The 68,597-nt window shown below is 43.7% G+C and overlaps 8 protein-coding genes and 1 long non-coding RNA gene across 24 annotated transcripts in view; 3 read left to right on the top strand and 6 right to left on the bottom strand.

Annotated features, from left to right (window-relative positions):
- The window catches only part of nptna (neuroplastin a), a 12,074-nt gene extending 10,819 nt beyond the window's left edge, over positions 1–1,255 (bottom strand). For 2 of the 3 annotated variants that reach the window (XM_030365901.1, XM_030365902.1), the window contains exon 1: positions 904–1,207. In XM_030365901.1, the coding sequence (XP_030221761.1) occupies positions 904–994 (91 nt within the window). In that variant the 5' untranslated portion in view covers positions 995–1,207. Of the gene's footprint in view, positions 1–903 lie in introns of all 3 variants that reach the window. The other variant, XM_030365903.1, reaches the window with a different exon arrangement.
- A 1,589-nt stretch (positions 1,256–2,844) lies between these two features.
- LOC115550663 (ubiquitin-conjugating enzyme E2 Q2) lies at positions 2,845–9,869 on the top strand. Of its 4 annotated transcripts, none has more exons than XM_030365912.1 (13): positions 2,845–3,092; positions 4,607–4,711; positions 4,829–4,951; positions 5,040–5,096; positions 5,238–5,378; positions 5,523–5,607; positions 5,908–5,968; positions 6,065–6,155; positions 6,256–6,314; positions 6,549–6,597; positions 6,736–6,831; positions 6,983–7,049; positions 7,141–9,869. In XM_030365912.1, the coding sequence occupies exons 1-13, from the start codon at positions 2,934–2,936 to the stop codon at positions 7,170–7,172; spliced, it is 1,125 nt and encodes a 374-aa protein (XP_030221772.1). In that variant the 5' UTR covers positions 2,845–2,933; the 3' UTR covers positions 7,173–9,869. The 4 variants fall into 4 exon arrangements, with proteins under 4 accessions (XP_030221772.1, XP_030221770.1, XP_030221771.1 ...); XM_030365910.1 differs by having other exon boundaries at positions 5,238–5,393; XM_030365911.1 differs by having other exon boundaries at positions 5,235–5,378.
- A 2,394-nt stretch (positions 9,870–12,263) lies between these two features.
- On the bottom strand, positions 12,264–19,627 carry LOC115550666 (secretory carrier-associated membrane protein 5). Of its 2 annotated transcripts, none has more exons than XM_030365919.1 (7): positions 19,529–19,627; positions 16,479–16,547; positions 16,138–16,257; positions 15,122–15,278; positions 14,661–14,762; positions 13,823–13,940; positions 12,264–13,058 (listed from the first exon to the last, which is right to left on the bottom strand). In XM_030365919.1, the coding sequence occupies exons 2-7, from the start codon at positions 16,483–16,485 to the stop codon at positions 12,828–12,830; spliced, it is 735 nt and encodes a 244-aa protein (XP_030221779.1). In that variant the 5' UTR covers positions 16,486–16,547; positions 19,529–19,627; the 3' UTR covers positions 12,264–12,827. The 2 variants fall into 2 exon arrangements, with proteins under 2 accessions (XP_030221779.1, XP_030221778.1); XM_030365918.1 differs by lacking the exon at positions 19,529–19,627 and adding an exon at positions 17,473–17,698.
- Positions 19,628–31,322: 11,695 nt separating this feature from the next.
- On the bottom strand, positions 31,323–38,308 carry chchd3b (coiled-coil-helix-coiled-coil-helix domain containing 3b). 4 transcript variants are annotated; one of them, XR_003977931.1, is made up of 9 exons: positions 38,115–38,308; positions 35,097–37,359; positions 34,506–34,599; positions 34,030–34,210; positions 33,475–33,489; positions 33,156–33,243; positions 32,955–33,025; positions 32,288–32,426; positions 31,323–31,925 (listed from the first exon to the last, which is right to left on the bottom strand). XR_003977931.1 is itself a non-coding variant. In XM_030365898.1 (9 exons), exons 1-9 carry the CDS (start codon positions 38,193–38,195, stop codon positions 31,902–31,904), a joined length of 2,952 nt encoding a protein of 983 aa, XP_030221758.1. In that variant the 5' UTR covers positions 38,196–38,308; the 3' UTR covers positions 31,323–31,901. The 4 variants fall into 4 exon arrangements, 2 of the variants coding, with proteins under 2 accessions (XP_030221758.1, XP_030221759.1); XM_030365898.1 differs by having other exon boundaries at positions 33,160–33,243; XR_003977932.1 differs by lacking the exon at positions 33,475–33,489.
- Positions 38,309–38,620: 312 nt separating this feature from the next.
- On the bottom strand, positions 38,621–42,216 carry slc35b4 (solute carrier family 35 member B4). Of its 2 annotated transcripts, none has more exons than XM_030365916.1 (10): positions 41,928–42,216; positions 41,558–41,671; positions 41,342–41,444; positions 41,195–41,244; positions 40,990–41,071; positions 40,768–40,828; positions 40,489–40,598; positions 40,112–40,187; positions 39,894–39,969; positions 38,621–39,470 (listed from the first exon to the last, which is right to left on the bottom strand). In XM_030365916.1, exons 1-10 carry the CDS (start codon positions 42,002–42,004, stop codon positions 39,215–39,217), a joined length of 1,005 nt encoding a protein of 334 aa, XP_030221776.1. In that variant the 5' UTR covers positions 42,005–42,216; the 3' UTR covers positions 38,621–39,214. The 2 variants fall into 2 exon arrangements, with proteins under 2 accessions (XP_030221776.1, XP_030221777.1); XM_030365917.1 differs by having other exon boundaries at positions 42,016–42,209.
- Positions 42,217–42,685: 469 nt separating this feature from the next.
- Positions 42,686–44,972, top strand: golt1bb (golgi transport 1Bb). Its single transcript, XM_030365920.1, has 5 exons — positions 42,686–42,856; positions 43,182–43,273; positions 43,467–43,645; positions 43,751–43,832; positions 44,345–44,972. The coding sequence occupies exons 1-5, from the start codon at positions 42,832–42,834 to the stop codon at positions 44,381–44,383; spliced, it is 417 nt and encodes a 138-aa protein (XP_030221780.1). The 5' UTR covers positions 42,686–42,831; the 3' UTR covers positions 44,384–44,972.
- A 1,231-nt stretch (positions 44,973–46,203) lies between these two features.
- On the top strand, positions 46,204–47,063 carry LOC115550671 (uncharacterized). The gene is made up of 3 exons (XR_003977933.1): positions 46,204–46,397; positions 46,661–46,749; positions 46,855–47,063. It is a non-coding gene; the product is annotated as an uncharacterized LOC115550671 (long non-coding RNA).
- Positions 47,064–47,641: 578 nt separating this feature from the next.
- Positions 47,642–53,068, bottom strand: ldhbb (lactate dehydrogenase Bb). 3 transcript variants are annotated; one of them, XM_030365913.1, is made up of 8 exons: positions 52,993–53,068; positions 50,644–50,780; positions 50,155–50,269; positions 49,756–49,929; positions 49,152–49,325; positions 48,535–48,652; positions 48,166–48,289; positions 47,642–48,075 (listed from the first exon to the last, which is right to left on the bottom strand). In XM_030365913.1, exons 1-8 carry the CDS (start codon positions 53,051–53,053, stop codon positions 47,908–47,910), a joined length of 1,071 nt encoding a protein of 356 aa, XP_030221773.1. In that variant the 5' UTR covers positions 53,054–53,068; the 3' UTR covers positions 47,642–47,907. The 3 variants fall into 3 exon arrangements, with proteins under 3 accessions (XP_030221773.1, XP_030221775.1, XP_030221774.1); XM_030365915.1 differs by lacking the exon at positions 52,993–53,068 and adding an exon at positions 52,258–52,413; XM_030365914.1 differs by lacking the exon at positions 52,993–53,068 and adding an exon at positions 51,262–51,331.
- A 1,585-nt stretch (positions 53,069–54,653) lies between these two features.
- tmpob (thymopoietin b) lies at positions 54,654–60,790 on the bottom strand. Of its 4 annotated transcripts, none has more exons than XM_030365905.1 (6): positions 59,901–60,790; positions 59,603–59,717; positions 59,115–59,276; positions 58,003–58,106; positions 57,646–57,752; positions 54,654–56,601 (listed from the first exon to the last, which is right to left on the bottom strand). In XM_030365905.1, exons 1-6 carry the CDS (start codon positions 60,135–60,137, stop codon positions 56,172–56,174), a joined length of 1,155 nt encoding a protein of 384 aa, XP_030221765.1. In that variant the 5' UTR covers positions 60,138–60,790; the 3' UTR covers positions 54,654–56,171. The 4 variants fall into 4 exon arrangements, with proteins under 4 accessions (XP_030221765.1, XP_030221767.1, XP_030221764.1 ...); XM_030365907.1 differs by having other exon boundaries at positions 59,115–59,198; positions 59,901–60,788; XM_030365904.1 differs by having other exon boundaries at positions 59,603–59,720; positions 59,901–60,785.
- Between the last annotated feature and the right edge of the window lie 7,807 nt (positions 60,791–68,597).

The raw sequence follows: 68,597 nt of genomic DNA, 5'->3' as shown, positions 1-68,597 counted from the left end.
GTGTCGTTATCCACCGATACCATAAACTGTAGCCCTACTACATTAGAGAAGAGTTCACAGATTCAATCTTGCAAGAAGCAACATTAAAGCCAGGGTTTCACGGTGCAGCATTTCGTCTCTAAAAATAGAAACATGCCGCAAAACGGACCGGTGCTATTTAGAGCCACGGTCTATTTGATCTAATTGCTTTCATGTTAGGCCGCTCTGGTGGAATGTCCGACTTGACGTTTCATACTCCGTATCCCGCGACCTGATTATGAATGCCATCGAGCGTAGGATAGAGGCTGAAAACCATTGCTGGATGGCTGTGTAGATCAGCTCAAAATGAAAACAGAGATTTTAACGAGCGGATTATTCAAGGCTCCACACGACACCCCCGCCCTCTCGTTCCCTAACCTTATGTACAGGACTTGTCCTTGCCCAGCGAAGGGCCCGTCCCCAGTTCGGCATCCAGCGCCACACTTCAAAGGACATTTTAGGGACAATCTCAGGCCCGCGCGCGGACACGCTCACACTTATAGCGTCCCGTACACGATGGACGGCCGACTGTCCAACGCATTCCGGCTCTTGGGACCATTTCATAATATTAATATATCCATGTAAGATGCATTCGATTTTATAGCGCCCCTGTTAAATGTCTTCTTTGTATATGCCAAAATGTATAAGAAGTACAGTTATGTATTTTTTCGGTAAACGGAGGATTGGTGGTTACAGCTTGCATTCGTGATGCATAGCCCTCTCAATAATCAAATATATGAGCAGCCCTAGATCGATTTTTTTATTTTTTATTGAATATCATTCATAACTGAGATTATGGATGGAATCCACGTTTAAAAACACACACACTGGTGCCCCGGTGAGAACACTGCGCTCAAAGTGTGCAGGCTGAGTGCGGATCCCTACCGTTCTGTGAAGAAACGGACTGCAGCATCACTGCTCCGAATACCGCAGCCGCCAAAGACATGAACGTCGTTCTCCGTTTGCCAGGTAACATCTTCGATAATGTATGGTGAAGGCTGTCGACGGACGAGGAGGCTGTCGACGTGATCCCGGACTAGATATGGTGAGGGGTTGAATGCAGCAGGCAGCCGATGTGACCAATCGGGTCACGCAAGGCGTCGCTAGGTAAAGTAGTACTTAGCTAGCTACCTGTGCTACAGTCTTCTGTCATCCCGGTGCAACAGGGAGCTACCTTTTCAACTGAAGTCAAATCCCGCGAGATTTACGACGCCTCCACCATGAGCGTGTACAATAATGGTTATCTTTACATACATCCATGATGCAAAACACACATTTTTTATTATGACGAGCCGGTGTGACGTGTGTACATTTGCATTAATAAATAGGTTAAAACGGTAGTTAAGGAATAGCAGACCTATGGTGTAGGACTGTAGGTCACTCAGCACACCTGATTAAACTCTGACCTCAACAGCCACTCTGGATTTAAGAAGACTTTAAATCCTATTTCGCTTTGAACCAGCTTTGGGCTAATATGGTGGGGACAACAACCAAGGAATAGCCGACCAATACATACTACCTTGCTAAACCTCCGATCAAGTGGTTTTAAAAAATAGATTAAAAAAGAAAGAAGAAAGTTTAAGTTCTAAAGCTACATTAGTGCATGTAGGAATTTATGTTTTTTGGTCTATATTATTGTTGAAAGATGACAAAAAATAGTTACAAAAAAAGTAATAGCATTATTAATGCATTAATAAATAGTGACTATAATGAATTTCTCTATCGCAGACTATGACTCTACACGACATTATACTGCCCCCTTCTGTTCAAACCACTAAATTACCAGAGATCGACGCCACTAGTACCAACGGGAATGGACAGCCTGGCGGCCACTGTCTATCTGATAGGTAATTTGTTGACTTGGCCTCAAAAATATGCACACAAAAGATTGGTGGAATAACTACTAGACTCGCTGGAGGGGGGTCAGGGACACATACATGAATACATTGGCATTATTTGGCTACTGGCCGATTCTGGATGACATTGTTCAATGTGGGATCTTTCATATGTCGCAATAGAAAACGTTATTTTCTTCTAAATCCTGCAGGAAAATGATCTTTGTCCACATCAAAATCTGTAAATGAATATTCTTACATATACCCTGTGTTCACTGTTGTATAATTGTTTCTTCTTCAGATGTAGGTGTTTATAAATGTTTTCCCAACCTATTTTCTTCGACTTCCTGGTTTTCCATCACTGGATATTTGTGTTGAGGAAAACCGTGCAGTTATATTACTCTGACCAGCTGGTTTGTAAAATAGAATTTTTAAATATAATATATATCACCAGATCCAATGGTATTTATGTAGTGCATAGTGAGAGCCGTATGGTGACACCTAGCACTATTTTCGACCAATCAGTAACAGACCTGTGTTTTGTTTGGTTTGGTTTTGTCCCTGTAGTTTGGTTAAAGGGTTTGGTTACTGTCTGTGTTGATGAAATGAAAAGCAAGCCATTGTGCACACACAGAGACAGACCCACAGACAGACTAGTTCTGTAACACAAACAATATTTTCAAACAGGGATATGTATCATAGTTTTACAGGGACCTACTAGCAATGAACGTTGGCAAAATGAATAGGTTGTATCTGCTATAAGGATTAAACAAAATTGCCACTCAATCAAATCACCCATTGTTTAATCCAAAAAGTATAGTCAGCTGTTGTATCCACCCCGAAATCAATGGACGAACCTTATTACATAGTCTATGCTATCAAACTGGTCTCCTGGCTGAATTAATAATAATATTACTGTAAATAGCTGAAGGGGCTGAATGTTAGAGAAAGAAAGAAAAAAAAAAAAACATCCAGCCAGCCCTTTGTTGTTGCTCTCACGCTGACGTGCGCAGGCTGCGCGGTCGCACTGCGCCCCAGCTCCCCCTCTCTCCCCGCGGCCTGGTCGGAGATGAGTGGAAGATGTCGGTGTCGGGGCTGAAGGCCGAACTGAAGTTTTTGGAGTCAATCTTTGACCCAAACCACGAAAGATTTAGAATTATAGACTGGAAGCCTGATGAGCTTAGTTGCCAATTTAACGTGACGGGGGAAAAGCTGTTGATCATCCACTGCAACATCACGGTAAGAGCGGCAGGGCGAGTGGCGCACATAAGCTAGCGAGAATCCCGGACTATCGACCGCCGACACGAAAACACCGCACACACCGCTCTGTTTACACCTTCTACCCCTCGTTTCGTTGGGCTCCGGGCCTCTGCGCTTTCCTTTTTGGTTAATTTTCCAAGATCAAACGACCTCCCCCTGGGATAAAAATGACTGTACAACATTTAAAACATTGCGTTTCAGTGCCTTAGCTCTTCTCGTGTAGCAACATTAGCTCCCCGCTAGCTAGAAAATGTGACGCTACAAGTTTGGTTAGCTGGGGAAATAAACTGCGTCGCTGTTGCGGGGTTGATGTCGGCCCACGACAGCAGCTCTTTTAACCCGCACTCTGGTGGATTTGGTGTACATGGGTCTTCTGTATCAGAGGGGTTTTACGGAGAGAGGGACGGTGTGCTGCAGATGAACATGTTTGGAGGAAGAGTTGTACCATACACGCGTTTATCCTCCAGTAAATAGTCTCGTCCCGTGACGGGTCGTGTGTCTTATCGTTAAAGATGTAAACATCGTGTTGTGTGCGTTACAATTCACCATCGACTTTTCGTGCGCCAGCGCGTAATCCATATCCCACTGTGTTTCATGACCATTTGGTGGATGACTGTTGTGGTTATTGTCATGTAACGTGTTTGGATCCTCCGTTTTAATTATATTTGTAGAAAAATCCCTTTCTAGCTTGTAGGATCTGGTTGGATTTCTTCAATGCAAAATCACAGAATGCCACCGAAAGGGTCATGCAACTTGCATCCATGTTTTAGGAGCCTTTCGCGGCAGGACACATCAGTGACGCTTTTTATGTTCTACTTAAAGCCACTCTCTCCTCTTGTCTAATGTTTGTTCCGGTTCTTAGTCTTTATTGACATAGCCGAGGCTTTTAAAATGTATGTAAAAAATAAATAAAAAATAAAATGATGTCATGTTTGCGCTTACGTTAAGTTGGCCGACTACATATTTTGGGCAGCAGCCCGATTTTAACTGAATGCATCTTGAGATTCAGTCCATGTCCTCTCTGGCTCTATTGCATGTCACTGACACTACGCATCTTGTGGGGTGACGCACTAATCATTTTCGATCAGCATCATCTTTTGCATAGTGTTTGCAGAGGAGAATGGATAACTTGTTATTCTTTAGAGTGATTATTCCACATTGCAAAACAAATCCTAAGCCCACATTCAGCTTTGCAATCAGAGAGATGTGTAATTATCACGTTGATTGCTTATAATTTAGCAAATGCAGTAGCTACTTTTATTCATAATTGGTGCAATTACGGCAACATATCGACTTTAACAGCTCTAGCAAGCAGTCAACAAGTTTAATAAATTGTTTTTTCGGGTGGGTACTTCATATTATACCGAATTAACCCAATATGTATTTCATTCTAGGTTAGGGTATAGTTTCTATTATTCACTACATCTTTAATGACCTAACAGTTACCGTTGACCATTGTTAAATGTTCTTGTCCGGCTTACCCACCCTTTCAGGAATCCTACCCCTCTACTCCGCCGATATGGTTTGTGGACTCTGATGACCCTAGTCTGGCTGAAGTTCTGGAGCGGCTGGAAGATGTGAGGAAAGGCAGCACATTGGTAAGTCTGTAACCAAATGGGAAACTTGATTCCCGAACTATGCAAACATAAGAATCGTATCGCACTACGACGGTTCACATGGATTTTCTTACCCTTCATTCCCGTCTCCTTCCACAGCTTCTTCAGCAGCTGAAGCGTCTCATTTGTGATCTTTGTCGGCTTTATAACCTCCCCCAACATCCCGATGTAGAGATGCTCGACCAGCCTCTCCCCGCTGGGCCCATCAACCCCGAGCGAAAGGTAGGCATGGCGCCCCGATGTAAACAATGCAACGTACTTCTAAACGTCGGCCCTCTCAATCCCGCCGTGCTTTCTGCCCACACAACAGATCGGGCCAGCGGATGAGGTGACATCTGAGGAAGAGGAGGAGGAAGAGATGGGAGAGGTGCTTAATATTTACATTTCTCTGATCGCTCTTGGGATCCACAGCATTAGCGGCTGAGTCTGTCTTGATATACGGCTTTTCCAAGTCGATCGTAATGGTTCGTGTCCGTGTGTCTTTGCCCCCGACACTCCCGGACAGCAGGACATCGAAGACCTCGATCACTACGAGATGAAGGAGGAGGAGCCGGTCGACGGCAAGAAGTCTGAGGACGACGGCATCGAGAAGGAGAACCTGGCCATCCTGGAGAAGATCCGCAAGAACCAGAGGCAGGATCACTTAAACGTAAGTGCTCATTCGGTAGGTGCACTTTTATTTATTTGTTTTCCCGTACACATAAACACAAAAAATTGCGTAATTTCCTTTGCAGGTTTAATTGGCATCTGTGGTTCTGAATTGTGCGTTGTGTCATCTTGTGTCCCGGCACAGGGGGCAGTCTCTGGCTCGGTACAGGCCTCGGACCGCCTCATGAAGGAACTCAGGGAAATCTACAGATCACAAAGTTACAAGACAGGTGAGCGCGCAGACCTGCTCCATTATTGATCCTTTGTATCGATCCCAGATGAGAAATGTGGGTGTCATTGGGTGCAGTAGTATAAGACCACAATAAGTTTTAAAAAGAGACCAATGCATAGTAATAGGAATATTTAATGATCTGTATCTATACACAGTATGAGTAAAAAATATTATAATCTGTTAGTTGAGATTGACCTTGTTTGCTTAATGATTGACGTACATTATAATATTAATTGTCTGGCCAGTGTTATTGTTTTATTGTTTGATATTGAGTTAAAAATTGTTGTCTCCCTTGTAGGTATTTATTCAGTGGAGCTAGTCAACGACAGCCTTTATGAGTGGCATGTCAAAATAAGGACGTAAGTTTTTCGACGGATAATAAGCGTAGCCATATTTTATAAGCTGCCAAGCGAGCTCATGTCTAACATGTTCCCTCCTTCCTTGTTCAACCCCAGGGTAGACCCTGATAGTCCCCTGCATAGTGACTTGCAGGTCTTAAAGGAAAAGGAGGGGGTGGACTACATCCTCCTCAATTTCTCTTATAAAGTGAGTATTGCGGTTGAAATGAGAACAAACACATTCACTGATGACCCACATCTCGACGAAGAGGGATCTAACCACCCTGTGTTTTCCCCTCCTTCTTCAGGATAACTTTCCCTTTGACCCCCCTTTCGTGCGGGTAGTGTCCCCTGTGCTCTCCGGTGGGTGAGTACATTGAAGATCTGTGCAGTAGTTTATTATCAGTGGCTCTCGCTGCTGCTCTTCAAGGCGAATGCCCCAGCCACGGTACCTCTCGGTGGCAAGATAATTAATAGTAGTTGGAATTGTGGTCCTAATTTCCGGAAATAAGGACAATGTTCCTCATGGGATTTAAAATGAGGAGGATGAAAACTAAAGAAATCTTTTATTATTGTCTAATGCTCCTTGTTCTCTTTTCAGCTATGTTTTAGGAGGAGGGGCCCTTTGCATGGAACTTTTAACAAAACAGGTATGTTGATGTTTTATTTTACATTAAGTCGATCTTATTTGTCTTTATAAGATGATATCTATTGGTACGTTAGGTACATCGTTGTTTGTTCATGTCCATCACGTGGTGTAATTCCTGGTTTCTCTTCCCTTTGATAAGGGCTGGAGCAGTGCCTATTCCATAGAATCTGTCATCATGCAGATTAATGCCACCCTTGTCAAAGGAAAAGCCAGGGTGCAGTTTGGAGCCAATAAGGTACGTGCACTTTTGCGCTCATAAATTAATTTGCCATGTCATGCGGATGCTTTTCATATTCAGAAGCTCATGGATCATCTCACTATTGCCTGTGCTGTAAACAATATCAAGCACTCCAACCTGACTCCATTTATTTTTCATTTTTCAACAGAACCAGTACAATCTTGCCAGAGCACAGCAGTCATACAAATCTCTTGTGCAGATTCACGAAAAAAATGGTAAGTACTACTAGGATGACTTTGTACTCTGAGTCTGTGATGGTTCTAGTGGTATAGAGCTGTTGTGTTTTTGTGTCCTTCTTGATTGCAGGCTGGTACACACCTCCCAAAGAGGACGGATAAGGACCTCGCACCACTATGCACTGGGAACACGTGTCAGCAGGTCAAAATATCTTGCTTTTCTTCGGAATACCCCACCCCTGCTCCTTCTGACTCATTGGGGATATAACATTCTTCGCTTGGAACCAACTGGCAAATATTCCCCCATCTCATTGTCTCAATAAACAAGTATTACTCCCCCACCCTCTCCCCTTCCACCATCGGACTGTGTACTCTGCCCCCCCCCGTCCCCCCCTGGGGGGGATATAACATGAGGGACGCATCATGTTAGTCCCACTTCTGTCCTTGATAGTTCGTCCTTCCAAAAAAAAAACCCGAAACCTTTTCATTTCCCCATTCTACTGCGGCGTGGAGAAGTGTTGGTTTGGTTCCTCTGCTTTCGACCTGGTGGGCGTGACAAACTGGCCGTTCGACTCGTGGCCAGGGGGGGTGTGGGGGCGTAACTCTGGACTCATAGTGCTGACCCCAAAGAGAAGCAATCTTTTTTAGTTGCAACACCCCAGACCTCTGCAGCCATAGCATGGGCTTCTGACCGAATATAAACAGGTTGATTATGGAAGATCTTTAAAGAGACGCGTCACTGCGCCACTTGTTTGTCACTATCGAACCGCCCCTCCACCCTCTTTTTTTTTTTTTTGTGGAAATTTGTAGTAATGTAGGCTCTGCTTCAGAAGGAAGATTTGGGTGAATGGCCAATATGGTTTGCCCAGATAAATACAGCCATTTTATTACTAATGGTTTAAGCTATTTTTCGGACACAAATGTTATTGGGTCGAGTGAGGCCCTCATGGTACCTAAGAGTACGGCAACTTGTGTTCACTAGAGCCGAATGAATGGACATCCTGTTTCATAAGAGCATACAAATAGGCTGGCTGTAGATGAGGGTTTAGGACAGCAAATGCTGTCTTTCTGGTGTGCTCCCTCAGACAAGTGGAGGGCTCATCTCTCTAGAACTTACCCACCGTGCAGTGGGGTTTTCATTCAAATAAATTCTAGTTCTTCAGATGTTGGCCATCTTTGAGTGATAAAGAAGCCTAAAACAAAGATAGAAGAATCCGTCTCATATTTGTCCACCAGGGAGACCAACAGCGTAGGTTGGCGATTCCAACGTTGACCTCTCCAAAGATTCCAAGAGTAATCCGGGATGTGTTCGCCTAATCCCGCCAACACAACACAATGTTGAACTCTTAACAATTCTGTAAAAAAAAAACGGTTGTAGTGGTTTGCCCGATTTACGGTTTTAGCTCTTCTTGCTGTTGCATTCTTACATTCGATTCTGTCCCAACCGCTCCGTAACCGCTCACTCTGGATCCTGATGTCGTGGGTCATTTCAGCAGCAACGGCTTTATTCAAACGATTTTTTTTATTTTTATTGAGGACCATGGCGTGACTTGACCAAGAGATCCTGAAGATCCTGTGGTCAGGAAGCTTGGCGTTTGGCTTGGCTTGGAGGCCGCTGGCGGGGAATGGGCCAGCTCTCTCTTTCCCCCCCCTCCCCCCCCCTCGTTTGTTTTAATTTGGACATTCGGTTGAGGATACCTTTTTATTAAATATACACAACGTAAAATCACAAGGGAAACATGAGCTGGGTGTCCCCAAGGCGCTGTTTGGCTTTTATCGGTGAGCGATGGGATGGATCATTGTGGCGTAACCAAGGCGAATCGGCCCTGTACTATCGAGTCTGACGTTAACCTCCTTCTCCCCATGCAATATAACCCAAAATGAGTATGCTGGTTCTTCTAAAACGAGGGCAGATACTGTATCAATTTATGAACACTTGCAGTTATTTAACACTGTCTGCAACAATTTGTTTTAAATGATAACTCAGGTAAATAAAACCATGTTATGGAGGGGTAATATGTGCATAGAAAATAAAAAGGTCTGATCACAGTTCATTTGATGCATAAGATGATGCTCTGTACCTCGTCTGAGTTAGACCTTTATTTCCTCAAAGAATTGACTGTCAGACCTTTATAATCTTAATGTTATGGGTTCCATTTCACCCGAGGTTTCCTGTGGTGTGTTTCATGCATTGTAAAAAATAAGATAAGATGGTGGGCATTTGCAGAGCATTTCTTCTTCTCTATAGAGTGACCAAACATTAGCGGGATTGTATAAGCATATATGTAACCCATGCTATGGCTCATTGAAATCCACTGTAGTATTTTCTTTTTCCTTTTTGTTTCTGTTTATGGTTGTGTATGGTTGCATTTCATAGTCTGGGAGGTCTTAAATATAAATGATCCTTTTGCTTTGGTAACCAGTTTGCACACATGGTAAGGATGTGCCTATGGAAGTCAATACAATTTGTAGAGGCAGTGTAATGATTTGAAAAATCTCCCCAGCTCCATGTGCTAACATCTATTTGTTACAAGTCCGATCACAATAACAGTTTGCCAAAATGCCAAAACGGGTTCATGGGAATAATTAAATGTTGTTCACTCTTCATCCTCATGCCACGATGAATAGAATTGCACGCTTCTCTTTAACTGGACAGTGTATTTGAAATGGTTAATCATTCTCTTGTGAATTCATTTTTCGGGCACCAACGTAGGGACGATGGACTGAGTTTGGCACTGTTGGCATGCTTTGGTTTTTGTTTTATTTTCATTTGTTTCATTTTCCATTAAAATAATTTTGACCATGTACAGTAATTTGTAAACTTGCATCAAGTTTATAAATAAAGAATTTTAAGATTAATGCTGTTGTATCTATTTTTTGTATTCTGAAAAGCTGCCATAATTAATGACACAAATGCAGTGTAACGGTTGCTTCATGACAGAAAGAGGCCAAATGCCAGTTAATTTGATCATTAAATTGAGGGATTTTGGGTAAAATGTATGCATATTGTTCTATGGATTAATTGAAATGTTGCTATGGGATTACTTTATTGAGCATTAAACATGTGAATATTCTTTTACTTGGAAAAACAACAGATTTTTAGTAAGGCAATTAACCCAATAAAACCTAACCCAAGTAACCCAATTCATATACACATTTTTCATGTATTATTCATACTGAAAAAATGTGTTCTTCTCTTGTCTGAGATATTGCAGTTAATAAAGAGTCTAGACGACAGGATGCAACAAGAACTGTTTAATATCTATTAGGGTAGGACCAAATTATACAAAAGTCATACACAAAAATGTAATTCCCTTTTTACGTCATTCGGCTTGGAGACACAGTCGCCTCATACCAACCCAACCACGGGGATCGTGTTCCTTTACAGTGTGTTCTATCCATGGCAATAACTCATCTCTTACATTGCAATACATATCAAACCACACAGTCGATGGGAGAAAACAATGAAGGTTCGGTGACATCACGGGTCAATACAGAATGAGCGATGCGTACCGACGTTAACACACGTTTAGATGTGGTGTAATGGTTCAATACGTCTTTCTTACGTCTGGAATTATCTTACTTCATACGGATAACCAGGTTCTCCTTGTGCATGTCAGATGTTTATTACCGGCTTGTTTATAACCGTCAGATGAACTTTGTGCGAGTAAAAGTTATGAGTTATTCACCTGTGTACTGTTGTTGGTGCAAATACTATGTGACGTTTGCATGATGTTCACAGTTTCACACCTAAAAGCACAGCATGTTAAACAAACGTAATATTAGTGCCATATTTCTGGTCACGTATACATTTTCATTCACTTATCCCCCCCAACAGGAAAGGACATTTATTATTTTATCCTTACATGTATTATTCTAAATATAGATTTCGGTTTGTATTCCTTTACTGCATATGCAGTCATGCCGAGTTAGGTTGGCACTGAGATCAGCAGTTTTAAGTTCACTCAGTGTAAGCATGAATTCTTTAAAAAAACTAAAAGGTGCTTTAAATCTGTAGCAGGTAGCTATGGGAAGACACACAGGACATGTGCCACAAACACACCCACACATCATACGTAACACATAACAAAGTCTATACCAAACAACAAAGTGGAGAAACGGAAAAATAAAAATTCTGTTTATATACCACAGCACAATCAGACAAGACAATTTACAGGTTTTGAATTAACTAGCAATCCGACATGTCGCTTCACAGCTGTGTCGAGCCTAACACTGGATTACTGTAATAATCATGAACTCCTCAAAAAACATCTCCAAGCCAACTTGGTAGCAAAGAGAATTGAGGCTAACTATTAACTCACTGCAAAGAATAGCCGTAGAGTCTTGAAATTAAAGAATCGAGTTTCACCTGTTCTAGTTTTTAGGACCAAAATTGTATATTTTAGTGGATTTATACCCTTTAATATTATCATATATACCATACTACATCTATTCATGGAATAACAACAGCCATACATAGACGCCCAAAAAATCCAGAGGTTGAGAAATAAGTAGCCATGTAATAATTTACAGTTGGGGTATTAGGGGGGAGTTAAGAGAGAATTAGTCAACAAGTATAACATCCATCACTTAATACACTGCTTGGACCACGCACAACATCAATTATTTGTACCCCACTGCCATTCAGAAGGCAGAAGTGTCTTGGTTACTCCTCAACTTCAAACTGTACAACATTAATTTGGAATGTTATCCAAGGAACTACACACGTCAACATGTTGTGGGCCTCACTTTTGGATGGATTCTCAACTGTCATTGGTCTACATCCTGACATGCTTGCTCCGAACACAAAGTCAGTGTACGACGTCGGTCAAGACAAACATGTCACTATGTAATCACAAGGTTCAAACTATAAAACAATAGCCCACAGGGCTGGAATATAAGGACGATGACAGACTGTGACTTCACATGTAGATCTAAAACCAACTCACACACTTTCCTGAGAAAGTAATTGATGCTTTAAAACAGAGGAATACTAGGGCTAGGACGATTCTTATTGGTACAGAATTAACACATTTAAATGGCTTTAAAATAGTGAGCCTATTTCAGCCTAGCTGTCGAACATCTACATGATCTAACTTGGTCATCATATAATAAGAGACATTTAGAGAAATGTCAATCTTATATATATATATATATATATATATATATATATATATATATATATAAATATGTGTATTGACTCAAAATTTAGAATTGTTTACACATCTTAATGTATTCATAAGAGACTAATTGCAAATTTGAGACGTTTTTTAATAAATTCTCTAGTTTCTATTTGTAACAATTGAAAATTTAGACTCCAGATTTTCACAAAATGGAAAGAAGGAGGACGCGTGTTTAAAGGGGGGACACAGAGAATAAATGCTAATCTTGGCAGTAGGTAATGCTACTAAACATTCTTCTTTTTACAGCGTTGTGATTAAAAAAACAGATTACCACTGTGAAGCATTCAAGGAGTGTGTTGGACTAAATGACCTGTAGTTGTAGAACAGTAAACCTAAGTATTGTGTAGGGGGCGAAAGGACGACCCCCCCTCCCCCCTGTCCCCCTTTAAAACCAGCAGTCGATTTCAAAACAAAACCCAGTAAAGTATGACTGACACGTTTGGCATCCCCCTCTATGCATATCCACTGCTCTACCTGTGTCGTTCACACGGAGGCCTCTACATCGTCAGGATGAAGGGGGGGTCTAACTGTGAATGGTGTTCTTAATCGATACCGCTGTGGCTTCCCATACCACACCCCCACCCCCCGCCCCTAACATCCCGCCACGACCCCACCCCCCTCCGCCTCCCCGCTCCTACATGGGCTCGTCGTAGTTGTAGGTGGGGGCGGCAGAGTACTGGTTCTGCTGCGGGTTCTGCTGCTGCATGTTCTGCTGCTGCATGTTCTGCTGCATGGCGCCCTGGGCCGCTCCCATGGCTGCCTGCTGGGCGGCCTCCTGGACGTGGGGGTTCTTCCAGGCGCCCGTGGTCCACTCCTCCTGGGCCTTGCCCATACTGCCGCCACTGCCGCGGTATAGGTTGTGGACCTGTGCAAAGGCATTGAGAGTTTAATTTAATTGAAAAAATATATATATTTTTGAAGTAAAAGAAAAAAAGAAGCAATAATAAACCATAAAATAAAATGATGAAACAAGTGGACAGTTAGAATTAGGTAATATTTGCAAACAATGAAAACCACAAATGAAAGGAAACTGTCTAACACTTGCTTTACCCGTTCAAAAAGGGGTGTGAAGAAGAAAAACTTGTTTAATCTCACCCCTTCCCCCTATATTATTGATCAATAATGGTTTATCAGCTTCCTACTTACTGATGTGTAATTCCTTATCAAAAATATACATTAGTTATCAATAGTTAAATTCCTTAGAACATCATTCATCAGAGTGCAGGAGTTAGACGCTGTAGACGTATCTGCTCATCAAAGACCAAACAAAGAGGGGAGGGATGCACTTTGTTTTTAAAGCGTCGGTAAATGATCTAGTGGTGAATTATTAAACGATGTATGCACGTGTACAAGTACATGCATTGGAACCACTGTGGTCCCACTGCTTGAATGAGTTGAATAGAGCTTTCTAGCAGAGGCACACTAAACCCTGCTCCGGGTATGAATAAAGGAAGCTTGTTTTGTTTGTTTTGAATAGAAGAACGGCCTTCACAATAGAGTAGGCGGAGCCTTTGCAACACAATCGACGAAACTTGATCCGAGTTTTGTATGACTGCGCCGATGTATGACGGTACATTTCAGCCATGGCCAACATCGATCTTGTTAAGAGGTATTTAGCGATGCCCATACCCTGGTGAGTGCGATGAAAGACAACACGGCCACTGCAGTGAACATTATGGTGGGAATCAGCATGACCACAGCTGAGCCCACGTTGGTGCTGAAGAAGGTGATGGTAGCCAGCCAACCGCTGGGGAACAGAAAAGGAAGAGGAGGGAGGCGTGAGAATCAAGACTGCACATTATCAAACCTAATGATGGTGCGACATTCAACACTACTTGTGTAAGCCTATTTTGAATGGGTATTATTTATTATTTATACACATTTCAGTGTATGTCACACACACACAAACCAACTAACACATAATGATTTGCAACGCCTAGTACTTTTTAATATAATATTTAATATATGTATTGATCTTGAAGGGCAATAACAACATCCCCTTTTGGAAGTAGTCTTATGTTTCCTTCTATGTTTTCACACAGCGCAGGTTCCACTCATCCCTCCACCACTAGACTCACCACTGGTACCACCAGGGCCGTAGCACCAAATCCTGGGCCCCTACTATACTATAGGTACTAATGGACCCCCCTGCGCTAAGTTGTTGACGGGGGGGGGGGGGAGGGTATGGAGCGATTGTTGACGGGGGGGGGGGGGGGGGGGGGGGGGGGGGGAGACGTGGCCGACAAGTAATTTTTTTTTTTTTTTTTTTTCATGGGCCCCCCCTCTGCCTTGGGCCCCCCCACAACTGTCCCCTTTGTCCCCGCAGTCCGTCGGCCCTGGGTACCACAGCTGAAATGTTATGTTCTTACATAATTACTTGATCCTTTAATCATGAGTGTTCTCTCACTGAGCCTAGTGGCTCAACACCAGGGAAATGCAGAGACCAGTGTCTGGTCTGAGTGCTTACCAAACCCCCCAGCCTGGGATGCCTACTGTCTGGATGATGCTGATCACAACCTGGGCCATGAACACGAAGAAGAAGGCCATGAAGTTGAAGGAGCTATCCGTCCTGCGATGTGAGGAGGGCAGACATACAACAATATCACAAAGGGTTGCAAGAGACATATTTTAAGAAACGTAAAGGGATATCGTTTTTAGAATGGCAAATGTTATTTTACATATTAAGCTTGCATGAGTCAGCAACATTAAGGAATTCAATATTTGTTTGTTTGTTTATGTAAGGCTTACGTAGACCTAGAAATGACATCATATCTGCAACTTTATTACTCATTTCTGTATGTTATTTCTCAATAACAGACCGCTGCTATGAATAACATATACCTTTGTTACAGATGCTAGTTTAAACCGTAAAATCGAACGGACTGTTACTACAGACTACTACACAGAGTAAGTCCTATGAAGACTTACTTGAAGGCCTTGTAGATAGGCCTGAACCAGCACACATAGGAGCAGGGAGTGAACAGAATGAGCCACAGGATGGCCATGCCAAAGTTGGCTGCTCCGCCTCCACCACACATCCATGCCAAGCAGCCAATGAGATTCACGGCCAGTGTGGCACTGTTCACTATGGGGGACGAAAACCGAAAGACAAATTGATTAAGTGTGCTTGATCATATTCATATATGTTATCTGTAGCTAAAACTACAGAAGGGTTGCAAGTCTGCCACTATCTGATATACTACTAGATTTACTACTAGAATATAACTACATGACTAAGTTAGGTGTATATATGCTAGTGCTACATGCTACCTTTTGTACACGCAACAAGAAGTACTCTACAGTAGGCAAACAAACGCTGAGGTTAATTCTACAGTCAAACATTAAACTTACGTTCAAGAATAGAATCGTGGAACCTATGTGATGATGAAACAGATATTGAATGCATTATGTAAGTGTTCTACACATATGTAATCCATGATAGGTTGATCTGCTACTAATCCAGGGAAATCATAAGGAAGAGAGTCTTACAGGTGACACAATGTTGGCCTCAAAATTCATGTTCATGGTGAAACATGTTCAAATATTTCAAATGTTTAAGGATTCTTGTGCCAGCTACTTCAATAAATAAATAACGGAAAGCCACACAGCCTTTATTGAAATACATAAGAAAAATGGAATCAATGTGCGGATCAATCAAGTGTATCTTATCTCATCTTATGTTGCTGTCTTTGCTGAAACATGGTAAGCTGGCTATACCAGAATGTTTCTACTGTTAATGCTGTCAAACGCTTCATAATATTTTGGGCAAAACAAAAAATATGCTTTGCGTAACAGAAAACAGCGAGGGAGCATTTGCCGACACTGGGCAGGACGATAGCAGTTCTCAAGCTGAGATAAACATAGATCATCCATACTGGCTCATTAAATACAAAACGGCAACAACAGGCACGGTGGACTATGGAGTTGTCCCTGGATAAACTCACAGATCCAGAGGTAGTAGAGCCTCTTGCACATGGTCCGGTGCTGGTCCGGGATCTCGTTGAAGTCCTGGTAGAAGCATGGCTTCAGGGGGATGAAGCGGGGCAGGGGTGGGAAGTTGTTTTCTGGGGCAGACAAACACAACATGTATGGTAATTAGGATGAGCCAAAGTCAATTCAACACCACACACATACAACATTTACACGTATGACTTTCATTGGTTAACATTCTTAACATGAGTTGCAAGTGTGTAGGTATTTAGAACAGTACTGTTCCAAATCCATACATTCGGCTTAATGGAAAGCATCAATATTGTTCCTACTATTGTTTCACGGTTGTGCTTACCTGCCATTGTGCCTGTCGTGTACTCGTGGAAATGGCCACTTCTGTCTTTAGGTAGTTTGTTGGATTAAACTGCAGAGAATTACACAATTGGTTACAGTCATGCCTTACCACATGATCCAGTAGTAAACAACACACATATAGCATTACACAGGCCTTTAGCACACATATATGAATATGTGTTCATTTGGTCGACATTTCTTCCTTTTTTTCCAGCATTAACTACACCCAATAAATTGGTGATGGCTTTTATGCAGTACGTTATAGGAAATTTAGTAGAAAACACTAAAAATAGAATCGATATGACATATACATTATATTTCACCATGCACAAGAGCTGCCTCATGCAATGCATTCCTATGGCCTTCTCGCCACCACGAACAGATAGATCTAAGAGCTGTTTAAATAACCAGAGGGTTATCATTATGCCCTCTTCGATTGGTATAAGCCCACCTCTGTTGTGGTAAACCTACAGGCCTGAGCTAAAAAAAGAGCTTTGTTTTCAATCGAATAATCTCCCAAATCTAGTCAAGTGATGGAGTATGTAGCCTATAGCCTACTACAACCACGGGCCATCAAGGACATTGTAATGTTCACTGATCGGAGGAGGGATCTGCCGCCACACGACGATCTTTTAGAAGACAGTTGATGAAGGGATCGTTTCATAGACGAACCAGCCGGTTTTAAATGCATTTTTCCAAAAGGGCTGCTGTCGTGATGCTGCAATGGGATACAGGGCATCGTGCAGGCTGGTGTCAATGGAGCAGCGTCCTTCAAGAGGAGCAGCCTGCGACCGGGAATGTGTAGACCTATATACCATCTATATTTTGAACGCTTAACAAATCGAGCCCTTGCATTCTCGTGACTCGGTGAATCGATCGTTCGGGATGAATGTATACCGAATAATAATAATATAGAATTGCCACAACCATTCGTTCGCGCCCTAGAAATCAAGTAGGCCGTATAATTGTAAAAAAATCCCCAAAAAGTATCTTACCTAAATGATCCCGCGGTTTGGTGCTACAATGTTTCTGCGGTTCGGACTTGAATTCGATGCGATATTTTGCAGGAAATGCATTCGTGGAATTGTTCTCGGTTCTCGCATCCACTCAATCTGTTCCTTGGCGGAATGGATGAGTAGGACGGTCACGTGACGTGTACGCGCCCTCCTACGAGGAGATCAGGATGTTGGAGCTGCAGACTCCACCCTCTGCTGCCTCGCCGATGCTCTCCACGGTGCTGAAGCTTCATGTCAGCCCAATAGACCCACACTGTGGTACTGGTTCTGTGGTACAACTGCTTGACTTAGTAAAGGTTAGGGGTTTTAGGGTTAGGGCTTGGTTTGAAGGTTAGGTTTCGGGTTTTGATTGAGGGTCAGGGGTCTAGGGTTTGGTATAAGGGGGTTGTTTTAGGGGTTGGGAAGGATAAGGGTTTGGTATTAGTCAGGTTAAAGGGATTGGTTTTTGGGTTAGGTTTAAGGGAGTTGTTTAATGGTCAGGGTAGGGTTGGGGTTTAGTTTGTAGGGTGAGATTTTAGGGTTTGGTTTGGGGTTAGATTTGAGGGGTATGTGTAAGGGGTTAGGGCATGGTTCGGTTGAAGGGTTAGGTTTCACAGTCAGGTTTTAGAGTTAGGTTATATACAGTTAAGTAGGCTATAAGCTCAAGGTTTGGTTGTAGGAGCAGGGTTTCCTTTAGGGTCAGGTTAGTGTTTGGTTGGGGTTAGGGATCTTATCAGGGTTTGGTTTTTAGTTCTATGTTTTGATACTAGGGTATCCTTTTGGTGGGGCTTGAGGGTAAATAAAAACTACCACCTCCAAAATAATTACAAGCATAGTCATTGTAGGTCATAGTGCTACAATCTTTGAGATGCATTTACAGGAGCCACTATACAAATGTATACCTTCAAAGTGCGTTTCTTTCTCCTATATTATTTGGTATTTGGTGTATTTTTTTTAAGATGGACAGACCACGGTCTGGGTTATTGTTGCTTCGTTCTTCTCCACAAGGGGGCGTGCTAGACAGCCTACATGGAAGCCTGGCGAATTCTCTAACTTTCAATCAACCATCATATCACATACTTTACTATTTATTGACGTTGTAACCGTCTGTTGGCATCGACTTTGCTCAGTTGTAAACGTTGTGTATTGGTAAACCAGCTTTAGATAACGGCAAGTGTTGCCTTCAATACAGTGGCAATGTATGTACTGTATGTGCTTCTCATAAATGAAAGCAAAAAGAATAGTAGGTGATAGGCATCAAGGAAATAAAGGCATGCAAACCTAAAACTGATCCTACTAAGTTCTGTTTAGTTCTGAATGTTTTTCATTGGATTAAAAAATCCTGCTGTGAAGAACTTTTAGATTCCCAACGCAGTGCAGATGAACTGTCGCTGTCGGGAACACGCTTAAGCGTGAGCGTCATCAGCGAGCCGTCTGGCCTACACTGAACGCGCCTAATACCCACATCAACAAAATATACATTTTTGGGTTATTTCTCATGAAAACAATGAACAAAATCATACTTCGGCCTACATACTGATAATATAATACAACAATCACTGTGTCAGTTACACAATACAAACAGCCTGATGGATATGTGTTCCATATTTTATACTTATTAGGTGAACTCTGCATTTAGCGCTCAACTATTGTTCTTAAGTTTTATTCTTTGTTTGTTTGTTTGTTTGTTTGTTTGTTTGTTTGTTTGTTTCTTTCTTTGTTTCTTTCTTTCTTTCTTATTTATTATTCTCTCTACAAAATCTCCTTTCTCAATCTTTCACCTAGAGACTCCATTCCAATTTTAAAATGTTCATATTAGCTTGGAATCGCGCAATGTTTTTCAGATTTCTAAAATATTTTATACTTTCTAAGATATTCTACTTTTAAAATACTAATTTTTACAATGGATGTCAATGGGAGGACGGCGGAGCCGTCCGCCCCTTCTCTCACACTTCAGACGTACATTGGTCAACATTTTATCGTTAACCTTCGTTCAAAGGTTTAAAAAATCAACACACTTTTATCTTCAATAATCTAAAAACAGATTTTCGATTACCTTTATACTTTTTTCAAATCACAATTCCATGTTGGCTTGTTTTCAGTTGGTCTCAAGCTGAGGTTAGAGCGCGAGGACGTGCAGGTAGTGTTGCCAGATTGGGCAGTTTTTCTCGCTCAATTTGACTACTTTTTACGACGTTCAGACAGCGTTGCCAGATTGGGCGATTTTCCCGCCCAATTGGACAACTATTAATAAATTAGGCTGGAAAATGAGCATAAGGCGAGTACATACAATTTCTTTCTCCGATTCTTCAGTTCAATTCCTTTTACATTTCTGCATTTTTAGCAATGCTTTGCGCTTTTCATTCAGCTGTCAGCTGTGTTATTTGTTTCCAACCATTTACATTTTTTAAAATGGTGTGCATGTTTACATTGTTCACTACATTTAGACTTTTGACAAATCCCTTCACTTGATTTAAGCCATTTAACGTTTCTTTATGTCTTAATCTATGTGGCTTTATAAAAAAATATTTTCAACCTCACTACAGCACTCAACGCATTTTCTGCAGGATATGAATTTTCTAGTTACAATATATTCTATCAATTTCTTCTTAGCTAAAAAACATGAACTTAGTTTATATACATAAGGTAAGTTATGTGATTTGATAATTTCCATTCATTGACCAAGCAGGCGGTGCTAAATCAAATATTGAAACCCATAATAATTTTAATTTCTTAAAAAACGAAAACAATAGTGTGAATTGTGATGCTGCTAAATCTAATCCATCCACATTTATTGATCGACCGTTCTTCTTGACATTGAAGATTCGTCATCTGGGGGGCAGGGGGGGGGGCCTGGTATGAGATGAAGGGTGTCCTTGGAGCTCATCTCCCTGGCCTTCAGGGGAGGGGCCCCTCCTCCCAGCCAGGGCCACATGTTACACTTTAATCAGGACTTCTGTCACTCACCTGATGGATGGTGGCTGACATCATGCTACGAGCATAGTGGCCCTTTCTACTGTCATGGGAGCCTTTCAGTTACACACACACACACACACACACACACACACACACACACACACACACACACACACACACACACACACACACACACACACACACACACACACACACACACACACACACACACAAAGACACATCATACTTAACAAAGCTTTATTTGATATGTTTATTTGACGATTGAATTACTTGAGGTGATATGGTAATTACAAACAGTACTTGATGCGATGTTGATTCATTAGATTTCCTATTATTTAATTAATTAATGGTTTGAGAAGATGCAAATTAAATAGAAAGGATACATGTGTCTCAACAATGTGAAAGAGGAACCCAAACTCAGTGTTTTTAGGACATCATTTGCTACTCAAATAGTGAGGTTAGAGCCTGCTTGGGAACTGGCTGAAGGGGTGGTGCTCTCCTTAAAGGAGTATCAGCCACCACGTCCCAGCAGCTATCTGTCAATCTAATGTTCTGGCAAACACACACAATCCTACCATCAGGGCTGGTTTTGTACCTACCAATCAGGAAATTCTCTATTTCCTTTGGCTCCTGTCTCTTCAAATTCTTGTCGGTTTGTGGAATTTCCTCCAAATCCTGCCTATTGCTGCTAGCTTACTGCTCCTTGAGCTGCTATCCATTGCAACAAACACAGACTAAGCACAGAACCAACAGCATATCATATCATACAAACACGCTTCTCTTTGGGATACATCCATTTCTTAACTTGTAAATGTGTAGCCTTTACTTATTAACATTCATGTGCGCTACCTGCTGATAGTCCGGCAGCCAAGAACACTGATTTCATATGGTGCTAGACTGTAATTAGCAACACCTAAACCACCAGAGGAAATCAGGTTCTGGGTGCAGAGGGCTTTGTTGGGTACTGCACCTGCTATGGAAATGCATAGCGAAAATTCTATACCTGTGCTGCTCATGTCCCAATACTTGTGGAGGTCAATGGGTTGCTAGTTCCTGTTTGCTGGTGCAAATGTCAAAGGGAGGTCATAGTGCAGGGGGGTTAATGTGCAACCAAGGTGGAGAGCACATGTCCAACGCTGATATCATTATATGGCTCACCTCCTCGATGGCTCCTTCTGGAAATAGACAGGGGCCCGTTTTTTTTTTCCCCCTTGCTGCATATGTAGCATCACTGCTCAGCTTGCCTCAAAGAGAGTAATAACCCAATCATAATACGATAGTCCTTATTGTCGTCATCATCAACATAATAACACTTTGTGATGAAGGAATAACAAAAAAGAATCAGAGCAGAGAAATACATTGCAAGATGGAGAATAGGTTTTGTTTCCTTTATTAATAAAATAACCACTATGTGGTTTCGGATGGTATTCTTTTGGAGAAAGGTTTTATCAAAAGACATCTTCAATACACTGCCACCTGCTTTAATGAGCAAAATCAGTAAGCTGGCAAGGTTTTCTCAGCTCACTGACGGCACGCACAATGAGTAATGTGATCTAACTTAGCACAATTATACTACTGCCCATTCAAGGAAAACATTTATTCTGATGCAGTCATCTTGGCATCTGCACCACACAAAACAATAAGTCGAAAAAGGACCCACGAGAGGAGACATTAATATAAAAAACAACTCTGGTCATATTATTAAAACTACAAAAAAAAGAGAGCAATGGCTGGCATTCTAACTGAATCGGATTGCCTTTCTTATAGCTAACAAACACGAGAGTTCCTGGAGACATCAAGCCAATGGTTACAAGCACAGTGAACCCATCTTCCCTGCTCTCCCTGTGTCTGTGTCCTTCGGCTGGGGGGAGGGGGCATACCTCATCAGCCCTGAGAGGTACGGGAGTCTGTCAACACGAAGCCCCTACGGGCTCTAGCTTTAGCAGTAGCACCAGAGGAGACTCTGTGGAGGGGGGGGGGGGGGGGGGGCGCGTTAACGGCGATTTATGGGCGTCCCCAGCGTCGGAGGATTATGAATCCTGCGCGCACCTTTGGCCATAGCTCATCCTGAAGGTAATGTTGCTCGTGTGTGCATGTCTCGATCCACGTGTAAAGTTAGTGCTCCATAGCTGTGCCACCGGCGAGTTCATACATGGGCCAACTGGAGCGATTACCCTTAATGGGGGCCCTGATAGCGCCATGAATATGCATGGACATGTACACGTGTGTGTGTTAGTTAGTGTATGTGACTGTATGTTCCCACAACAGAGACAGAGGACGGACGAGGACCTTGAGAAGGAGAAAGGGGAAGTGGGGGTGGGGGGTGGGCGTGGAGAGGTTGGATGTGTATAGAATCTGCTAATCTGCTAATGCGAGTTCTATTTTTTTTGTCTCGCATCAACCGTCATTTTAAATATCACCCAGCCACTTAACATATGCACAGAGACACAGTGACACACATTCTGGGGAACTTTTGTGTGAAGAATGGCATTTAGCATTGGCATTTATCACCTGGGTGCATGTCTCGTATTGGCGCCGAGTTCTCTCGATGCTAATTCTTGCACGTATGAATGTGAGATACAGTGTTTATGACCCCAATTAACAGAATCATACAACTCTGTACAATTAAAGTCATGGGTCACATTGAGGAAAAGTGGATTATGATAGTATATATCATAAGGAATAGGGTTTTAGAGGTAGAATAGATCATAATTACGCAAAAAGAGAAGTCTTGGGTGTGCTGGTTTTGTGTTATGAATGCTGTGGATGGAGGGGTATTTGTTGACTAGAGCGGTGTAGCCTTCATCTCCTTCAAGAAGCTCCTCCACCTCCTCCACCTGAGATGAGCTGTCAACGCCAAGAGCTGCTTTAAATTTTCGCCCAAGAAATCATCACAAACCATCTTCAAAATGACTAATTATATACTATAATGGATCCCAGTGCGCATGTAAGTTGTTACCGAATACATAACCCACGAAAGGGGGAACAGAGAGGGAGCGTAGACCTCCATCACACGCTTGAATCGAGAGTGTGGGAGAGGGGGAGAATGGGGGAGAGGAGGGGAGAGTCAAAGGGAAAGTGAAAATGGTTAATTTCCATGCAGAGCAAAGGGAGGAGGGGGGGCGGGGGGGGGGGACACAGCTCGCCGGCCATAAATCTCACATACCTCCAAGGCTGGGACGAAACGTAATATCTTGTCACAGAACATATGTTACAGAAATACACGAGCGGTCAGGCCGAAAATATGACACCCTGTGTCAACGACGTCATACTCTGCGTGTGGTAACCCCGGTTAGTATTTGACTGGCTTTCCTCTGACACCATTTGTACCCAATGTTTACATGTGTGTACCTTTGCACTCTGTATATATCTGTAGGTTTTACTTTTGTATCTAAATTGTGGCGTTGTGTATCTTGAAGCATCAAAAAAGTGCAACAAACTAATTTCTGTGAGGGTGTGGAGAACCATAACCACTCCTTTTAAACACTTTCTCTCGCGTAACACACGTCATACCTGTGATTAAACCACCGGCCAATGGAAAGGCGGGGGCTATGCGTGCGACTGAGGGTAAACACAGGCAAATACAGCACACAGGCCCAGAGGGAGAGAACAAGGAAAACATCTCAGGGGCGTGCGCATGTGCGTGCGCGTCACCAGTGATGACGTCGTCCGGTGACACACAACCTGAACTGGACTCAGACAGGAGTCGGGCTCGGTAGATTTCCTGCTGAGGAATTCTACTGCACACGCAGAGGAGAGGCTGTAAACCACATCCTGCTCCACAGGGCTGGCCTCAATGGGAGCTTGTTGACGGCGGCGAGGGAGAGGGAAGTGGCAGGAGGGGGGGGTGGGGGGGGGGGGGGTGGCGACTGGTCATGATGACAGATGTTTGTGAAACCTGAAGCACTCTGGAGGGGGGTGGGGGGTTGGGGGGGGCATGTCGGACACAAGTGTTATCCGACATGTTTACACATCAGCGGCGTTCCATAAAGCCATTAGTCACTCGTCACTCTACCGCAAGCGTGCTGAAAGACCAATCAATGTACATCGATTCTTAGCTACAAATGTCAAGGGGACCAGAATTCCCAGAAAGCTCCTCCATTTTAAGGTTTAGTAGGAAAATAGGACAACAATAACACTTTAATAATATATGAATATAAAAATGGCTTAATACACAAAACACACACACACACACTCACAAACACAGACACAGACACATGCACGCAGCAACCAAACAATATATTCCCTCAACGTAGACAAGCAGAAATAGTCATTGACAAATGGTCAAAATCAAACAGCAACATAAAACACATAAAACACACACACAAACACAGAAGACACATGCACAAGCTGGACCTTACTTCTAGACCTCAAGATGTCCTCTCCATTGACCCACGAGACGTCCTCCTGCCCGCTGGCCGTCGTTGGGCAACGGTCTTCCATCCACAGGGCCCCCAGTCCCCTCCCTGTGTGCTGCTCTCTCCCTCTCCCCTCCTCTGTGAGGACCAGCATTCTGACACGCACAAGAGTTATGAGATAAAGGTGCTGGGGAGAGCACTGCCCCTTCACACACACACACATGTACACACGCACACATGTACACGTGCACACACACCCACACACACATGGTACATGTGCATATTTATATACACACAAATATGCACACACACACACACACACACACACACACACACACACACACACACACACACACACACACACACACACACACACACACACACACACACACAGACACGCAGGCACACTGACACGCAGGCACACACACACACACACAGTCACCTCTTGACAGTAAAAGGGAGTCGCTTGTCTGGGGCGATCACCGTGACTCGTGGTGAGTCAGCCAGCCTCCGCGGTGCTCTACATCCTCCTCCTCTGTTCATTCACCTCACCACGCCGGTGCATCGGCTGTGCACACGCACGTCAAGAACGCACAAGCACACCCATGTGTACCCACAGCCGGCGTATCCTGGGTGTGTTTGCCGGCGTATTAACCCTAAAAAGTTGAACATTAAGAGGTGCGGGAGACATTAGTTCCTCTTGCACGCACACACTCTCCTCGCAGACACACACACACACACACACACACAGACAAGCACACTGCACACCTAATATCTAGCTTATGATTATGATGTATTATTATCATTATTATTATTAATAACAATAAACATATATAGACACACACACCACACCTAGTGACCTACTATTATTTTTTTTATTTAACACACACACACAAACAAACACGTACCTTGATTTACCTTTGTAAAACACCTTTCTCTACCGCACCATCTTAAAACACTTGCAGTATGCCCACTCGCCTCGTACCATGTGCTCCAATCCACACGTCATCCTTCTACACCACAGCTCTTGTAAGCAGCCCCAGAAAATACAATCTGTGGTGATAGTTCCCTAGAAATACAACTCAACCAGTTCATTCTTCAGAATAAACACTATCCGGGGCTTACCACAAACACTCAAGAAACCCACAAACCTCACTCACTTCCTCAATCTCGGGCCACGCAAAACACCGGGAAAGTCCCGGGTTCGGGGCAGGGAGGATGAAACAGGATCTAGGTGGTGGAGATAGGTGACGCGGCCAACACTCAGAGCACAGGAATCCCTCTCCGGCATTCCAACACCGGGAAAAGGAAATTAAATAATTGGTGCATCCGTCAGGAGCACAAGGATACAACACACACACACACACACACACACACACACACACACAGCACGTGCCTCTATCTCCTCAGCCGTTCCTACCGGTGAGTCAGCTGACCACAGCTCCATGACTCCCTCCTTCCTTTCATGTCTCCGACGGGAGGACGACCTCGGACGGGATGCTGCCGGCTGACTCAGAGGCAGCTCCAGAACCCCCTCTGACCTCTGGCCCGGATCACAGCCCCCCCCTGCCCCTACAACGCTATACTCCTCAGCCCTGTAGCACCCCCCCAATCCATCCCATTCTCCTCGGTTGTCAGGTTTTTACCACAGCCATGTATACTATAGATATATCCATCCGTGTTATCCGTGTATTCACACATCCATCTTTACATTTAAATGTAGGGCTTTGGCAGGCGCTTTTATCCAAAGAGACTTACAATAAGTACCTTTGTCAGAAGAAGGTGAAACAATATATGTCTGTTGGTAGGCTACAGTAAGATATATACAACAAAGATGGCTAGGATAAGATGCTACACAACTCAGTACTATAACTAAGTCGGACATGCCATGAGTGCGTGCATTAAGTGCCAGGACGTACAACATACAATAAGTAGGTGGGACGGGAGGGGTTGGCTATACAGAGTCTAGGTTAAACTCTGAACAGGTGAGTCTTGAGTCATCCATATACTGGGATGAGATGAGCGTGGGTGCTGTGACACCATCCAGCTCTGGTGTGTATTTGTTTATACCTCCTGCCAACTTACCGCTGTGCCGTCTCCACTTCCTCCCATCTAGGCTCTGCCACACAGGGTTGCCCAGGAAACACCTGTCTGGTGGTTAATGTCCCGTCCCATGCGGTGAAACCTCTCGCCCAGACAGCCCTGCGACCGATAATTCCTCCAGAGCAACTGTGCGGAATGAGCTCTCAGTCAGGGGAAGGGGAAGGCGTTTCCGACGTGCTTCCCCGTTTTCGTACGCCATCCGTCTTTGAGCCCCGCCGTCCGCCCGCCACGGCGTGCCCAGAGACAAGATGTATCGGAGGGGGGGAGGGTCGGACTACACACGTTCAGACGGCTGCAGCACCATCAGCGGCTCTGTCGCTTTACATAACAGCGGTGACGTGCGTGTGCCAGGAGGAAAGGGATCTACGTGTCGGCGGCCGCTCGGGTCTTCAGCGTGTGTGCAACAGTAAAGCAGGGGATAATCGAGCAGTGTTTGGGTCCTCGCTGCTGTCTATTTGCATATCAATGTGTTCCCCGCCACCTCGTTTAGATTAGAGCCTGCCTGGAAGCCAGGGGGCTCTGCTTGTCCACCGGAAAGGTGGTTCTTTCTCGTGTGATTATACGTTCAAATGCGTCATCTATGTATACGGGTGGGGGGTGACATCTTGTCACTGTCATTTTGTCCTCATGAAAGTGGTTGAATCTCAATGATTTAGGCTCCAATATGCATTAAACTGCCTGTAGGTATGATTCGAGAGTTGTAAAGTGAGTGTGTTGCCTTTCACATACTTGTGATGGACAGGCAGAGACGAGAATCCCCAATTTGTCAGTAATGACATAAGAGCAGTGTCAAACCTAAATTGGCTCATACAGAGACAGGTTCAGTCAACTTCAAACAGATATTCCCGCAGCGCATTTCACTCACTAATAGCTTGCAGACGGATATGCCAATTCTAACAAATTACTCTCAAATAATAGCTCCTAATTCCACCACAGCATCTTAAATATCAACACTAATAATACTAATAACCATTTTAACACTTCCTCCACGTGCCGCCGCTGCCAGGCTAGACGAAGAGCCGCAAACACTGGTGTTATGTGATTGCCAACCAGGAGGTATGCAGTCTTTGGATGCATCCTTGGTAACAATCACTATAGCCACCAATGAAAGGGACAGGGTTGCGTAACAGCTAATTCAATGCCTTCAGTAGGTAGCTATTCAAGGTAACAGAGTGCCACAGGGACAGCCGCCCTGGAGGGCTGCTAATGACTCTGGGATCCCTGTTATGAACCAAATGTCCTTTGAACTTGGCTTACGCTGTAGAGATATATATTTTTACAGATTTTTCCATAAAACGTTGAAATGACGGCGGCTTTACAGATATTTGTCATTCAAAGTTTTACCCTTAAATTACAGTCGATTAACCATAATCTAAGACATCCATATTATGTTTTAGAAATTCAAATGTAATTGAATGTGAGGTTATAGTTTATCAAGGTTTTCTGTTTATGATTATGAAGAAATGCATGTAAAACTATGGAAACCTGCAGCACGAAAGTAAAAAGATAAAGAAGAATACAGATACAATGAATGCTGATGCAACTTGACAAAAAGTGCTATTTCCCGTTTTAAAAAATATAAATTCACAAGCTGTTTTGTAGTCAGCCCCTATTTTTCATCACTTATATCTGCTTAAACATCCAAGAAAAACACTGACCTGAGAAATGCCTGTTTTCAACGTCTACAACCTCTGCGACACTGGCGCCATTAATCTCATCAGATCTCTGTTAGGTTTCTCATGTTACTCATGTTACTAGGCTAAACGTTCCCCAACTATGAGCTGCTTCACAACCGACACTTGCCATGCCAAACACTCTCACCCCATCCAAACACCTCGCATTGTCCAACACGTTCATGCTGGCTGCAACAATATCCCCCTGTTCGTAGAATCAAAAGATTAAGGGATTTCAATGTGGTTTATAGCCATCCCAAAGGTTTGAGAGAGCAAGAAAAAGCTCAAAAGTTTTGAATAGCTCACTAAAGGACAATATATTCTAAGGAGACCTTTTTCAAATGCAATTGCCAAAAACATCAGAGGTTTACACAGTGGTATTTTCAAAGAGACTACATTTTCCTTCTCAAATACATACTGCATTGAATTAACCTTGTAAACATACCAATACACTGAATGCGAGTTGGATATTATACCCCATTGGGAAGCTGGAGAACCTGAAGTCCATTCTTACTACTGACTACTTACTTACATACTCCAACTTCAAACTTAATTTCCCTGAATGCTTGCCCCGTAACGAGCTGCAAAACTAACATATCTTATACTTCCTCTAGACGTCAATGTAATTTGTGTCCAAATGGTTTAGCAAAAGAAGAAACTCACATAAAATCATATATGTAAACCAACAGCCAAACTGGAAAACATGGTGTTTAAAAATAGGTTAAATAAGTGGCCTACTTGGAATGGAAATAGGATGAGTCAAGACTCTACAATGATTACCAAACCATTATCTGTTTGTCTCGCTCTACACACAGACACTCAACAAACCCCAGCAAAAAACTGTAACACTCACATGCACGCACTCGCACCCACGACACACACACACACACACACACACACACACACACACACACACACACACACACACACACACACACACACACACACACACACACACACACACACACACACACACATCCTGTCTTACTTTCAAATAACATGTTTTTTTTTCACTAGAATCAGACAAGGAACCCAATGCAATCATGTAAACAAACAGTTTTTTATCTAAACATAATCTGAACCAATGTTGACATGGAATATGTAAGAGCTGTTTGAGAACAGCTCTTACATATTCAGCTAAGACTAGATAATTGGTCCCTATTCAATCAAAACAAGGCTGAGAATCAACAAACAATATCAGGGGAAGTAAGGCTTGGAACATTATGGTATTTTTAGCATGTGTTAACATGCTAGGTGTTTGGGTTTGTTTGTATCAGATCACTGGGGAACTTTAGTTCCTTTTTATAGACGAGGGAGGCGTGGCTGCCAATAGGTCCATGAGCACTGGTTGTGAAAGCTGCAGTCCACCCCCACTGTTATAATTGATTATTATTGGAATGATGTCCGTGTGACTTTGACTGCATACGCAGCACCTAAATGTTGGCTTGCCATGAGTCAGAGCTATATCTAACACTTTTTCTACAAAACAAAAAAACACCTCAATAATCATGAATCATTCAAGCCTGTCATGAGGTTAATACAGTTTGCTTATCCAGAGTGTTCTGTGGGCCTTTACATTTATGGAGGATTATGGATGTGATTATATCCTTGAATAATGACATTTTATATTGAAAAGTGATCCCATATGGAAGCACTATATAACAGCCACATTAGATGCATAAAAACTAAAACGTAACCCTATAGCAAATCCTGCATATGCTCAATTTTTTTTCTAATATCATTGTCTATCCATGCATATACTAATCATAATGCTCAACAAGCAAACAACAACATAGTCTGGCCTATCCAAACCTTTTGACTAACAAATGAGATTCAGATATTGTCAAATAAGTTCAACGTCGATCACAATAGCTCCACGTTAGCCTATTCATCCAAAAGTAATTAAATAATTTTCTTCTTTGAGACTACTGTTCAATAGAGATATATATATATATATATATATATATATATATATATATATATATATATATATATATATATATATATATATATATATATATATATATATATATATATATATATAGGCTAAATAAATAAATAAATGAAGGATAAATAACAGAATGAGGTTATAGTGCTAAATGAATATCCACCATCTACCAATTGCGAGCATGCAAACAAACATCCACCACGAAATTCGGTCTGAACACCAATATTGACAATTGTGGGATCCTCATCATCTACAGGTTGGGTCCCTCTCTCACTAACCAAATAACCAACATGTCGTATTTTCCCTCACTTCGAATCTCACAACCTGGACTTGAATCTAGCAGATTACAGATCAGCACACGTCGATATGTAAACTTACATTGTCATTGTACCGCACAAGCGCTTCCTTGGCAGGTGCTTCTGCCCTCCGCGGCGGTATGCATGAAGAGTACGCTGGCATTAGAGACAATCTGGCGACCATATGTACTAGAACATTGAATAACCCCGACAGGAAAACAACCCGACAAATACCCAACCCAACAGGATGACCCAAATATAACCCAAACAAGCGACTATATAATAACATATACACACTATCCTCTTAAATAATGTTGAACGTTATCAAAGTGTTGCCCTTTGCCGCAGGATAACTACCAAACCTTACCTCACTCACCGGCATTGCAGGCTACTTGCTCTGAACAAAAAACAATTCCACGAGTTGTTTCAGATCCACAAGAGGGCAGTACTATCTGACGTTATATTCAAGAAAAAAACAAAATAAATATAGATTTATAACATTGACCGTTTTTTGAAAGACAAAAAAGAACACGGCTGCAGGTGTCAAATAATTTTCAATCAACAAACGCAGTTTCCAATACATTGATCATAATAGAGGATAAGGCACATGTGCAAATGTTGGATTACAAAACATAAACACATACTTCATTTCATTAGCATCGGGCAAACAAAATAAATGCCTATCTTAAGTCACACAAGAAAGAAAAACTACAATCTAAAACTCTATGACACTTAGGTTTAAATTTCTATTGATCATTCTCACTTTCTTCTGTCGAGGGCCGTGTTTGTGCCGGGCCGTAGCTCTCAATGTAACAGGTGATAAGGGTGATGTTGTCATTAGCATGGAGTGCATTGAATATTTACAGTGAGAGTTAACAGCACACCTTCATCACTGCACACAATAACCCCAGGAACGCTCGGGACTTATGGACGAGTGGATAGAAGTCTTTGAGTCGGCGTGCGTCACTATCCCTGTATCTAAAAGAATCTCGCCGTCGGCCGTCTTGTGGATGCGTGTCCTCCGTTTCCCTTGCGGTGTGAGAACCTGTGCTTGTTCTTTTTCTTGTGCACGCAAGGAGCGACACAATATGCAAAGTCCTTACCACAGACCGCGCTAACCTCCGGTGCTCAGCTTGTTCTAGTGGTGGAAAGAAAGAAAAAAAGAAGGTTAGAAACAATACGGTGAGAACAAGATGGTAACACTGAAGAGCGTGCAACGTAACACTGCTCCTTCTAGTCATTTAGTGGTTGGCTTTGCTTAAAAGAGACAAACGTGGGGATTCAGATGCATGACATTAAAGAGCAGGGGTAAGGGGTAAGGGGGGAGGTGAGAGAGGTCTACCTGTAGACCTCTGTGGACCCACTAGCTTTCAGCTGCGATGTAAACCATCCACTACAAGACAGAGTAGGCTTCCATGTGTGATGTCGGACCCAAGAGGACCTCGGCAGGGGTCGGGGTGTGACGGGAGAGATACGTCGGGGGCGTCGGGGAAGGCTCACCTGCAGCTTGGCGTCGGCCACACACCGCATGTAGGCGGCGGCGATGGGGGAGCAGACGAGGCTCTGGCCCGCGTTGTCCCGGTAACAGTTCATCACACGACTCTGCAGGTCACCGCACGCCGGGCTGACGCTGTAGCGCCTACCAGCAGAAGATAAGAAGGGGGAGGAGTTCTAGGTTGAGACCGCTGTTTGTTAGGCGACCAGCATCCACTTTCAAAACAGCCACACAGGAAGACTGAGCTTCGAAGCGCTTAAAGAGTAGATTAGATTCAACTTTATTGCCATTGCATAAGTAAGTACAACGAAATGCAGTTTATATCTAAGGTGACATATTATACCACCAGTGGGGTATACTACGAACCTCGCTGAACATACCCAGGCTTTCTTGGGAAAACCTGGCTCGACAGAGACGCAGGTCGCGATAAGAGATAAATTGTACTAAGAAACTCACTTGTGAAAATCGGCCTCTTCTGACATCACAAGTGGGCGTGTCCGTGTATCGGTCATACATCTAGGTAGACACGCCCACTTGTGATATCAGAAGAGTCCGATTTACAAAACGGCTTGTAACGGCCAATCACACTCACACATGATATAATATTTCACGTTTAACGTGCATCGGCCCCCCGAATAATGGAGAATTCTTTGTCTTTGATTATGTACTCACGCAAAACGAGCGTGAGTCTCCTCTTGTCCCTTCTTGAAGTTCTCGGCGCTGACTTTGTAGAACTGAGACCTCTGTGTAAAAAGAGACGCAGACGAAAAACCCTTACTGAGTGGGATGAGACATCACTGAGACAGGGAATGTGTACGTTCAGTTTAGACAGAGAGAATAATAGACACAGGGATATATTATGAGGACGATCACTTACTTTTTCTTCCAGTTTGTCAAGATGTTCCCTGAAGCGTTGGTCTTGTTCCTTCAATGCCCTCTCTTTTTCATCGAGTTTATGGGCCTAAAAAAAAGGAATAAAACAGTTTTATAGTTATGAGATTACTATATCACAAGCGGCTCATGCAAACACACCTCAAAATACCTCGAGCCAAAAGTAATCTGGATAAACGTGTGGATTAAAACGAAAACGCTCTGCAAATGAAACGCATGATGCAACAAAAAGTACCCTACCAAGGTTGCAATCTGACAAAGGAAAAACGGAAGGAGTCAGCCATGCATGAGTGAAGCTCACCTTCAACTCCAACAACTGAGCCATGGAACATGGCAAGAGAAACAAAGGAGGGTGGTGAGAATATGAAAACGAGCAGCTTTCCAGTTCAGAACACAGACACGCACCAGGGAGTAGACCGTTACAAATTATATTAGGTGCAGTAAGTTAAATGTGGTTGGATACATCCAATTCCCTGCAATTATGAAACAAGAAATACCAACTGACACACTTCTGAGGCTTCCATTCTATGCGAGGGTAATGCTATAGACAACGATACCGCCCCCTAGGTCAGCCAGTAGGAACGGAGCTATCTTAGGAGCAGTGCTATCTTAGGAATGGTGCTAGCACGCTTTCTTGCCATATGCGAAGAGCTAGAAAAAGCTGCACAAGGACATAATTAAAACAAAGATGGGGAGAGGGAGAGAATAAGGGCGGCAGAGCTTCGTCTTGAACAAAAAACGACCTATAAAAAGGTTCTGAAATACGACATGCACTTCCACAAGGGGGCGGGTTGCCATAGTGCACCCTGCCTGAACCAGTCTGAGGACCACCACTACCTCACCCCTGTGTACTTACATACACCTGAGCGATCAGCCGCTCGTCCTCGCACTTCATGCGCTCGGTCAGGAGAGCGTTTCTGAGCTGCTCCACGTGGCCGGCCTTCTCTGCCTCCAGGGTCTGCTGCACCTGCTTTTGGATCTGTAGCTGTGCTGCTGCCCACGCCTCGGACCTGGCCTTTGCCTTGGCCTCCTCCAGCCTGGGAGAGAGACGTGAAAACCAGACACGTAGTGTAAGACCATCGTCTAAAATGAACAACATTTATTATTTATGATTGCATTCCAACGTATTTGATTTTGTGTACGAGCATTTGCACTTGACTTGGCCTTTAGAATTATCCATACTGCACATTACCATAGCCACTTTCACATGATTAATGCATGTGCAAAATATCTCAGGCCTTTACATAGAGTGACATGTGTTCATATGTAAAGGTCAAAGAGAACAAGTAACTCGTGAACAAGACCCTGGTCTGTGCCCCACTGTTTCCTTACTGTAGTTGAAGCTCCTGTTTCTTCTGGGTGATCTCCTCAGCCAGACGTTCCTGCAGCGCCTCTTTGACGTTCCTCCTGAGCTCGTCTTCATCCACTGAGGATAAACAAGAGGACATCATCATCAGCCAGGGCATTCGATTAAATAAGAGTCCACAGGGTTATGGGGCTAGTGACATCCTATCTTAATTTAATATGGAGTCTTTGATGGATACCACTACTGTGGTGTGCCTGTCGGGAAACAAGATGGCTTCCACCAGCAATGGCAACCTCCAAAAAGTAAACATTGCGTAACTCAAACATAACTCAACAACTCCCACAAAAAAAATGTGCTATATTTTTTTTGCAGAACCATGTACAATATCAGTAAAGATGCAAATGCGTCACATTAAACAAAAGCAGTGTGGTAATTGTGTGAATTGGTTTGTGTGTGCATTGGATGTTGAATGTATAAATATAACAAGCCGGTTCAGTATAGATGTGAGGAATGCAAGGCAGCCTTCACAGGGCCCGTGTCAAAACCAACATGATTTTTAACGCATTGTTGCTACCTTACACAGGTTTGTGATACAAAATAAAGAAAGAGAGACGCACCTGTGACATCAGGCACAGGTTGCGGGCGCAAGATGAATACAGGAAACAGATCCTCAGTAACGGGAAGGGAAGTTGAGCTCTGGACTTCGGCCTCGGCGTCTTGCGGGGGCGGCTCCATGTCTATGGGCTCCGTTGGGGGTTCTGCTGCCGCCGATTCATAGGTTGAGAGAGAAACCTCCATGGAGTGACAGGGTTGGGGTAAATCTGCAGGGGTTGGAGGCTCGGAGACTGCCGTCTGAGAGACCACGCAGTGCTCGATATCGATGAAAGCGGGGCTCGGAGGAGCAACAGATTCAAAGGATAGAACTGGAACAGCAGTGATGTTGTCTTCCACAGATGGAGCGACGCTGGTGGTAACGAGGATGGCTTCAGAAGGCTTGGGGGGAGAGGTCTCCATTTCAACTGGAGCCGGGAGGAAAATGGGAGGTACATTGAGAGTAGGTTCTGCCACTGGAGTAGCACATGGGGTCTCCTGTTGCTCTTCGACTATGGCGCACTGTTGCAATGTTTGGGGATGAGGTGGAGAGGGAGTAGTGACTTCAGCCTCAGTAGGGAGTGGAGGTTCAACTGGAGCAGAGAGGAGAACCTTGGGTTCCACCAAGATCGGAAGAGCTGTTTCAGTTTGGGGAGAGGGTATAGATTCAACTATAGGTTCCACCAAAGTAGGAAGAGCCATTTCAGTTTGGGGAGAGGGTATAGATTCAACTATAGGCTCCACCAAAGTAGGAAGAGCCATTTCAGTTTGGGGTGAGGATATAGATTCAACTATAGGTTCCACCAATGTAGGAAGAGCCGTTTCAATTAGAGTAGGTGGAACAGATTCGACTACCGTTTCCACCAAGATAGGAAGAGCTGTTTCAGTTTGGGGAGAGGGTATAGATTCAACTATAGGTTCCACCAACATAGGAAGAGCCATTTCAGTTTGGGGAGAGGATATAGCTTCAACTATAGGTTCCACCAATGTAGGAAGAGCTGTTTCAATTAAAGTAGGTGGTACAGATTCGACTACCGGTTCCACCAAGGTAGGAAGAGCCACTACGGTTTGAGGAGGGACTATAGATTCGACTACAGGTTCCATCACCATAGGAAGAGCGGTTTCAGTTTGAGGAGTAGGCACAGGTTGGGCTATAGGTTCCACCAAGGGAGGGAGAGCCATTTCAGTTTGGGGAGGCACTATAGATTGAACTATAGGTTCCTTCAAGAGAGGAAGGGCTGTCTCAGTTTGAGGAGGAGGTACCAATTGGACTATGGGTTCCACCAACGTAGGAAGCACCATTTCAGTTTGGGGAGAAGGTATGGATTGGACTTTTGGTTCCACCAAGGTTGGAAGAGCCGTTTCAGTTGGAGGAGGCACTATAGATTGGACTATAGGTTCCACTAAGGTAGGAAGAGCCATTTCAGTTGGAGGAGGAGGGGGAATATATTGGACTATGGGTTCCACCAATGTAGGAAGAGTTGTTTCGGTTTGAGGAGGAGGTAAAGATTGGACTGTGGATTCCACCAATGTTGGAAGAGATGTTTCAGTTTGAGGAGGAGGTACAGATTGAACAATGGCTTCCACCAACGTAGGAGAAGCCATTTCAATTTGAGGAGGGGGTACATATTCGACTGTAGGTTCCACCAAGGTAGGAAGAGCTGTTTCAGTTTGAGGAGGAGATAAAGATTGGATTATAGTTTCCACCAGGGTAGGAGGAGCCACTAAGGTTTGAGGAGGCACTGTAGGTTCCACTATGGTTGGAAGAGATGTTTCAGTTTGGGGAGGAGGTACAGACTGGACTATGGGTTCCACCAGGGTAGGAAGAGCAGTTTCAGTTTGAGGAGGTACAGATTGGGTGATGGGTTCCACTAATGTGGGAAGAACCATTTCAGGTTCAGAAAGCGGTTTAGATGTTGCCTCGGGTTCGGGGACAGGGGAGGTCATCGTTATGGCAACAGGCTCCGTCGTGGTTTCCATTATAGGCTCTTGGTGTGCAACAGGGGGAGGGGCCGAATGGAACTTCACAGGCGGAGGAGTGGTGAGTTTTATGGGCTGGGCGATTGGAGGTGTTGAGGCAGCCGTCGGTTCTTGGGCAGGTAGGGTGGGGATGAGTGGAGCTATGGGAGATTCCGGCGGTGTTGAGACGTGCTCAGCAGAAGGTGCCGGGGCTGTGGGCGCTGTTGCTTCTGGTTCAGGGTGTGAGGGCGCTTGTTGTTTATTATCAGATGGATGAGGTCTGGCCACCTTTTGAGACTCTTTCATTCTGTGGACAACTCGGTCTGACAGCTGTGAAAAATGGAAGAGGACGTCAGATTGGCTTATGGGGGACATAAATAATCGAATGCTAGGGAAAGAAATGCATCTTTCAGTTGAAACTTATTTATTTATAAAAGCTTAAAAGCTTGAGGGTGTAAAATGTACTGCCATCTAGGGGAACAGAATTTGGTGGGTGGAGATTTGGTATTATTTCATAAGCATGTTTTAATAAATGTATAATCCCATGAAAATAAGGATTGTGTTTTCGTTACCTTAGAATGAGCCCTTTATATCTACAACAGAGCCCACTATGATGCATCCCCATGCGTCATAGTATTCACTTGGTTGCAATCTATTATCTCTCCTCTAGATGTCACGAAGTCCAACGCACTGCACCTTTAATCCTCAATAGTTATAGTTAATAGATAGCTAACTTTTTCACCGTAAAAGGTCAGACATTCCATTTAGGGAGTAACCACGGTTCTGGATTATTCAAGTGGAAGGAATAGGGTTCGACCACGCAAAGCATTGGTTGGTTTAGTGGCATGTTATGGAATGTCGAAGCACTCAGCAATTTGAGGTTATAGTTCATTTTTGTATTATTTGTTTTAGTTAGGGGAACATAGACCATATCAACATATAGGATTGTGCATATCAATGATAGTGCATTGCAAGATGCTACGCACAAGGTCAGAGCAGTAGCCCCCTACACATTATTCCTGCTGGGAGTTGGGTTTTACTTTACTGTACGAGCATTTTGCCATTAGTTTTCACAACGAACTCACCCGAATGCCCTTCACAAAAGACACTCCACCGCCTTCACCATCGCCTTCATGTGCAAATTGGCTAGGACCATTACCTCCCATATTCACCCGAAATAAATAAAAATCGTTGACAGAAGACTATGTAAATGTTTTTTGCAACATAGGTCAAACCCATGCAGTCAGCGTCCACACGAGTTCTTCATACAGCTGTGAAACAGCCCTTCCCACTTCTCAATATCGGAAGCATGACCCATTTCTATTGGACGACTGCAGAGGGTGTTCAACAACATCCATCTTGATTGGTCGATAGTCGCAGTGATGACGGATGAGTCTGTGAACGTACATTGTGTTCCTAATAATCCTTTCTGTGTACTTGATAAAATAAAATAAATTAAGATTCATTTCTGCACGCAATTGCAATTTATTACGTTCTTGTATTACTTGCATATTATAAATAATCCGGTACATGACCCAAGAATATATACTCATGTTTACCATAACTGATTATACAAAAAGGAACTCTTCTATTGACTATTGTCATGTTTTTTTTATTCTATTCCAAATACAAGGGTTTCACATGTACAAAAGGCCTAACCTTTGTGGCATTTAGTATGGTCTAATACCTCTGAGACACAACAGATGACCAGCGGTCCAAACAGATTTCCATGACTAAATGTTGGCACGTTACAGTGTGCCTTTTTCCTTCCAGCAGCCTCCTCTATCTACAAAGAGAAGACACGATAGGAGCTATATTGGCAGTTAATCTGATAGCAATTGTAAAGACGAGGGCTTGCTCATACAAAACAAATCTCAGAGTCTCGCAATAGTGTCATTCAAAAGTAAGGTATCCAAATAAATATTACCACAACAAAAGAAACCAACTGTCAACAAGCAAATGAGGAAGAACCAAAATAAGAATTGGCACATTTGTAAACAGAGTGCTGGTGAGGTATTGTAGCTACAAATCAATAATAGAATTGTGCAATAAAGCTAAAATCCAAAACCAATGATGGAACAACCCAAACAAAAAAAGACAAAAATCTCCAAAAAAATGCATCTGGTTTCCCAAATCTCCGGACATGACAGCGCAGGTCAGCGAGGACCAGTCCCAGGCTGCCTGATCACTGCCTCTTCGCCTCCACCCCCTTGACGTCAGCCCTCCGTAGGGCCGCCCGCACGCTGGTCCACACCTCCGTGTACAGCAGTGTTCCCAGGAAGACCACCGCCGTGCCCACCCAGTGCCAGACCGTGAAGGGGTTCTGGAAGTACCACACGGAGACGATGAGGCTGAGGAACTTCCTGAGGGTCACCACCAGGGTGACGGTCAGCGACGCGCACTCCGTGGTCAGGATGAACACGCCGCGGATGCACACGTATCTGAGGGCCGGGAGTCAGGGGACACACTCTGGGGAAGTACAGGGACCATTGAAGGGCTATTTGAAAGCTATCGTTTTGATATAACGTAGACAGTAATGTCCATGAACAAGAGGGAACCTCTAGATTACTTTATGTTCAAAAGGAAAAATTCGGGCCGCAGGGCGACGCAGAATTGATACACAATTAGAATGGGTAATAGTAATGCTGCTCTTGATGTCCTGTAGTTGGACTGTCATCTGTTAGCTCAGCTCTGGAATGAACACAGTACTTAACAAAACAGTACACTAAGTATTGTAGCCTTAGCTTGTCAACATCACATACCAACTGCAGGACACATTTATGCACTAGTCAAATCCACAGTGCCCCGACCAAAGGCAATGGCGAACTAAATGTCCACTTGAAATGCTATTTTTGTAAGGATACTGGGTGATGACATTAATCAGGAGGTATAGCCACATCACAGGTACAGTAAGCCCGATCCCAGGGATCTCTGCAGGAGCTAAGGAAAGAAACATCGACATTTACATTGCACCTACAGTAGCTACATGATGATTTACAAAGAGACACACGGTTGCATGTCTATCTGCTGCAGTACGGCAGAAGAATACTGAGCATGAGTGTGAAAGAACAGATGGACTCACTGCTCTGGTTGAAGTGTATGCAGTGGTTATAGATGTCCGAAGAGAGAAGCAGGAACCCTGGTAACGGCAAGCAGTGCTGGGGGGGGGAACAGATCATATGCCTAATCTATTTGTGTCTCAAGGGGAACCCTTCAAAAAGCGATTTGAAAAACTCCTCTAAACTTGAATCCTCATTAACATGAGGGATCCAAGAGAAAGAGAGCAGAATATTTGTACTAATGAATAATCAACAATGCTGTTTTATCCAGTCAAGTGGCCTATTTGACTACCATGTCATGTTCATACAAAAAATTTAAGAGCGATCCCTTTGATAGCAACAATTTGATTTAGGCATGTTTTTTTGGAGGAATGAACTGGAGAGAGAAAGTTTAACTCACATTATAAAAAAGGGCCTCTTTGGAGTGCTTGCCGTATTGTTTGTATAAAGTCTCTTGGAAGATGCCCATCCTGGCAGACATCAGTAGAGCAAACGTCAACATGGCAATCCCTGCAGGTAGAATGATTCAGAAGATGCATGTCACTGTGATCTGAATCCTTCAAAACGGTTTGATATTGTTAAGACTTCGCTCCATGGACACATGTCAGGTCAGTCGACATAAACCATGAACCAACAAATAGAGTGCAAAGTATGATGAGACCACATTAAAACCCCTCACCTATCAGCCAGTGTATGAAGGTGTGGACACTTTCTTCATCGGAAGGATTATTTGCTACATTCTGTCAACACAACATTTCCCAACGGTGAGCATACAATACAAAACAGATAATATCCAGAGTTACTTCGGTAACAGGGTCAGGATCAGGGATATGTGATTTTCGATCAGGACGATTTGCATGTAATATATATACTACAACAACAACGTCTGTGGAAGACTCACCACTTGTTTAGCAGACATTATGGTGCATATAAAGATCCCGGCAGAGATGAGTGCGACTGACATGTATTTGCTTGCTGAATACCTGCAAGGAGTGGAAGAAACAGTGAGATTAAATTAATGAGCCATGATGGTACTAATTAAGTCTCTGAAGTTCTAATTTTTCAAAAACGTAAAATCATTACAATTGAGATCGAAGTGGGAATACCTTTTTTTGAGAATGATAATTCCAAGGATCATGTTTGCTATTAAAGATCCCTGTAAACAAAGGCATGCAATTAATGACAGTATTTCATTCTAAATATTAGTTATGGATGGTAGAAAGCTTCTTTAGACCAGAAAAACAAATACTCACGGATCTAAAAATCATGTGCAATGGCATTGCAATGTTAAAGTTAAGGGCATAGTTGTTGATCACACTGACTGTGAAGAACATGGTAACCATGATCACATAATTTCTAAAAAACAAAATAGATGAAACAGAAGAATAATTATTAGCATATCCGTTGTGCAACAAGGAGATACAATCGCACAGATGGATTTGTTGGTTAAAATCAGTAGGCTTTAATACCGCATCGGGATTGTGGATTTCTTCCTCCCAAAGTTGCTCTCGAAAATGAACCCCTCCAATGCAATGAATGCAAACTGGGCAAAGGTCACGATGTTCCCACATCCTGGAAAATCTCTGTGTGAATAGCATAAGAGTGTCAATTGGGGTGTTACACATAACCTATTACAATTATGGAACAGTCTGTTATTACAAGACTGCACTTTGAAACACTGCACTACCTCTTCTTGTCCCCTGACAAGAAGGGATACAAGTAGATACAAATCGACACAGCGTCAGATTTTAAATATTGATAAATTGCATACAGTTATAGCTGGTATATGCCTAATAGGGCAGAGAATTAATGCATATGATCACGTTAATCCACACTGACCTTACAAGTAGTTCCAGAAACACAACATTAGTGCAGCAACCGACAAAAACCAGAAGTATCGCTAATAGGGTACCCATAATTGACTTACAAGCTTATTGTAAAAAGTTACTTTATTAAACAAGGGTTGGTTCGGTGCACGGTGAAACAACACATAATCTTAAGAGGACACCAAGATGAAAAACTAATTTATTTTAGTTGTCCACGTCTGAGTGTAGCTTCGTCCAAATCCGCGGAAGTTTCGTATGGAGCTTGCGTCCGGCAGACGTGCTCGTGCACTCTGTTGCGACCCCAGTTCACGATGCGCGTTCATGTGTCGGAGCAATGATTAAGTTAAGTTTAACATTTAAGGAAAATAAAACACCCTTAATACGAGCTCAGTTTGTAGTTTGACCATTACAATTATTTAGAAAAATACCTATAAACCGTAACAATACCCATAAATCGTAATTTGACGTGTGGGCGCTAAGGAACTACAAACAAGTACGCGCCGAGAAATGCCGTAAACCGTAAGTATCTCTTTCGTAGCCATACTTTCTGGGAGTTGTAGTTCTATGGCTCCTCCAACATATATCGCAAACAAGTCACAAATAATTTCACGTTCTCATGAAGCAGAGGGAAATTAAAACGACATTTTACAATAAAATAATAGATGAATCAGAAATGGTAGTTGAATTATGGAACAATGTGTACATTACCTTCAATGTGAATACATTGAAGGCAAAAGTGCAGTTCGCACGTTTAACGCCAGCCGGGGGCGCTGCTGGCCCGCAGTGCGAGTCTCTGTGGTTCCGGAAGACGTGGCGCCAGCTTTGCTAGCTAGTTGGTTGTGTACTGTGGTTGAGAACTTCATCTGTAACTTGATAATAGTTTTATTTCTGTGATTTGCCTATCCATCGCGTCCAATATGATTTCCCTCACAGATTCGCAAAGTAAGATCAATTTGCCTGGTTCCTGATGTGTTATTCGTTACAAATGCACAGTGTGATGCTAACTTATTATGAACCCGAGTGATGAATGAATGAATAAATGAGACTGTGTGGTGATGGAGCAGTCAACGCCAATTGGTTTTATTTTCTTATTGTTTTAAGGGATAGTTCATTTTGGGTGCTTTGATCTTTTAACTGATCAGCCTCAGATGCTAAACAAAGTTGATAGTCATACGTAGTTTTTTGTTTTACGTCCACATTGCAGTTTTGTAATCAGAAATTGCCAAATAAAGCGTAATAAATTGATTCTCTTCCATGAAATCTACAGAAATTGGAATGGGGCTCACGGGGTTCGGTGTGTTCTTCCTCTTCTTTGGCATGATGCTGTTCTTTGATAAAGCTCTTCTTGCCATTGGAAACGTGAGTCAAAATCAAAACATTTCAAACTGAATAACGTCACTGCAGCATATTGTATCGGTCATATATATTTAATCCAAGGAGATCTGCTTTCAGACCATTATTATTTATTGCTTCTTAATCTAGAATTGTTTTAGCGCTTCACTGATGGAAGTCGTACAGACAGACAGTGAACGTGTATTGCTTTCTTCTGCAGATCCTGTTTGTCGCAGGGCTGTCTTTCGTCATCGGCTGGGAAAGGACCTTCAGATTCTTCTTCCAGAAACACAAAATAAAAGCCACAAGCTTCTTTCTCGGGGGCGTGTTAGTGGTGCTGATTGGCTGGCCAATCATTGGAGTTGTGTTAGAGATCTATGGTTTCTTCCTCTTATTCAGGTATTGTTATTTATCATGTATCATTCAAGTTGTCCCATGACATTTTCTGCTACCTGGTACTAGCGTCCTCTTCTAGCTTTAAGTCCTCTTGTTCTGTCTTGACAGGGGCTTCTTCCCAGTGGCTGTAGGCTTCATCAGGCGGGTGCCTGTCCTTGGATCCATACTAAATTTACCAGGAATTAGTACTGTAAGTAAACGTCCCCACTCCCCAGTGAATCATGCATGCAAGGTCTTCTTTACGGTTATCATCCCAGGTCACACATCACATGGGCAGGCCTAAGCGGATGTAACAAGTCAATTAGCACTACAGTGCGAATGTGATGAATTTGCCTTGAGCAATCTAGCAGTGAACTTTGGCCGATGAGCGAGGGTCAAGTTAAGTGCTGTAGCCATTGCCGTAGAGAAACATGAAGGTAGTTGAGGTTGAACGAACTGAGAATTATGGTCTTTGACCCAAGATTATGGCATGTTAGTCATTGTTCAAAGTCTGTATTGATATCTTTTCATCTCATTGTTTCCCGTGCATCTTACAATGGTTGTATTGAAAGATGTGTTTATATTTTCAGGTTTCTCATTTGCCTTCAATGTCTCTTAAACATCAATTTTTCATTTAGCTAATCCAATACAACATACAATTTGGATGTCTGTCATTCAATATATGAAAGATGCATTAATATTTGACTTTTCTTTCTCCTTCAGTTGGTGGACAAAGTGGGAGAGAGCAACACTATGGTATAACACGGTCTCTTTTTATGTATAAAGTAAATTATGATGTAACTGATCCTCGTAGCTATAGCCAAGTGCTGCTAGGGCAGGAAAATGCCAAAACTCTCAGTCCAGGAGGGGAGAAGGCATTTTTCATAAAACACTTTGCAATGTCTTCAAGGAGATTCCACCACTGAATGAAATTGGATCATAATCTTACTGCAAGTGGACATTGTTAAAAAAGGAGTTGGTTTTTAATGGCGGATGGCAATTGTCTTTTGTACACTAAAATGGGACTGCTGGGACCAAGCGCTAGGCTAGGCTGGAACAGAGGAGGGCGGGAGGGAGCCGTGACCGCCATTACAACCAATAGAGAAGTTACTGAGACAGCGTTTGTAGATGCCTGTTACCGACAAGACATGTTACTGGATTTGCAATTATTATTATTATTTTAATTGTTTTATCCTGCTTGTGACCACTGTTAAAAATAATTCCTTTGTTGACATTTTTCAAACATTTTCTATTTAAATACATGACAAAAGCTCTGTCGGAGAGAACTGTTTTACTTGATGTAACTTTTGTAAAGTTCCTGTTTGGAATAAAGTGTATTATTGCCTTTGTATTTGGGTTGTAACCCCTAATCTTTGATGTGCAGCCCCAAGTTTAATTTCTAGCCTTTTGTTTTACATTCATAGGGCGGAAAAATATCCACCAATCAAATATAGGTGGGGAAGCCAAACAAAACAGGTCTTAATGTTAATATTTATTGTAAGATATGACCAGTTCATCCCTGTACATGGTTTAGAGTAATGTTTCAGTAATAAGGCATTTTACACAATATTAATGTGTATATATATAGAAGTATATCATATGCTATCAATATATATTTATCTAAGAAATCGTCTCCGCTATTAAGTCACTATGTTAAGAATTCCCTTCATCGCATTGAACTACATGGCAATTAATATATATTATTTAAATGTCATCTAATCTACCAGGAGAGCCCTTTTATAATCTGTCAATGTGCCAGATCAACCATGTGGTGTGGAGCCCTTGGGCTTCTGATGACAGAATACAGAACAATCACACACATTCTGTCATCACATCTGTTCCATTCATAAAACACTCCCCCATGACGCCATTTGCTAAACTTGTGAAAAATTGATAATTGGCTTCTGTTCATCACTCGGCATATGATGTTTACTTTTTACGATAAATTATTAAAGTTGATGAATGAAGGATGACGCTTTTAACAGCACCTTTCATTCCTATTTTTGAATTGCGTCTAAATATAAAGTTCCCGGTCTTGTTAAAATAAGCCGTCCGTCCGTTCCCCCCCCCCCCCCCCGTTTGTAGTACTAGCAATAGCAAGTGGATGCAACATCAAACCAAACCTGCGTCTCAGGAATACTTGGACAGAAATGAAGGTAAACCCATCCATCATTTAATTTATATTCTTGCATCCTAATTCAAACATCTATTTCATAAAACTATATAAAACATTTTTTTATTAGGGTATTATATTTGCTGTACTGATGTGTTTGATGTGATTTGTTAAAGTTAATATATTAAAGAATATTGCACATTTAAATTAATCCTGCAATTATTATCACTGTCAGCTATTTCCTAAAGGTTTCTTGTTGTATTTTTTACAGAGTGCCCTAATGGTTCCCTTGCTTTTAGCTTCATTGGTCTCAAATTGTTGGACTGCCCGCCAGGTGACTGACTCACAAATCAATTAATAGATTACTCAACAAAGTTACAGCATCATGTAAAAGTATCTTCCACCCTTTTCACTGGAGGAACTGGCCTCCCCAAGCAATGTTATATCTAAAAGGAGCAAGTAAGTTACATATTAATTTATTATTTTGGTATTTTTCATATAAACAAGATGAAGCAATTGTCCCAGTTGGCAACTGTATTTGTAACAGACCTTGAGAGTCACAACAAATGGACGTTGTAGGACAGAGTGATCATGATCGTTCTCTTTCAGCGGCACATCGGCCGATCATGCAGCGTTCTGGTAGAGAGGATGTAGTACAGCCAGGTAGGTAAAGGGTCATGTATAGCTCCAATCTTTGCAGTTCAGGGACTCATGTTCACCTTAAAAACCACAGGAATACCTTACCTTAAGGAACAACACAGTAACCAATACGAATGAATAACTAATAGGACTATGAAAAACTTAATTTTAATAACTGGAAATAGTATGATTATGAGGAAGAAAATATATCTTAAGAATTTTAAATATGTATGAGTGAATGCATACTTTTTATGTTTTCACATGTTTTTGTGTTTCTCTCTCTGCAGTCAAACAGAGTTGGAACAGAAATACACTGTCGATGTTTCACACTTGGTCCGTTCTTCTTGATATGCTGCATTATAAGTACCACAAAAAGGTACAAAATCATATTTAGAGTGATCCTTCTTTTCCTGACACCTTCCACTATGATTGTGTGTCAACTTATATCTGATTTGGTATGCATTCCTATTCTTGTGTTTAGGTAGAGAAAACTCCAGCCGGCTGAATCAATTGCAATTGAAAAGCAATCACTGTGAACAAAGCCTTTGTACATCCTGCCTAGACTTCAAACATTAAATAAGATGTTCATCATGAATACAACTTGAACTTGAAGTGTGTTTTTACTGCCAGCAAAACCATGTGCGCTGTGTTTTTTTTATTTTGAGCTTATTAAAAGGTCCATATATTGTGTTAATATGCAAAGTACACTTTTTATTTGTGGCAACCTAGGGTTCCTGATGAGATTGTACCATTCATTAAATATTAAATATTTGAATTACATCAATTCAATTATTTTATTATATCGATGATGTAGCCTACTGTGCTGTGGGGAAAATTAGTGGATGTAGTATTTATTTATTTATGTATTGTATTATTAAATCCTTTGAGGCAATTTGACGAATATTGTTCCATTTCATTGCCATTTTCCATCGTAAAGTAATATTCAAAATTTTAAAAGTAGAGAGTAGATCCCGCTCACTTAGCCAATGATGTGTGCGGGATGCCCTCGAGCCTAAATTATCCAAATGGCATCATCAACAGTGATGATTATTACGTCATTAAGATATTGTAAATTGCTTCTGCTGCCTCACTGTAGTTGTGATTCTCCCTTCACTAGAGTTGTAAACTGTTTGTATCAAACGAAGGTCATGTTTTCTTCTCTGAGTTCATGAGTTCATCTCTTTTAACCCATTAATTTAAATAGAAACATAAAGCATGCTGCGTTAGGATCAGTAGGTGCATCACCAAATGAATAGCGTACCGCACACTTTCAATCTTTAACAAATTCACTTTATTCGACGTCAAATAAGAATTTCTGATAGAAAGTTTCTTGCTTCAACAATTACATGCTTAGACATTTTTACATATTAAAGTCTTTGTACACGTTATATTTTACGCAATGAAACACATGAAAAAACCCTTATGGCTTGCTAATACTTGTTCTTTATATTCTACAAGAGACGGCAAATGAAAGTTGCGATTGTGTTGGCGATACAATCCAACAAGAGGCGCTAGGCTGCCCCCTGGTGTCCACTCAGATGTCCCGCAGGTCCTTCTGGATTGCCCACAGAGTGCTGGCACTCGCCTGCAATTGGGCCACCTCCGCCGTGTTCAGCGTCATGTTAACCACACTGGACACGCCCCCATTGTTCAGCACACACGGCAGACTCAGATACACCTCGTCAGTGATGCCATACATTCCCTGTTGATCAACCCAACCGTTTAGAGCAAGAACAACCAACCAACATCATGGGTGCGTGTGTGTGTGTGTGTGTGTGTGTGAGGTCCTCACCTTGACCATGGTGGAGACGGGGTGAATCCGGTTCATGTTCTTGATGAGGCTCTCGACCAGGTCAGCCACACTGAGTCCAATGGCCCAGTTGGTGTAGCCCTTCAACTTGATGATCTCATAGGCACTGCAACACACATACAGCCCCTGCACATGTCATCCACAAACACGGCTGTATTGATTGAACTCTGAAGGGCGAGGTAGGATTAAACATATCGACAAACCTACGTCAATAGGGCGAAAAATAGTGAGCAGTTGAGCTTGTGTGCGCACGGGATCCAACAGTGACTATTAGGTAATACTAGGTTGGACTTTTGTAACATACACTAGATTTCTAAACAGCAGTTAGCATTGTGAGCATTGTTAGGATACCTGTCTACCACCATCTTGTGGGTGTCCTTCCAGTTCTCTGTGTCGCCGTCCATGCCAATTTTAGGGTTCAATGTCTGCAGGTTGACCCCCGCCACGTTGGTTCCACTCCACACAGGAACTGGAAGCATGGTCGTGGTTAATCACAGTGCTAGTGGCTACATGAAAGTTTCCTTTATCATGTTAATGTAAGGTAACTATACATTAAGTTAGAGAGGCAGAAGCAGAGTCCCTTACATGTTTCTAATAGAGTTTCGGGGACATAAGGTCTAATACAAAGCAATGCGGTGGTTTGGGGCTGCAATGTGACTAGGGATTATCCTACCGATCGTCTCTCACACTTTCTACAGCGTGTCCATGATCTCACACACACACGCACCCGAACACGCACACCCATCCCCCCTCCCTACAACACACACACACACACACACACACACACACACACACACACACACACACACACACACACACACACACACACACACACACACACACACCTATCCCCCCTTCCACACACACATCCACACACACACACACACACACACACACACACACACACACACACACACACACACACACACACACACACACACACACACACACACACACACGCTACACACCGCTGGTGTCTCCGTGCTCCCCGAGGATCCAGCCGCTGAAGCTGCTGGAGTGGATGCCCAGCCGGTCGGACATCAGGTAGCGGAAGCGAGCCGAGTCCAGGTTGGTGCCGCTGCCGATGACGCGGTGCTTGGGAAGGCCGCTCAGCTTCCAGGTCACGTAGGTCAGCACGTCCACTGTGGACAGGTGGCGACACCAGCTGGGGTTTAATAGCAGCAGGTGTACTGTGTGCAGTCTAACGCTTCTCTTGTGTTTCGGATGGTGGCGGAAATAGGGAGACTGCGTTCGTAATGTTTATTTTTTGTTTTCTCTGTAGGATAGCGGTTATGGGGTTGGACTCCAAGTCAAAAGGTTCTGAGTTTTGAACCGTAATGTGTACATTCTAGGCAGAGGTGAGGCATTGCTCCTACCAGCACATTGTTGACATGTTTATGAAAGTCACTGTTAATCGCTTTGGATTAAAGATTCTGCTGAATGGCTCCTAGTAAACTAACACTAAAAAGACAAAGACAGACAAAACAGAGAGACAAATAGAGAGACAGAGATAGAAACCTCCACGTGTGCGTTTAAACCCCCCCAGCGCGTGACGAGAAGCTGGTACTCTACCTGGGTTGGACACCACCACGATGATGCAGTTAGGGCTGTGTTTGACGATCTGAGGGATGATGTGTTTGAAGACGTTGACGTTCCTCTGCACCAGGTTGAGGCGGCTCTCGCCCTCTTGCTGCCTCACACCCGCCGTCACCACCACGATGCGGGAGTTGGCAGTGACCTTGTAGTCTGAGAGGGGGAGAGAGAGTGAGAGAGTCACACTTCAGACTCATCTCTGGACATTCACAGACAAATGTGGCGTTGAACACAAGCTGTTGGTTTCCTCTGCTAGCAGTCTTCTCCTTCAGCCTGTGTTTACCGGTATGTAAGTCCAGTCAGGGGACCAGTAACTGGTCCTCACAACAGTCCCAACACCAGCAGCTGGGTGCTGGGCCATATCGGGGAGCCACTCGCCTTTATCTGCGACTATCTTGGTCTTCAGGAAGAGGCTGCCGTGCTGCAGGTCCATCATCTCCCCCCTCAGCTTGTCCTCCATCACATCCACCAGGGCCAGCTCATCAGCCAGCTCCTGCACATGCACAAGCACATGCACACACACACGCACGCACACACAGAGTTAATAATCAGTATCATACATTGCTGCACAGCCATTATGGTCAGTTAAGTAGATTAAAGTGTTTTTTAGATCGCAGCTTTGAATCACAGGATGACCCTGTCGTAACTATATAACAATTGTACAGTGTCTGTGTAATAACCAACTCATTGACAGACCCGGAGACACATACAGACAGAGACAGACAGAGACAGACAGAGACAGACAGAGACAGAGAGGTAATCCTGTCTCCCTTGTAGCAGGCCAGATCCCCGGGGAATTACCCTTTAAGTGACACCACAGCGGTAATCAGTCCTGTAATCTCAGCCCTGGTTGAAAGAGACTCTTACCCGGAGCAGGATGCTGACGGCACAGGCCATGCCCACCTGGCCCACCCCCACCACCGTCACCTTGTTCCTGGGGGGCTCCGCCGGCCCAGTGAACAGCGGCGTGATCAGCCTTTGCAGAATGGAGGACATTTTGAGTGCTGCAAAGACAAGAGAGGTTGGGAGAAGGAGATAGAGAAACGGGGGAGAAGGGGAGAGAGAAGGGAGAAGGGAGGATAAAAGAGGTGAAGGGACAGAGAGAAAGAGGGAAGAAGGAGAGATAGTTAAGTAAGAAAATAGTGGGAAGCAGAAGAGAGATAATGAAGCAAGCAACTAAAAAAGAAAAACGACCGGACAGCAGAGATGACCTTCCGCATCTAAAGCCCGACTCGCCCAACATTAAAAGCGGGTCCTGTGATGAAGACCGACAGGCCAATGTTAAGCATATGGCTTTAAAGCAAACCTCACGGGATCCCAAATCGAGATCACCAGCACTGCCAGAAGCCACCAGCTTGTATGAAACCGATACCCAAAACACATACAAAGTATCATCTACTGCAGAGTCCCCTGCAGCAGACGAAGACACAGACACCCCCTTCCCCTGGCTCTCCCTCGACAACGACAGCCACAACTTATACTTGCTTTCTCTGGCGATACTCCGAGCTGCGATGTACAGACACCAAACCGTAATCAGCATGGCAAACCAAGAGACTAAGAGACACACACACACGCGCGCACACACACTCTGCCTCGCCCGCTACACACAGCGCTCAGTAGGCTTCCCCCCTTTGCGTTCGCATCACCCCCTCCCTGGCAGCACGTTGGCGGGGCCAAGAATGATGTCCAGGTCCCTGGCAAGATTATTAAAGCACCCGGGCAAGGAAAGCCGATGTGTAAGTGTGCGTGCAAAACAGCGTGTGTGAGCCACACTCACTTTGCCGTCCTCCCCAAACGGAGGGAGGCTGTAATCTGAGGCCGAACTTGACAGAGCGCCCACAGACAGTTAGAGGAGTTAGTGTAATCTCTTAACCCGGCCTCCATCTGCCTCCACCTGCTGTGCACCATGCATCCAGGTTTGGGAGTGGTATAATACAGTCTCTGAGACCCAAGATATTCGCTCCCGAAGTGTGTGTACACTAAACAACTGTTTGTTTACACACTTGAAATGAAATCTGGCAGAGGAAAGCATGAATATCCATGCAATAACAATCGTTCAATCTCAAAAGCTGTGTTTAATATTGGGTTATATTAAACCAACATTATTATTTATCTGAGATTAAAACTAAAATCCAAGCCAAGAAAGTTGTGCAATATTTGGGCATTCTGTCAAATAGATCTAACTTGATTTTGGAGGCCAATATTTGTAATATTAGTCAATTATAACACTATATTAACCCTGATAAAAACAAAAATTAAAACACAATCGCAAAAAACACAAATATAGCCATATAGCAAAAAGTGCATTGAGAAGGCTGCGCGCAAAAATGGATGAATCTACCAAGCGAAGGCAAGTGCTGCTCCAACATATTATGACAGTTACTAATGTGGTAGATTAGTAGCCTGGGTCATCACAACTATCTAAAGTTTCAGTGAACAATGTTAACAAGTCTTCAAAATATTCAAAAGCTATTTACAAACCTAGTGCTTGCTTCTCTCAACGGTTTCTGGTGGACTCTGCAAAGGACGGTGGTGAGGGACACTTTTATTCTTCACGGCTGGCTTGTGGACAAATAGTTGCAGGGGTTTCAGCTGATAAGACCCTTGAGCTTGTTTGCCTTGAGTCCATTGATAACATAATGTCATCACTCTGACGCATTGATACATTAGCTCATCCATAATTCAGAAGACCGAAACACGATTTGAATGCACTTTGGAAGTAAAAATGTCACGATGGGGACATGAGAATATCCTTCACTTTTCTTTGCCATTGTATTAGCCAAACGTACGTGTCCGACAATAGTAACAAATGCAGATCTGTGGTACAGTAGGCTAACCAATGGCATCAAATGAATTGTGTTTGCTTAAAAAGGTGTGTTTGCACTTTAAACGGCGCTGATGCGAGCACAGCTGCTCCACTCGACTACAACGTGATACACAGAGTCAGCAGACACGACTGCTTCTGTTGCAACCCTAGGCCTGGGGAAGTAATATTATCGGGGGCAGGTTTTTTCACTGACTATACGTGAATACATTTAATGAGATCTGGGGTTACAATTAATTTAGTGTTGTTACAAGTCTACTTGACAAACATCTGCCATGGGGACTTCTTGTTTAAGGGCAGTGACATACTACCATATGGCCTAAACTTATTCAAACCAACAGCATGTATCAGTTCTATTCTTCCACTAGCAATAGCACAACAGTGATACTCACCCCTTAATGTTGTATTTGCCTCCTGTGTATCCTGGTTGATGCTGGAGCCTTCTGGAGTCATCCGTTAATGAAGTCTGTTTAGCACAATTCAATCGGCATGCATGCAAAAAAATTCGCTAACACACAATGACCAGAGGTGTTGCTTTTTGGACCTAAAGAATGTCCCTTAAATTACCTAAAACCTCTCTGGCTTCCTGAAGGCCTTAGGGAGTCATGCAATCATGGTTTTGGTAGGGGGGGGGGGGGGGCACCAGATGGACCCGTTAGACGGAAACCAATGTGATCAAGGGGTTGGTTGAACAGATATGAGTTTTGGGCAGGTGTCTCATTCGGTCACTAGCCAGTTTGTCCGGTTGAACTTTGAAAAGGAAACTTTGCAGCAATAGGCACTTTTGGGCTGAGAGAGAGTGACAGATAGTGACTTTGACAACACTTGAGCTAGGACAGGGAATTTGATTAAAAGGAGAAATCAAAGAATAATCAAATGAAGCTGTATAGACCTACAACGTCACGCTAAAGTAGCAGTATAACAGCGTCTATAAAGCTATTATAAATATATATATTTTTTCATCATTACATAGCCGTATTCTTCGAAACACACATTTCCAGAAATATGCCTTTTCATCCATGTAGGATCAGAGAGTTCTTCTATTCTGATCAGTGGCCAGTGCAGGGTCAGCACCTTGGTCAGCACAGTGTGTTGGCTGAGAAACAGACTTCTGGGACAATAGACTGTAGGTCTTGGCTCAAGCGCCGGACAGCACAAGAGCGCCCTCTATTGGATAATCTCAGGAGCACGTTCTGGTGGCCTTAACGAGGGTGTGGATTTCAGCAACGCAAAAGCATGTTTTTGCAGGTAGTATCTGCATAGGTGGATTTAGTGTTGTGAGGAGCATAGAATCAATTTATATTTTTACTTTCTACATATCCAGGAACAAAGCTTTATGAGTCTTAAATCCTAACTCAAAGCACACATAATCAAAGGGTAAAGACAAATCATCTGACCCATCCCAACCACATGAAGATGGGGTGACTATAACAACGGGGAATGAAACACAAACCATAGTACAGCACGATAAGCCTCTGTACCCTAGATTCTAGAGTAAAGAGGCCTCTTGTGCTGTACTATGGCAGGGCTAGGGCCTAGACTGAGGCACCAGGGCCAGAAGCTCCACAACTGCTGAGGGGGTCCTCAGAACAGCTGCAATCAAGGCTTGAAGAGCCTCTCTTCTTAAAACCTGAGAGGATTTCCTTTAGCTCAAGTCTCAGATTAGCGTAACCTTCTATGATGTTTTGTTACCGTTCATATTTTCCATTGTAGCAGTGGTTGTCAAATGCAGTATTTGTTTTATTGATCAAGATATTACTTTTATGGCCAGTGTTTGGACTGTGAACACACTGCAGTGTGTATATATATATATTTAAATTGTACCATGATTCAATTTTAGGATACATTAACTATATTGAATTATGTAATCTGTAATGACTGTTCTAAACCAAGTCAAAACTAAACCGTAAATATGTAAATATGGAGATTTCAGTTTAGATTCTTAATATTAAATACATACTACTTTGTATGTTTGCCTTTGTTCAACTTTCCTGTTTATCATTTGACGGACTCCTTAAATCTAGGCAGCAAAAAGACACAATGGCAACGAATATCTCAATTACCAAGTTTATTTCATGATATACCATCTACATCATCATAAATAAAAACAGATTTGAAATCCTTACCCACATAATCCCAATTAGCTGCCATATGAAAGACCAAATCAAATGTGTTTCTCCGGGTCCATGTACATACTGCTTTCACTTAGTACATGGCTTTTATAAAATGGTCTCAACGCACCGCATTAGAAAATTATGAAAATACAAACAAAGATACCTATTCTTTTGGAACGCACCCTCCGTGCACCCAAACAAGCTCTCCTCTTTGTGGGGGTCAAGGACCCGTGTCGCCGACAATTTGTTAAAATTGTTCTGATTTACATTAGGCAGCCTTAGTCAAGAGTGAAAGGGAAAGTCCACCGTGTGGAGCTTCCTCCGTGGCTCTGTGGGCAGGGAGATGGATTATGTGGGTGCACTGCACAGCCAGTCCTGCCGATGGGACTGAAGGATCAGAAACCTTTTCAAAAAGCACAACAAAGCACTAAAACCAATGCATGTCAACTCACATGGGCACTCGGGCAGGGCTGCACATCCTGTACGTACTGCCGCGTGGTACGGATTCAAAAACGCGTTTCCTTTAACCAATGGCATTTGGGCACATTATTAGAATGTATGCGTTCAATTCAAAATCAAGATTTCGGCGGCATCGCCTCTTGGCAGTGTAAAATCTCGAGCCCTACGCGCCGATGCTCGCGTCCTAACTTCTGCTCGTTCTATCAGGCTAGCCTTGAGGCCAGCGTTCAGCCGAGCATTGCCGGTGACTAGTCACCGAACGTAAAACATCACATCTTGTACATCGGTTAGTATGCTCCCGTGCCCCGCCGGGCACAGGTCAAGCGGGGCCGGCCTGCGCCCGGCGGCGATAATGAGGCGTTCTATCTAGCTCTACAACTACACAGTAGATTCAAATTATGGTCTACATAGAAAACACATGTAGAGCCGCTGTGGTTAGTAGCATCACGGTGTGCTTTGAAAATAGGAGGCGGTGGGGGGTGGGGGGCTAGGGGGGGGGGCACCAGGTGCTGCCCACAGTGTCCGGCGTCGCGCAGTCAGAAAGAATAAGCCTCAATAAGCCCCGGCCGTGACAGACCGATGGCATCTCGAAAAAATACAAACATGCAATAATAACTGCCATTTTCCTTCTCCGCCTATTTCTACACATACGGGTAAGATGGAGACAAAGACAAACAATTCACACGGATTAAAAACATCCTAAAATATGTGGTTCTTTCCCCCTTCCTGTTATTTTTTTTTAATACCAAAAGCTGAAAGAGAGAACAGGAGAAAGAAATTAAAAAATAAAAAGCTTGCACAAATTAGCGGCGTGAGAAAGAGTCCACCCGCGTAAAACAGTGTCCTTGATTTAACGATTTATCAAATGAGGTTATCCAGGTTAACTGCTGCGCTGCAGTCGACGCATGGCAGGAAATGACACAGGGCGTGGCGATTGAAGGGGGGGGGGGGGGTGGGGCAGGGGAGCTGGGCTGGGCTGGGCGGGGGTGCAGGTGTCCTTACTTGCCGGCTCCGTCCGCGGTGCTGGCGGCGCCGAGGCCGAGGTGGGCCACAGCGTGGTCCACCGCCCCCTGGAGAGGGGTGACCACGCTGTCCAGGAGGCCCCTGAGCTCAGTGCCCACCCGCTTGGCGTCCAGGTGGGTGTAGGCGTACCAGACGGCGCCCGCCACCGCCGCCAGGAGCAGCAGCCGCAGCAGCAAACGCAGGACGCCACACAGGAAGCCGCCGCTGCCGCCGCAGCAGGCCGCCGCCGCCTTCCCGCCCGAGCCCTCTGATGCGGCGTCCCCGCAGCCTCTGGAGACGGACTCGGAGCTGAAGGTGCGGCTCTCCCTCTGGGCGCTGCGCTTCAGGAGGGACTCGTCCAGCCAGTACTCGCTGGGCTTCGGCGGTCGGCCCGCCGCGCCTCTTATGGGCCGCCTGCAGGTGGCGCTGAGCGGGAGAAGAAAAGGACGCGGGAATTAAACGTGCTGCACGGAGAAGGAGTTGTTCTTATTTTAGGATATTAAACTGTCAATATAAGCGCTCTACAATAAACAATTATTGTTATGAACAGTTAAAGAAAAAGGTAGGAAAGGCAGTGATTGGTCCAATCATTGCAAGCTACCACCTATCCTACCTTTAAATGCAATATTGGTTTATGGTTTTCATAAACCCAGCAATAAACATGCAGAACCATAAACCAATAAACTAAACCCTATAAACTACTAGGTGTCCATGAACAGGTGCACCCCGCCACCACCCGCTTGGAGGACACTGAACAGACTAAATACTGAAACTAAACTAAAGTGTCATTACAATTAAACGGTTCTCTCTGCAGAACGCTATGTGAAGAACCAAACCTTAATCAACCCCCGACAGAGGTCTTGCAAAAAAAATAAAATAAACGTAATTCCAACAATTAATCAGGAACTATGGCGGCCAAATCAAAAACTTGTTTCCTTCTACACACTAAACGACCAAAATTAGATAACGGCGCTAAATACGTAATTTGTATCAGCCAAATTAGAGGCTAACAGGCAAATGCTGGCCTAATCTCCTCCGGCTGGAATAAGTGTTCTCATTGGGACACACACAGGCTGAGTGAGGAGTGAGCAGAGCGGAGGCTAACCAGCTACACTGCCAGAGCAACGCCAATCCCCTACTCCTACTACTAGTGCAGGTTGCAACAGGAAAACAAGAGAATCAACGTTAATATAAATATATTAAGTACCCACCACACTCATAGTTAGGAGGAACACCGTCTTTTTGACCAATCTTTGTTGTTGTTTTTCTTCTCGAAAACCAATATATTTGTATAAAATAAATATTCTGAAACCCACTATTTGTGCTTTGCCGAATAGTGCATTCTGCTCCACACCTACTATAGACACATGGACCATCTGTCTGAATCAGTCCACTCTTAGTGATGAAATAACTGCCTGGCATGGTTTCACGTTTAACATGAGGTAAGGCGAGCATATGTGAACTCATTACCTGATGCCCATGGGTGTGCTGAATTCATTGGCAAGGATATCTTCCACCACACTCTCGCTGCCTTTGGTAGGCGTCTGGTCCCCGCTAGCCAGGGTCTCCTCCACCACCTTTCAACACATACAAGAAAATATGATTCAAAAAGGCATCTTCCTACAACACCACCGGAGGGTTGAACATGATGTACAGTGCACGTCTCAATCTTAGTCATCGTTCACGATAAAACCAACTGGATGCTTGGTTATTCTAGAATATCTGGTCGAGAAGTTCCAAGATGGCGGCTTGGAATGTTCTTTTGGAACTCCAGATCACATGATGTAAAGTTTCCCGTTGGCAGAGAGGCACCAGAACGGCTCCAACCTTGGTCTGCCTTCTGCTGCTGGTCCTGGTGGTGACGGGGATTTTGCCACGGCTCCTTATGGCTTTCTCTACAACAGGCGGAGGCTCAGGAGCACCCATCTCCTCTGGTGGTCATGAAGGGCAACAGAAAACACAGCATGGTGAAATTAAGTAATCCAACAGCACTGGGGATCGTCATTGCTGACTTACGGATTTCATTGAGTTTTCTCCATTTTATAGCACATTTATTATTATCCGTTAATGTCCAGTTAACAAGTGTCGGTTACATTTAGAAAAGAATTAGGAATAAGTCCTACAATAAGAATAGGTATCCACAGATACACTGAATACCTACCGTACCCATCAATTAAAGCACAGGGCAGAAAGGCAAAAGATGGTCAAACTCTATTGAGCGTATAGGTATTGGGCATAGTAGGATACTGAAATGGTCAGGAAGTTTGACTCTCACACAAAAGGTTTAAACCCCATTGTCTGCAGCCGATCGATGGGCCTCCCAGTCTGAGCCTCCACCCCCACGAACCATGTCCCTACCCTTGCTGGCAATCGTAGTGCACATCACTGCTCTTATTACATGTGTATAAATATACAGTTCCATTACTATAAACATATATATATTAGGAACTATAGGGCAACAAAAAAAAAGGCATCAGCGAGTCAATATTAATATACAAATAAGCATAGCTACTCCCTTTAACCCAAGCAGAAGTAACTTTGCATAAGAGGGTTTGGCCAGCAGAGGTACTGCATGAAGTACATTTGATTTGAACAAGGGTACCTGCATCTTTCAATTAGGAGTTTCCTTAAGCCAGGTAAGGAACTTAGTTAGTAAGCCCCATCGTTTATGCAAATTATGCAAAGCGCTACATTGTGTTAAGTAGCTCTGCTTTGTTTATGCATGTTGTGCTATTTTTTTTCCTTTCTTTGGTGCTTCCAGTTAAATTGTTTAAAACAAATCCAGTAAAATCAAATTCTCTCACAAGTAAAATAATCCCTGGCCTAGTGGGTCACCAAAGAAAAGGATAATTTCCTACAACACTCAATTTATTTTAAAGATCATGTAAATAAAACCAATGACAACAACAGGTGCAATGTATACATATTGAGGATTTTACCGTCTTCCTTGTCACTGTACTGGTCAGTATGGGTGTTGCCGTTCTGGTTAGTGTCTGCCAGGGCGGTGATCTCTGGGACAGCCTCTGTAACAGTAGGACTGTCAGATGGGGGCTCATCCAAAACCTTCTGCAATTTCCTCTCATACAATTTACGAGTGGAAGCTGCACAGAGAAATGTGTCACAGGAAATGTTGTCACACAAGCAATATCCTCTCGATGCATTACTTGCTTGACCATTGAACACATTTGAGAATTCAGTTTATTTTACCTTAATTGTATACTTTATTTACAGGTAAATAAATATATGTATAAATCATGTTACATCTTTAATTATCTTACAATCATTGTAAAGTACCGAAGGTCAATGTTGACATTTGAATAATGCCTCATTATAAATTAAATACAGTTAATAATTACCTTGCATATCTGATCATCACTGAAAATTAAGGATCAAACTGGTAGGCATTGAAAATACCATCGGAACTCACCAACAACGGGTCCAGTATTCACGCCATGCTTTACCAGCTGTTCCCTCAAGTCTTCATCCGTAATTTCGGTCACGTCTGTCTCCTCAGTGCGAGGCCTGTCCGTCTTCCTTGCGGCCTTCTGAAACGAGACATTCACAAGTCAAGACACCAACCAGGTGAACACACCAACCCACTTCAACACGATACAACACAAGAGGAGGAGCGCATGTCACACATCAAAAAAAACGGCGCCAAATAAACACACGTGATTCCGTCTCCACTTTCAATACAATACAATATAAAGACAACACCAACGTACCCTCCCGGAGCGGCTTCTGTTGGAGACCACGGGGGTGGGGAGCTCATCGTCGCTGGAGAAGGGGTCCGGGGGTGGCGGGCTGCTCTTGGTGTTCAGCGCGGTCAGGTTCTTGAGGTAGAGCTGGATGTACACTTCCTTCTTGTGCTCCCCGCTCGGCAGAGCCACATTGTTGGCCAGCAGCTCGTTCTTGAGCTTATCCTTGGTGAGGACCGACGGATCTTCAAGGAATTCGGCCATGGCTTCTTAGAGATTGTGTTTGATTTTGATTTTTTTTGGGCTTAAGGATGTTGAAAGCGTACCTGGCTCTTCTCTCAGACAACAACACAGACAACGTGCCCGAATAGCGCTGTTGTCAAACGGCGCCTAGTTGCTAACAATGTAGCCCAAGCCCAACAACACACGTTTAGCTAATTAAAGAGCCACTTTCACTTAATTTTCCGCTAAACAAAAACCCGTGCGCTGTATTTCGAACAAAATCCGTCTCCGGCGAGCGAAACTTTATCTTAATTTAATAATAAAATAAGCAAAAACATGAATGAATTGTGTTAGCAACAAAGCGGCCCACTTGCTACTGTCTCTCCGTAGACGCATCGGAGCTAAACAATAACAGCGCCTGCTATTGGCCGCGTTGCCCTACAAACTGCACTCTGATTGGTTGGCTATGAATGGAACCCTGGCTGACTGTCGCCACAAAGAAACCACACTCAGTAGCGGTTTACAGCTCTTATCAATTTACGAGATTTGTGTTTTCTATTGGTGAATCATAAACATTTGTTTGAAAAGTAAAACCCCAAAAATCTGATATAAATTAACCGAGCAAGCCTGACAATATAAAACCTTATGAACCGAGTAGTTTTTCATAAATCTAGTCCGAGCTGACGTTTGGAGAAATATGTTGTCACTTTTGGTTTCGTGGTTATCAATGCAGTCATATTGAGGAAGTCACATGGACCTTAGGATAGACATTCTACTTTTGTACAGAGGAGGGCAGCATTAACTACTTCTTTACCCAATCCGATAGGACTACAACGTTTGAACCGTGTGCATCTTTTTTTTTATCTTTTATTATCTCTTTCAAATGCATGCACGCACGCAAGCACGTAGTCTTTCTCTCGCTTCCTCTCTCGCTCTACCCCACCCTCTTCTCTCTCTCTCTCTCTCTCTCTCTCTCTCTCTCTCTCTCTCTCTCTCTCTCTCTCTCCCTCTCTCTCTCTCCTCACACTCTCTCTCTCCTCACACTCTCTCTCCTCACTCTGACTACCTCCCCCTCTGCAGACTTGTGAGTCCGGTCAAGTATCTTTGGTCTAAGCAGGCTCGTCAAGAACTCTGTGGCGGGCCTCTGGTTGCCTCTGGGACAGGTCTGAGGTGGCAGCGTGGCCCACCTGTCTCTCAGACCTGCCTCTGGGACTTTATGGGATGCTGCTGGAGAAACCAAGCAATTGATCCCTACCTCAACTCCAAACCACACTAAACACAGCACTTCAAGTATAGTTCAGCTTTTTCCATAGAGAATTTGCAAATGGAGCGCAAGCATAAAAAAAAGTGGAGCCCTCGAGAAACACCTCTTAAGCTTTCTTTGTGTGTAATTTATACAGAAAATAAGCCCTGAGCCAAGAATCATAGAAAGTGCCTCTTTAAGCATAACAGTCATGGCCTCTGAAAAATGATCAAAGTTCCCTCGTTAATCGTCAACATTCACATTCTCAGGATAAGTTTATTTAAGAATGGAAATGACACACAAATAGCCGGAAAGGGCAGTATACCTTGCACACGGTTTAAATACTGATTTATTAAATCAAGGGGAGGAGGAAAAAATAAATACATCTCTGGCATGAAAATATAACGCAAAAGCAAACATGTTTCGTAACCATGTAGGCCATGTTTGTTGTGATTTTAATGCTACATTGATTTCCCGTTTGAATGCACAGACCTTCATGTGAAGACCAAGGCTCCCTATAGTAACATGTAAACGCTCTTATACTTAGAAAGGTGGCTACCTCTTTTGCCTGCCGTAATCTCCGACAACAATCTTTAATCCTCCGCGGATGTCATTCCTTAGTGCCAGACTAATTAAGATCAGTCCCTGCCGGGCTTCCTGTGCCAGGAGCTGGGCAGGGTCCGGGACCAGCGGGTGAGGAGCGTTTCTCTGGGAGCTAAGATTTGTGTGTCCTGGCTTCGGAACAGCAATAGTAGTGCTCACACAGTATATTTTCAGCCGTTGACAATCCAAACGGCGCTCACAGGACACACACTTAGTTGTGGACGTTACTCTCGGAAGGGAAAGTGAGACCCCATTCTGGCTCCTGGTTGATGCCCATTTGGCACACAGTTGGCCTGTCGCTGCCATCGCAGCTAAGTAGTCCTCAAAAATATTTGCGTTATTATTATTCTTATGATTTGAGCTTTCGGCCGTTTTGATTGGCGATGGGCGACAGAGAACACTGCTCATGTCTTCGCAGAGCCTTGGATTAAATATAAGTGTGTGTGTGTGTGTGTGTGTGTGGTTTTTTGCGATTGTGTGTGTAGCTCTGTGTAGTGAGGGAAAAAAGTCCCTCCGGAGGTGCCCGTGGGGTGCCATGTCTGATTATTCAGAGGAATACTTCATGTTGACCCTGCATTTCTTCCTAATGTAATGCAGTCACATACAATTATAATAAAGTCATGTTTGACATGCCGCCACCGCCAAAAGCGCCAAGCTACGGTGACCTGCACACAGGCACTGCGTGCGGCGAGAGGGAAGCTTCAACGCTGCTGTAGATCTGTGCTCCTCACCTTGGAATTCAAGAGATCCCGGACGCTATGTGCACAGCGAAGCAAAACCGTTGCCAGCAAGTGACCATGTGTGTGCCAAACACAATCAGCAGCCCTGCCCAAACAGTAATCCATCCATTGTCCCCAAGCTCGGGCCTGACCCTGCAACCATAGGGCCTTCAGGAACTACCTGCAACCCTATACTTCAACTATTAGTGGAACAGGCACGCTTTTATACAGCCAGAAAATCCATCAAACTGGGAAAGTGTTTCTCGTTTCACTTTCGACAATGGCCTGAGATTCTGTCTTGTGTGAGATTCAACGTAATAAAAACTATAAAACAGCATATCAATTTGTTTTATAAAAGCGCAGGGCTTATTAGACATAGTTCATTGTGGAACCGCGATGTCTGTGAGTGTCCCTTATGGTCGGAGTGGCTCGGGATGAACCCAGAGGGTAACATCACACAGGTGACTGCCAGACTCTTGAGTTAACAGGAAAGGGATATTTCCGTGCTTGAGTTGGCCCGAGCCCCCCGACAGACCTTCCTCCACTCAGACCGGTTCTGTCCGCATGGCTGAACCGCCGGTACCGGGCCGGCGCCGGCTGAGGCGCTGCTTCTCAGAAGGCCTCCTGTGATGTGTGTCCGTCCCGGGACCGTCGCGAGGCCGCCGAGAAGACGTCTCCGTCACGGATGCCTGCGCCCTGAGATCACGTCCCTGTTGGGTGGAAGTGAGCTCAACCCTGTGAGCAGGAGACAGGTAATTAACCAGGACTTTTGAATGGAAAAACAGACAATCGGCAGTCACCCACCCACACTCCCTGGACTCCCAGATTGCCAGTTCCAGGCGCGGGCCAATAGCCTAATGCGTTCAGCCTTTCTGTGCGATTGTTGGCGCAGCTTTAGTTTAATTTTCAATTAAGCGTGGAAAAGAATGGTAAGTGGATCAAACCGAACCGTACTGCAGGGCAACCCTCTGGGGCCGTGGTGTGAGGTGTTTGGTCGTTGTAATGTCCCCGACACACTGAAATAATGGGCTCTTTTCTTATATCTGGGGCCTGATATTGAAAGAGCAGCAGAGTTTATTACAGTACGGGAGTGGATGTATATATTTCTTTCGGCCGCTAAACTAAGTGACCGAACAGCTCTCCCTCTCTCTAAACCACCAGGCACTAATCTAAAACAAAAACCCTTCACTTCCATCTCTGGGTTTCAACCTGAACAGTCGGATTGGGGCAGTCGGCCCGTCTTGGCCGAACATTCAACACAACCTGCGGCTTGAGTTATTGCGGTATTTGGCAACGCCACTTATTGTCACGTTTACTGTCCTTCAAGACGGTGGGCCTGATGGGCTTAGAGTCGCCCTAACTCATGGTTTTGAGTGGTGGAGGACCGCGCAGGGTGGGGGAAGGGGGGGCTGGAGACGGGCTCCTCAGTGTGTGGTTCACTCGTGCCAGCGGTGGAGGTCAAAACGTGCCAAAAGCTGCAGGATCTTGGCACCGCTCCTCGCCCCCTTGACTTCCAACACCTGAGGTATCCAGCTGAGGTACAATAATTCGACACCTCTTAAGCAGCAGGACTCTTTAGCGTGACAACCGCCGCTTTGTTTTATATTCCCTGCTTATTTTGAATAGCAATGATATATATATATATATATATATATATATATATATATATATATAGTAAAAGAAAAAATACAGTCAGCAACACCCAAACTGAGCTTTCGTCCATTTAGGTCATTTGGCCCTCCAGCCCCCCCAAAACCCCCCTCAATCTCCGTTATCCCCCTCTTTCCTATGAGGGATTTAACATACACTTTGTGGTAACCCTGCTAAGTTATCTTTTTCCCCTCCTCCCCCCTATGTTCGCTCCGACGCTGAATAAAAGGCTTGTTTCTCTGCGCTTTGCTTGTTAAAACTTCAAGGACAGCTCGCCCCATCTGGCAGTACGTTTTCTGTGTGCCAGTGTCGGGTTAGCTGACACTCCTGTACTTAAGCTAATGGCAGCAAAGCAGTAGTCTCCCATGAGGTACTCACCTTGGAAAAAATCTCCCTGCTCCCTCATCTCCAATCATAGGACTCCTCTCAACACCCTCCCGGTGGAACCAAGGGCATAAAAAGAGGCATTGTTTCACCATTGAGGCAAATGTAAGGGCAAATGAAAACATGTAATACGAATGCACTCCCCTGAGTTTGCCCTCCTTCCTGGATTCAATGAGACATTGAGAGAAGGGGAAAGAGTAAAACATTATATGTGGTGCAAAAACACAGAATCAGCTGAGCCTTGATAGTATCACTGCAGCTCTCGGGACGTAAACATTCAAATTGATTATTTTCAGAAGGGAAGAGCCACTGGAGGATTTAGACTTTTTTTATTAACATTTTATCGACTGGAATACATTTGTAGAAATGGTTTAAAAATATTTGGTTTAGTTGCACTTCTTTAACATTATTAAATACATTGAGAGTATATATCGAAGTGGCTATACTTGCAAATAACCACTAAATATGTTTGTCGTTGACTTAATACTGTGATCCGGTTCACTCAGAAGGACTTGGCACTGCTTTTGTTTCAATATATGTTTAAACCATGTGCCTTGGTTTATATTTTTGTTTATGTGAGACTCGACTAATGTGTGGTGTCCTTTTCCAAACTGATTATGTAAACAATGGCCTGAAAACAATATCCCTCAGGGTTATTTTAGAACTTGTGAGCCTATTTGTGTGCCTGTGACCTCACCACTCATCATGTATCACGTTTCATTCTTTCATCACCAGGCCTATCACACCTAATACTGGGTGAATATGAACGTTGAACAAAAAAAAGATCCCATTTGAGTGACTGTGATACCAGCCACGTTAGAACAGGCCTGAAAAAAGGCCTTAGTAGCCTACAATTGCATTCACAAAAAAATCATCGCAATCGTTTCGATTGATCGTTTAGAAATATGAGATAAAAAAATGTTTATGCATGGACAACCTATTTTGCATTTGTATGCATAAGGCTTCAAAATCATCAACACACAAACACAAACACAAACACTTTGACGTGACATGGTTTCACCGTGTCAAATGTGATTCGCTCAGGAGGACTTCATCCATGACCAGACAAAACACAAACATCTCGCGCAGGTGAGCGTGAGACACCGGCAGAGAGAGGGCCCCTGAGCGGCCAGCCGGGGCCCCTGAGCCCCTCCGCCGAACCCCTCCCCCAGTGGAAACCTAAACAGCGTTTTAAGAATGAAGAGGTTTCTTGCAGTTTGTTGCTAAATTTAGGCCAGTCCCCCGGTGGGAGGCGGCCGGCTCCGGAGCCATTTTCAACAAAGATGAGCTCCAGGCCCCGGGGCCCGGGGCCCCCAGCGGGTGGGGACCGCCGGTGGTCCACCTTTCTCTTATGCACCGGCTCTTAAGCAAACACTAGAGAAATCCTGCGGTCGACTGCAGCGTGGCAACCAGCGAATGGACTCACTGTGCAGCCGCACACAGGTACGGTGTGTTGTCCCCTCCGCCTCCCTCCGTCCAGCCCCGCCCTGCCCCCTGCCCCCTGCCACCCCCACCCACCGCCCCACCATCCCATGGGCAGGGGTCGGGGGGCCGGTGACAGGCCTTGATGTGTGCACCCGGGAGCCTCCTGGGAACTCCTGGTGGGGGCAGTGTTGGACCTGAGCGCCTGGCGATCTCCAGCTGGCAAACGGTCTCAGTAAAATTGCATTTAATTGAAGTTCGCGATTTCGGGGTATATGTATTTTATGGTAATAGTTGATGTACAAATGTTGGATTTGGAAGGTGGACTTTGTTTTGGATTGTTACCAGTTTTTGTAGTCTTGGTAAAGAGCAAGGCATTTGTTTATATATTTTTGATAACATTTGTAAATAAATTAATATTGACATTCCCTTAACTTTTTATTATACATCTTCAAGCCTAATGGGAGGTCTCTGTGTTTATTTGTACATCATACAACCTTCGACCTTATTGTTTTGAATTCTGAATGACATCAGAAACCAACATCATCAATGTATTGGATCCTGACTAGTTTGAGTTTATATTATCGCACCTTCATTCCAGAAAGGCAGATATCCCAAATGAATCAAATGAGCTACACCTGTGTTCACCCTGCTGTGAGACCTCTGTGATACGGCTCCATATAACCTCCTAGCCTACACTAGTATTCTGCTACATACACTCCAATCTCTATCTCTTTGCCAGTATGGTAATAAAGTTTTGATGTTGTCATATATTGTTGTATATGTATGTCAATATATATTAATATAAATATATATTTTTAATAGATTGTAACATATTTCCCCTGCACAAAGGTAAGGACATATTGAACATTGGAGGGGTCATTAAGGTAACAGGTTTTGGTTTGAGGGGAACCCTGTGTGTTTATCTGTCGAGGAACACAAGGGGTAACATGCAGGCTGGTATCCATGGAGCTCTGTTCGCGTGTTACCCCCCCCCTCCTGCCCCACCGCCCCCCCCCCTACACATGGAGATCATAATTTGGGGAGTCTCAGTGGCTACCTGAAAGGACCACAGGGGTGGTGCATAGCAGGGCTGTGGCTTTCTGAGCTTCTTAGCAGTGCAAGCAGAAGGATTTACGGTAACTCTCAGACAAGCGTTCACAGCTTGGACTCTTGGCAAGGGTACAATATTGTCCCTGGCCGGGCATCAAACCCACTGAATCTGAGGTCCAAAAGTACCTACACAAAACCTTAGGATGTTTGAATGATAAATCTCTGACATTCAGCGGCAGGGTTGAAAAAAAAACTATTGGCCTGGTTGGGGATATCAATTTTAATTTTAATTCACAGTCAGAATATAGCAGACTGGGTGGCTTGATGGGGCATTGGTCGTCTCCTGGCTCTATTGACACGCTCTTTCTTTCAGGAGAGCAGAATCGGTTCCTGCGTATTCAGCATAGGCGATATATTTCAAAACAACGCTGCAGTTTAGGGAACGGGACAAAGTGCGTGAGACACAGACCAATATTGTCTTCTGGTTTCTGTTTTGAACATGTGTGCGAGAGCGTGTGTTTCTCAACACAAATGTAACTGTATCACACACCCGTTTGAGATCGATATCACCGGCACGTATGGTTTTGATAAAAGAAAAAAGCCAGTTCAGTGAAATTCCCTAACCTGAGTTTAAAATGAAAAACCAAGTGCCAAAGTACCCAAAGGAACTATATGTTAGCAGGGTATTGATTGAGGTTGTTCATGTGTGTTTGCTTGGATTCACACCTGCTACTAAACATTATTTTCCACATTCCCTTTACAATAAGGGTGCGTTTACCAGAATACTGAAACTATGAGTAAAACATTAAAACAAGCCCTTGCTGTTAATTATGCGCGGGACATCGAATGCCCGACTAAAGCAAAACAGATTCTAAGGTCAGCTAATACTGTTAGCATTGGGAGGGAGACTGATTACCTTGCTACTCTTTGGTTTTGGCGGGCATTTTGTTTTTTTGCAAGTGTAAATATAGGAACGCTCTTGTTTCTTCTTCTTCATTTTCTTCTTCTTCTTCTTCTTCTTCTTCTTCGCTGCTCGTACCCTGCTCGCCCCTAAATGGCAACACTTAGGTGATGTTGTGAAGAGCCAGACCAAACATGCCACAGCATCCCGCAGGGGATAGCGCACTCACACAGGCGCTGCACATTCTTCTGCAATGTGACCCGGCCGGGGTTTTTCACCGGCTTGTCACGGAGGTAAACCAGGAAGAGGAAACCGTTGTCACCTCTTTCTAGCTATGGCTGTTATGGTTTTTCACCATGGCAACCTTCTTTTTTTTTTTAGGTTGGCCATTATGAGAAGATGTAATGGATAAACAGGGCCAGGGGGGTGGTCAAGTCACGCTTAAACTGGAAAGGACTGAGTGAGTGAGAGAGAGAGAGAGAGAGAGAGAGAGAGAGAGAGAGAGAGAGAGAGAGAGAGAGAGAGAG

This window comes from Gadus morhua, chromosome 9 (assembly GCF_902167405.1).
Source record: "Gadus morhua chromosome 9, gadMor3.0, whole genome shotgun sequence".
NCBI classification, from domain to species: domain Eukaryota; kingdom Metazoa; phylum Chordata; class Actinopteri; order Gadiformes; family Gadidae; genus Gadus; species Gadus morhua.
The sequence above is the reverse complement of the archived record's forward strand: the minus strand, read 5'-3'. Positions and strand labels throughout refer to the sequence as shown.

Excerpts from the sequence above, each read along its gene's own strand:
- slc35b4 (XM_030365916.1), bottom strand. The coding sequence starts at position 42,004 with ATGGGTACCCTATTAGCGATACTTCTGGTTTTTGTCGGTTGCTGCACT. Across the intron at positions 41,072-41,194 it reads ATTATCATTCTCAAAAAAAG|GTATTCAGCAAGCAAATACA; the intron begins GTATTCCCACTT and ends CACTCCTTGCAG. Across the intron at positions 39,471-39,893 it reads CTGATTAATGTCATCACCCA|ATACGTGTGCATCCGCGGCG; the intron begins GTATCCTTACAA and ends CCCGGCCCTCAG.
- tmpob (XM_030365904.1), bottom strand. The coding sequence starts at position 60,137 with ATGGCCGAATTCCTTGAAGATCCGTCGGTCCTCACCAAGGATAAGCTC. Across the intron at positions 59,721-59,900 it reads ACAGAAGCCGCTCCGGGAGG|AAGGCCGCAAGGAAGACGGA; the intron begins GTACGTTGGTGT and ends GTCTCGTTTCAG. Across the intron at positions 58,107-59,114 it reads GTACAGTGACAAGGAAGACG|AGGAGATGGGTGCTCCTGAG; the intron begins GTAAAATCCTCA and ends CATGACCACCAG.
- LOC115550666 (XM_030365919.1), bottom strand. Across the intron at positions 14,763-15,121 it reads CCTATCTACAAGGCCTTCAA|GACGGATAGCTCCTTCAACT; the intron begins GTAAGTCTTCAT and ends CTCACATCGCAG. Across the intron at positions 13,059-13,822 it reads CTTTCATCGCACTCACCAGG|GTCCACAACCTATACCGCGG; the intron begins GTATGGGCATCG and ends GCCTTTGCACAG.
- LOC115550663 (XM_030365908.1), top strand. The coding sequence starts at position 2,934 with ATGTCGGTGTCGGGGCTGAAGGCCGAACTGAAGTTTTTGGAGTCAATC. Across the intron at positions 5,394-5,522 it reads TAAACGTAAGTGCTCATTCG|GGGGCAGTCTCTGGCTCGGT; the intron begins GTAGGTGCACTT and ends GTCCCGGCACAG. Across the intron at positions 6,315-6,548 it reads TCCCCTGTGCTCTCCGGTGG|CTATGTTTTAGGAGGAGGGG; the intron begins GTGAGTACATTG and ends TTCTCTTTTCAG.
- chchd3b (XM_030365898.1), bottom strand. The coding sequence starts at position 38,195 with ATGGGAGGTAATGGTCCTAGCCAATTTGCACATGAAGGCGATGGTGAA. Across the intron at positions 37,360-38,114 it reads CTTTTGTGAAGGGCATTCGG|CTGTCAGACCGAGTTGTCCA; the intron begins GTGAGTTCGTTG and ends CATTTTTCACAG. Across the intron at positions 34,211-34,505 it reads AAACAGGAGCTTCAACTACA|GCTGGAGGAGGCCAAGGCAA; the intron begins GTAAGGAAACAG and ends TCTCTCTCCCAG.
- ldhbb (XM_030365913.1), bottom strand. The coding sequence starts at position 53,053 with ATGACTCCAGAAGGCTCCAGCATCAACCAGGATACACAGGAGGCAAAT. Across the intron at positions 49,326-49,755 it reads CGTGGTGGTGTCCAACCCAG|TGGACGTGCTGACCTACGTG; the intron begins GTAGAGTACCAG and ends ACCTGTCCACAG. Across the intron at positions 48,290-48,534 it reads CACAAGATGGTGGTAGACAG|TGCCTATGAGATCATCAAGT; the intron begins GTATCCTAACAA and ends TGTGTGTTGCAG.
- golt1bb (XM_030365920.1), top strand. The coding sequence starts at position 42,832 with ATGATTTCCCTCACAGATTCGCAAA. Across the intron at positions 43,646-43,750 it reads GGTTTCTTCCTCTTATTCAG|GGGCTTCTTCCCAGTGGCTG; the intron begins GTATTGTTATTT and ends CTGTCTTGACAG. Across the intron at positions 43,833-44,344 it reads ATTTACCAGGAATTAGTACT|TTGGTGGACAAAGTGGGAGA; the intron begins GTAAGTAAACGT and ends TTTCTCCTTCAG.